At 44.7% G+C, this 60,948-nt stretch overlaps 3 protein-coding genes and 1 non-coding gene across 9 annotated transcripts; 2 read left to right on the top strand and 2 right to left on the bottom strand.

Annotated features, from left to right (window-relative positions):
- Positions 1-1,977: 1,977 nt before the first annotated feature.
- Positions 1,978-10,675, top strand: Mak16 (MAK16 homolog). The gene is made up of 10 exons (XM_052751955.1): positions 1,978-2,091; positions 4,428-4,477; positions 4,555-4,664; positions 4,747-4,811; positions 4,992-5,143; positions 6,171-6,225; positions 7,209-7,283; positions 9,243-9,353; positions 9,794-9,859; positions 10,032-10,675. Exons 1-10 carry the CDS (start codon positions 2,077-2,079, stop codon positions 10,224-10,226), a joined length of 894 nt encoding a protein of 297 aa, XP_052607915.1. The 5' UTR covers positions 1,978-2,076; the 3' UTR covers positions 10,227-10,675.
- On the bottom strand, positions 5,152-20,150 carry Tti2 (TELO2 interacting protein 2). 3 transcript variants are annotated; one of them, XM_052751954.1, is made up of 8 exons: positions 19,112-20,150; positions 16,980-17,166; positions 16,318-16,410; positions 14,749-14,936; positions 14,529-14,672; positions 12,279-12,441; positions 10,783-10,910; positions 5,152-5,585 (listed from the first exon to the last, which is right to left on the bottom strand). In XM_052751954.1, exons 1-7 carry the CDS (start codon positions 19,759-19,761, stop codon positions 10,809-10,811), a joined length of 1,527 nt encoding a protein of 508 aa, XP_052607914.1. In that variant the 5' UTR covers positions 19,762-20,150; the 3' UTR covers positions 5,152-5,585; positions 10,783-10,808. The 3 variants fall into 3 exon arrangements, with proteins under 3 accessions (XP_052607914.1, XP_052607913.1, XP_052607912.1); XM_052751953.1 differs by lacking the exon at positions 5,152-5,585 and having other exon boundaries at positions 10,736-10,910; XM_052751952.1 differs by lacking the exon at positions 5,152-5,585 and having other exon boundaries at positions 10,736-12,441.
- Positions 20,151-20,485: 335 nt separating this feature from the next.
- LOC128119537 (small nucleolar RNA U13) lies at positions 20,486-20,590 on the top strand. The gene has a single exon (XR_008221566.1). It is a non-coding gene; the product is annotated as a small nucleolar RNA U13 (small nucleolar RNA).
- A 15,626-nt stretch (positions 20,591-36,216) lies between these two features.
- Positions 36,217-56,985, bottom strand: Rnf122 (ring finger protein 122). 4 transcript variants are annotated; one of them, XM_052751950.1, is made up of 6 exons: positions 56,642-56,985; positions 48,643-48,799; positions 42,375-42,420; positions 42,083-42,124; positions 38,820-38,899; positions 36,217-38,578 (listed from the first exon to the last, which is right to left on the bottom strand). In XM_052751950.1, the coding sequence occupies exons 1-6, from the start codon at positions 56,664-56,666 to the stop codon at positions 38,464-38,466; spliced, it is 465 nt and encodes a 154-aa protein (XP_052607910.1). In that variant the 5' UTR covers positions 56,667-56,985; the 3' UTR covers positions 36,217-38,463. The 4 variants fall into 4 exon arrangements, with proteins under 4 accessions (XP_052607910.1, XP_052607909.1, XP_052607907.1 ...); XM_052751949.1 differs by having other exon boundaries at positions 38,820-38,902; positions 56,642-56,979; XM_052751947.1 differs by lacking the exon at positions 56,642-56,985 and adding an exon at positions 53,196-53,292 and having other exon boundaries at positions 38,820-38,902.
- Between the last annotated feature and the right edge of the window lie 3,963 nt (positions 56,986-60,948).

The following is a 60,948-nucleotide window of genomic DNA, read 5'->3' as shown; positions in this document are numbered from 1 at the left end:
AACAAAAGAGAACTACAGGTCAATATCCTTGATGAACAAAGATGCAAAAAAATTCTCAACAGAATACTTTCAGAACAAATACAGGCATACAATATAAAGATAACTCACTATGATTGATCAACTTGGCTTTATCTCAGAGATGCAGTGATTGTGGTCAACATATGCAAATTGATAAGGGTAATAAATCATATAAATGGACTTACAAAGGATCATCAAAGGATCATCTCAATGGAAAAAGAAAAGAGATTTGAGAAAACCCAACATATCTTCATGATAAAAGCTCTAGAGATAATAGAACAAGAGAGAATATACCTCGATATCATAAAGGCTATACACGACAATCCTGTAGTCAACATCATCCTATGTGTAGAAAAATTCAAGGCACTTCTATTGAAATCAGAAATAAAACAGAGATGTCCACTGTCTCTGCACCTGTTCAATATAGGCTCAAATCTTAACTAGGGCATAAGACAAGGGAAAGAAATAATCAGGACACAAGTAGGAAAATAAGTGAAAATACCTCTATGCATAGACGATACTGTTCTATGTAGGAGACCTAAGGACTACACCAGAATCCCCTAGAACTAAATATGACATTTAGCAAATCAGCAGAATACTAAATCAGCCTGAAAACTCAATAGCCTTTCTATAAACCAACGACCAATATACTGAGGAGAAAATGAGGAAAACACTCCCCTTCACAATAGCATCAATAATAAAATAAAATACCAGGGCTGGAGAGATAGCTCAGAGGTTAAGAGCACTGGCTGTTCTTCCAGAGGTCCTGAGTTCAATTCCTAGCAGCCATATGATGGTTCCCAACCGTCTGTAATGAAATCTCGTGCCCTCTTCTGGCCTGCAGGAATGCAGGCAGAACACTGCATGCATGATAAATAAATAAAATTAAAAAAAAAAATAAAATACCTCATAGCAAACCTAACCAAGGAGAGGAGGAACCTCTATGATGAAAACTTTAAAACTGAGAAAGGAAATCCAGGAAGACACTACGCGATAGAGGAACCTCTCATGCTCATAGGCTAGAAGACTATTAGAAAAAAAATGACCATCCTACCAAAAGCAATGTATGGCTCGAATATAGTCTTATTCAAAATTTCCATGGTAGTCTTCACAGAAGTAGAAAACCAATCATAAAATCCATATGGAAACACAAAATTCCCTGGATAGCCCAGGCAATCCTAAGCAAAAAAGAATAATGGGGCAGGCATTACCATATCTTATTTAAAAACATCACATTTCTTTCTTTATTTATTGTTGTAGGGATGGGACACATGCATGCCTCAGTGGTTTTGTGTCTATGTGTGGGGGATGGGGAAGGACAACCTGTAGGAGTTAATTCTCTCCCTCCATTACATGGGGATCAAACTCAGGTCATCAAAGCACTTTCACCCGCTGAGTCCAGTGATGAGATTCTCATCACTAGCTGGTTCAAGTAAGCAGCCATGTTAAGAAATCCCATGTAAAGCCCGGCGGTGGTGGCGGACGCCTTTAATCCCAGCACTCGGGAGGCAGAGGCAGGCGGATCTCTGTAAGTTCGAGGCCAGCCTGGGCTACCAAGTGAGTTCCAGGACAGGCACCAAAACTACCCAGAAAAACCCTGTCTCAAGAAAAAGAAAAAAACAAAAAAAGTGGGACGGCGTGAGCATTAAAGTCCCCGCGCGCGTGCACAATGGGGGGTCGGGAGCGCGCCTTCCATTAGGACAAATGAGTCCAGCTTTTCAGAGGCCTGAGGCGAGTCCACCTGAGTAGCCAACGTGGCCTGTCACTGAAGAAGACGCTAGGCTCTACGAGCGCTCCAAAAACAATGCAAGACACACGCGCGCCGCTGCCTGCGTCCCTACAGCAAAGGACGCGGGAGGCGGCGAGCACGCCCAGGACAAGACGAGCGCTCGGGCGCGGGAGCGCGCACGCTCAGCCATTCGGAGACGTCACGGGCTTCCGCGAGACTGAGACTTTCTCGCGATAGGTTAGGCCAGGCTCTCCGGAAGTGACTCCCCGGAAGGAGCATGTCCGCTCTCCTGGTCCTGCCTGAACGCGGCGTGCTGACCCGCCGGCACCATGCAGTCGGACGATGTGAGTTCCCTCCTGTGGCTGTGGAGCCCCGGGGTTTGTGAGGGGCGTTTCGCTCATTCAGGACTCAGATCCGCAGACTTGGGTGGCCCGTTCGTCTCCTGTTCTCTCGGATTGCGAGTCTTCCAGGACCCCCGTTTTCCCAGTCGAGCTTATCTCAGCGCCCCACTGCGGTTAAAAGGCCGGGACACCCCAGCCTCAGCCCACCGGATCGACTTACTTAGTTCCTGGCAGTAAAGGCCCTTGTGCCGTTGCCAGCGGAATGGCAATTGTCCCGGGACTTGGAAGGCGGGAGAGGTGCGAAGTTTAAAATTCATGTGTAAGGGTCCTGCCCATCCGTGAGCGTTCCTTTTCGGTCTACTTTTTCCGCGTTAGGCTTTTCTTTACCTTCCTCTACTGTCTTGAGTCGTAATTTCGGAAGTATCCTACAGGAGTTGTAAATACTTATCAATTCCAGCAGTGTGTATGTAGGCACGGTGGTAATTACTGAGGATTTGGTTGTTAATCAGTCAGACAAAAAAAAAAAAAAGGACTGCTTTTATAAGTACTCTGGAGATGGAGAATAAACAGACGAGACTTTGCATGGTAAATGGTACCACGAAAGAGGAGTGATGGAGAAGAGTGGAGAGGAGAGACCACTGCAGATATATGGCGAGTCAGACATTTGAATAAAGACCAAAAAACTGGGAATGAGCCGGCCACTGAAGGAGGGTAGGAATGGTAAAGGGACAAAGATTGGAGATGGGAAAGATGGAATATAGAGGGCACCGATGGGACTTGTCATGGAACTTGTTACAGGATTTGAGAGGGTGAGAGAGGACTGATGAATTTGATTTGCTTGCCAGGGCAAGGTCAGGTAGAATCTTGAAGGAAATGTTTTTAAGTCTTTTTAGTGGGAACCAGGAAGAATGTTGTATTCTTTAGAGGAGTGTGGAACTGAGAGTTATGTTTCGGTATGTTTATCATTGGGATCCTTTTAGAGATGCCAAGTGGGCAGCTGGATGCACAGACAAATCTGGTGCTTGGGAAAGAAGTCTGATGTTTAAAAGCCAATAGCGGGCTGGAGAGATGGCTCAGAGGTTAAGAGCACTGACTGCTGGTCCAGAGGTCCTGAGTTCAATTCCCAGCAACCACATGGTGGCTCATAACCATCTGTAATGAGATCTGGTGCCCTCTTCTGTATAACAAAAGCCAATAGCTTGAATGGTATCCCCACTTTCCCATTTCATTTTTTGTTTCCTACCTCCCCCACCAGACACCCCTATTAAATCCCCAACATATGTTTTATTCTCTGGCCCTTCTTCATTTTCTCCTTTAATTGCTCTCAAGGCAGTCCATCCAAAGACTTCTTTGCTCTCATATACGGCTCTTAAATTGACTGCAAACTTGTTGATGCATCATTTATATACTTTCCCCTAACTAAATATAGTGCTTGAAGGACCGTACTTTGAACCAACAAACACTTGAGTGTTTATCATGTCAGGGCTTGGAGCTGTCATTGCTTTTTGCCTTATGATAAAGAACACATTAATTAGTGAGAGATGGTAAAAGGTAAAGTTGTGGTAGGTGTATCTAAGTATCTAGTACTGTGCAGCCTTTGACAATGGATAATGAACACGTAAAAAGAAAAATTACAAGATATATGTGATAGGATTTTTTTTCTTTTTGGTTTTTCGAGACAGGGTTTCTCCGTGTAGTTTTGGTACCTGTCCTGGATCTCGCTCTGTAAACCAGGCTAGCCTTGAACTCACAGAGATCCACCTGGCTCTGCCTCCCGAGTGCTGGGATCAAAGGCGTGCCCCACCACCACCACCCTGCATGATATGGCTCATTTTAATACTATACACAGGGGCATACTATAGATGGTAGAACGTATGTATATTCTGGGAAAATAGTTGCCAACTATTAATGAAATTCCGTTGCTAAGTAATAAGCCCTGTAGACTAGGCTGGTCTTGAACTTACAGAGCTCCACCTGCCTCTGCCTCCCAAGTGTGTCACCACCACCAGGCTATATTTAGTTTTTTGTTTTGTTTTGTTTTTGTTTTTTACAAGACTATGTTACTGTGTAAAGGAAACGAGTCAGGTCTATTGAAAGAATACTTCTTTTCACTCCCTAAAGACCCATTTCTCATTGAAGCACTGTAGCACTGTGCTAACATGGTTCTCATCACCTTTTTGTTTGTATTTTGGTGGTGCTGGAGACTAAACTGAGGGCTTTGCACATGCTGGGAAGAATTCCACCAGTGAGCACCGTTGCAGCCTAGAGAACATTGCCTCTTTTTATATTAAACAGCATCTTTGGGGCCAGAGCAAAAGAGCTTTCACTTTGTCTTGCAGGTTATCTGGAATACACTAGGAAACAGGCAATTTTGCTCTTTCAAAATAAGGTGAGTATATTGCAGCCTAGACTGAAATGCATTCAGTGGCCCCCTTGGTTGTAAACATTTCTCTCCTTGCATCCTAGAACCAAGACTCAGGGCTTCTGCAGGAATGAGTACAGTCTGACAGGGCTGTGCAATCGGTCTTCGTGTCCTCTGGCAAACAGTCAGTATGCCACCATTAAAGAAGAGAAAGGTAGGAAAACTACACAATGTTTACACAAGCTTCTTCCCTGTCTCTCTATAAATAATAACATGGCTGTTGAACTTGTCCTTAGGACAGTGCTACCTGTATATGAAAGTTATAGAGCGAGCAGCTTTCCCTCGGCGTCTCTGGGAACGGGTAAGACTCATTGAGAAAACCCAGTGACCGTTGGTCAAGAGCAAGAATTCCACAAGCTTCCCTCTTGGCTGGGCCATCTCTAGACTTTGAACCCGTCTTCATTATGTCCTATGGGTATTGACAATGAAGACCTAACATGATTTACCTTTCCCCTTCATATTTCCCTTTTCTGTTCCACAGGTCCGACTTAGTAAAAACTATGAGAAAGCACTGGAACAGATAGATGAAAATTTAATTTATTGGCCTCGCTTCATCCGACACAAATGCAAGCAGAGGTTTACCAAGATAACCCAGTACCTGATTCGAATTAGAAAACTTACCCTGAAGCGACGGTAAGGACCATGTTCATTCCTTTATTCATGCTCAGTCTATTACCGTTTCCTAGACCATATCACAAACAGTGTTTTCTATTAAATTCAACTGTGACTAGTCTGTGATATGCCAAGAAAAGACTTTGGGATAAAGAGGTGTCCAGTGGTTCTGCAGGATTTTTAAAGCAGAGTATGTGATTATCCTGCCTACCTGGAAATTGTTCAAAATGAAATGGAATGAAAGGTTTCAAAATGCTCTAAAAATGTGATTAACAGGAGTATGAAGCACACTCTGGAGTAAAGATGATGTGAGATCCACAGGACTAATAGAATAACTGCTGAAGTAGTGTGAGATGAAGGCCTCTTCATTGAGATTAGCAGAGAATCTCAAAAATCATGTGAACCTTTTTCAGAAAATTCTTTTTTCTTAGTTCACTGAAGCAGTAATCTTAATGTAGTGAACCTAAAGAAAACAGAAATAACCACATTACAATTCATGCTCAAATATCTGAGTTTTATGGCTTGACTTGGTGGCACATGCCTTTAATCCCAGCACTCTGGAGGCAGAGGCCAGCCTGGTCTACAGAGCAAGTTACAGGGCAGCCAGGGCTACACAGAGAGACCTTGTCTCAAAAAACAAAAAAAAAAAAAAATGATCTTTTGGTAGAGGGTTAAGGCAATGTCACACCCTGTAGTGTGTGTAGTCCAAGCTGCCCTGGAACTTAATGTGTATCTTCTAACTCCTTCTGCCTCACTCTTAATGCTAAGCTACTGATGTGAGCCGCAACCTGGGCTCCTGACTTTTCATACCACTCAACTGTAGGTGTGTGTGTTCATGCTCATATGCACATGCACACCACACCTAGAGCCATGCATGTGCTGGGCAGATGTTCTGTCACTGAGCTATACTAGCAGCCTGAATATCTAGAAACTTTATCCTATGTTTTGCTATATGGTATGGAACTTAGCCACACAAAAATCAATTCTATTTCTTTAATCTTTAAAGCGAACTTTAATTTTCTAATATAATGTACTTGATTTCTGCTAGGAAGAAACTTGTTCCTTTGAGTAAGAAGGTTGAACGAAGGGAAAAAAGAAGAGAGGTAACATATTGTCCTGATATTGACAAAGCTTCTATATTTCCATGTGAGAAAGGAGTGGGGTGCATGGGATTCATAATATTGAGTCACTAATGGGGGGTAGTTTATCTTCATTGACATCTCTTTATTGTCTTCAGATTATTATGATTTTCAGTGAAGGCTAAAAATAGATACTCAGGGGTCTTTGTAGGTGTGTGTGTGTGTGTAGGTGTTAAATGTATGTAAGCATATATGTGTAGTCTCTCTATCAGGGGCTTGTTAGAAATTCAGAATGCTATTGCTAAAGCCATATAATGGAAAACAATGAAAAAGTATTTTCAATAACTATCTAAAATTCTTCAAGTCAAATGTTTCAGAATTTAGAATTTTGACGTTGCCTGTCTCATATATCACCTTCAGCAGAGTTTAAATGCTGTCTTTAAGTAGTCTTATGGCTACTTTGGTTGTATTACTCAGAAAATTCAAAGGTTTTGATTGTGAGATTGTTGGTTAGAAAACCAGAAACCAGGACACACTGCTCTGGGATTGAGCTGCTCTGAAGTAAACTAGGTGGTTTGTTGGACAATGCCATTGAGAAGGAATTACTAGAAAGCCTGAAATTGCGGGTCAAGCACTTTACCAACTTGGCCATTTCCCCAGACCCCTCTGACAATCTTAAATGTATGTGAGCTGTATGTGTAGTCTATCTATCAGGGGCTTGTTAGAAATTCAAAATGCTATTGCTAAAGCCATAGGAATTATTTTCACTTTACTTATTTTTTACATTTATGCAAATTATAGAAGGGAATTCTTTAATTGAAAGGTTCCCAAGAGGCTTTGAGAGGGAAAGAAGAAATGTGTCTGGCCAGAGAAGCAAAAGCTTCACTAATGGAAGCAAATAGGAAGTAACCACACCACATCATACTGTTATTAAAAATTGGTAATTATATTTGTACAGGCTAGAAAATGAGTCGTAATGGAGTAATGGATTTGCCCTTTTCTTACAGGAAAAAGCATTAATAGCTGCCCAGCTGGACAATGCCATTGAGAAGGAATTACTGGAAAGACTGAAACAAGATACGGTGAGAAAGCTAGTAGTGTTGGGGACAAGTGCTTTCTTAAGTTGTAGTGACATGCTAGGAAACACAGAACATGCATTTATTTGGTTGGTTGGTTTTTCAAGACAGGGTTTCTCTATATAACAGCACAGCCCTGACTGTCCTGGAACTTGCTTTGTAGACCAGGCTGGCCTCGAACTCAGAGGTTCATTTGCCTCTGCCTCCCAAGTGCTGGGATTAAGGCATGTGCCACCACTGCCTGGCTAATGCATTTATTTTTAAACATGTCACAAATAGCCTTCCTACCCCAATTTGTCCATGGATTAAAACAAATTCACATAGGCCTGTCTTCCTGGTGAGACTTTTTCCATTTGCCCTTATTTCCAGTTGGTACTTCCAAGCTCAGTTCTGTGTAAAAACATCATAAAAGTCATAGTATTTTTTCTCCCTGTCCATGCACAGTGTCCAGGGACAGACTTGACTCCAGGCAGCGAAGAATAAAAAGATAGGCAGAAAGCTGGGATTGGGTGGACTGGGCTCCTGGATGAGAAACCTAAGCACCTTGGAAGCTCAGCATGTTTACTGTATAGAGGTGAACAGGGAGGCAGGCTATGGCATACAGCTGAACAAGGGAATAGGGTTGTTACATGCAGGTAATTAGGAGGCAGGGTTTATGGTACACAGCTGGACCAAGGAGACAGGTTTAGCTAAATCTTAGGATCAGTCTCTAGTGGGGGTCTTCATAAATGTTGGGGGAGGCAGAGCTCTCTCTATATAGTAGACATTTTCTGCACACACCGTCAGCATTTGCACTCAGACCAGAGCACAGCTTTGCCATTCCTTGAGCCTCACCCTGGGAAGAGTGCTTTGCCAATCTTCCATGGGTCTGATGCTCAGGTCCTTGGCATGGCTGTGCCCATGTCATCAGCAAACATTCACTCACTTTGGCACCTCCTCATCTCCCTATAGTTTTATTTTTGTTGTTTTGAGACTGTATCTCATGATATCCCAGATATTCATTCACTATGTAGCAAAAAAAAGTTTAAATTCTTGATCCTCCTGCTGTGGGATGTTCTGTATGTCAAAAGTGTTGCTGATTAGTCAATAAATAAAACACTGATTGGCCATTGGCTAGGCAGGAAGTGTAGGCGGGACAAGGAGGAGAATAAAGCTGGGAAGTGGAAGGCTGAGTCAGAGAGACACTGCCAGCCGCCACGATGAGAAACAGAATGTGAAGATGCCGGTAAGCCACGAGCCACGTGGCAAGGTATAGATTAATGGAAATGGATTAATTTAAGCTGTAAGAACAGTTAGCAAGAAGCCTGCCACGGCCATACAGTTTGTAACCAATATAATAAGTCTCTGTGTTTACTTGGTTGCCTGTGAGCGGCTGTGGGACTGGCAGGTGAGAGAGATTTGTCCTGACTGTGGGCCAGGCAGGAAAACTCCAGCTACATCCTCCTGCCTCCAGTCTCTCACATGTTGGATTATAGGTATCCGTCACCATGCAAGTGTGTATGATGTTGGGGATTTGTATGTGCTAAACAAGTACTCTGCCAACCAAGCTCCATCCTCAGTCCTGATGCCTAGAGTTTCTGTTTCTATGTGTTACTCTAATCTTTATAAATGAGTTTTTAGCCTTTTGGCTAAGATCAGTGTCATTTAGAAAGATAGAAAGGTGATTAAAATGTGTTATTTCCCTTTCTAAGTAAAATTAGGTTTGTCCCGATGTGTGTGGTTTCATAAATTAATAACTTTGAAATGACTTGGTTCTCTTCTCCATAGAAGCTATCTATTTAATATCAACCATTGATTGTTAAATGTCATAAACATACTGTGCCTAGGTTGGAAAACTAGAGAAGTATTGTTCATCACAGTTTTCTTATTTAGTCCCTGATGATGAATAATAAGCTTGTAGGGAAGGAGGAACTTTGAAAAATGTAACACTCAAGAATAGTTAAAGGCAGTCTGTTTGTTTTTCAGTATGGCGACATCTACAACTTCCCCATCCATGCCTTCGACAAGGCCCTAGAGAAACAGGAAGCAGAGAGTGACTCTGAAGATGAAGAAATGGATGATGAGGAAGATGAAGAGGTGAGTATGGCTTGTCTTGTTTTGAAATGCAGTAATCTTTAGGGTGACACATTTTCATGTAAGTCAGAGGCAGCATTATTTACACCTCCCTTTTGTATCATGTGATCATTAATTGATTTAGCAGAGCTCAGCCAATAAACTATACATTGACTTTTACACCCTTATTTTTTCTTTTAATTAATTTATTTTATTTTTATCTCTTTTTTTTTCTTCATTTTCCTTTATTAAGAAATTTTCTGCCAGCACCCAATTGGACTAAGAGAGTCTGCCAGCGCCAGATTTCTTTTAATTTATAAACATTAAACTTGAGAGTAATAGATTTTGGTAGCTGGATATGTAGGTAGACTCTGCTTCACTTATTTATGAAAAGAGGTAAAATTAGATGTCTAAACTGGATCTTCATTATTTTTTTCCCTAACCTGGTAACTGTTTTATTTTAGGATGTGGGAAAAAGAGAGTTTGTAGAAGATGATGAGGTAGATGAGAGTGACCTGAGTGATTTTGAGGTGAGCTCTGTGGGACAGAGAATGTCTTGTGGCCTGCAGTAAAGGAGGGAAGGGAGGGATCTGCACGCATGCGCAGATGTGTTCTCTGGTCTGTTCTAAACTGGCTGAGCAAGGCAGGGAGTGTGGAGAAACCGTGCACTTTCCCTGTCTGACTTCTGTCTCCACCTATTAGGATATGGATAAACTGGATGCTGGCAGCGATGAACAGGATGATGAATCCTCCAGTGAAGAAGAAGAAGAAAAGGCCCTTAAGGCCAGACACAAAGGCAAAGCACCCTTGAAAGGACCTTTGCGGAAAAAACGGGCCTATGTGGAAATAGAGTATGAGCAGGAGACAGAGCCCATGACTAAAGCCAAAACCACATGAGTTCCCTTCATCTTTTATCCTGGAAAGTCAACACTTCCAACTGTGTTCTTTTGTGCTGTTTCATACTGTATTTATATTGTTAATATTTATGTCACTTCAGTGGAGCAAAAAATCTGGAGTGAATGGAGAAAAGCCTTATATTGTAAAGAGTATTTTTATAACATGTGCTGTAACAGCTTGAGCCTGAGGAGCCTAACAGATGAGTTCCTGGAGCTAGAATGGCATTGTGGTTGTAAATATTCCTAAATTACAAGTGCTAATTCTCCCCTCCCAGTTTTTACTTAGAAATGTGTTTCTTCATCCTTTTTGTTTTTTTGAGACAGGGTTTCTCTGTGTAGCCTGGGCTGTCCTCGAACTCTCTCTTGTAGACCAGGCTGGCCTCAAACTCAGGCTGAACTCGAACTAGCCTCTGCATCCTGAGTGCTGGGATTAAAGGCATGTGCCACAAGTGCCTGGCTTCAGTTTTTTGTTCAGTTTCTCTTATAAGGACAAACTGAAGGAAACAAAAGTTCCAACTTAAACAAGTGTTTAATATAAAAATAGACTTTTCCGTAACTCCATCCAGATGATCTGTTAGTCATCTTAAGTGTCATTGCAGAGAACATCTGCAGAGTTCTGCACTTTCCTGATGCAGCTCACCACTGTGCTGTCTTCACAGGATAGGGCAATTTTAGCCAGAAGACCCTGCAACATGAAACCAAACAGGCATTAACTTTTGTAAAACCTATATCCCCATTGTCTTCTTTTCTTCACATACTCAAAAAATGAGTGTGCAGGGCATTGGGAGAGAGTGCCACCATCAGAACAGGTGTTACTTAAAAACTTAAAAGTAGCCCACTGGCTCTGAAGAGCCTCCTTCATTCTAGCCAGAAAAACTCAAGCTGGACCTCTGGCTGGAAAACTACAAACAGTTTTAAGGGGCTGTAATGAAATGTTTAAAGGAACTGAAAAACAAACTATATTCCCTTTTGGGGCATGAGTTTCTTCTCATGCTCCATTAAACTTTAGAGATTTCTAATTGTGGTAAAAATGGGAAATTAGTCCTTTAATTACATGTAAATAAATGCACTTGTAGATACCATAAACTACAGTCCTCCGAATTCTGTGGACTATGAAACTGAAGGAAGAATTTCCTGCTGGTAAATTAAGTATTTGGAAACTGGGGAGCTAGCTCAGTGATGAGCATGAGGGCCTAAGTTCAGTCCCATGTTTAAAGCCCACGCTTGTCATCAGTAGGCACATACACCAAGTAATCTCAGTACTGGAAGGAAACAAGCAGATCCCCGGGGCCTACTTGGCCCACCAGCCAGCCAAGCCTGCTTGAAGAGTTCCGAGTCAGAGCAGGGACGGTGCTTAAGGAATGACACCCTCCGTTGCATTTACCTGCACAGGCACACAAGAATAGGCAGACATCTTGGGGGGCCACGTTCTGGTATCTCAGTTACAGGATTACTCCGTGGCAGCTTACAGCCTCCTTTCTTTGGGCTTTGTTGGTACCTTTTTTTTTAAGATTTATTTCTTTATTTTATACAGTGTTCTGTCTGCACGCCAGAAGAGGGCACCAGATCACATTACAGATGGTTGTGAGCCAACATGTGGTTGCTGGGAATTGAACTCAGGACCTCTGGAAGAGCAGCCAGGGCTCTTAACCGCTGAGCCATCTCTCCAGTTCTGGTACCTGTTTTAATTCATAATCTAGAACAGAACTTGGAGGTGTCTCACTAGCACAGTAGGTGTCATGTCAATCTTAGAACTTAAATTTTATAAAATCTTGGTGGCGTGGCTTGTTCTTTCTTATCCTGATATGTCAGTAACATCTGATCCTCTAAGTGGTTTTGAATAGTATTAAAAGAGTTCGGCCTTAGCACCAAAAATAAATAGGGTAAGGTATCGAACAAACAATCCAAGACTAGAGGGTACAGAGGTGGGGGCCTAACACCCTCCACGTTGAGGTCCAAACTTGGCTGGGCATACGAGTAGCCAATGACAATCACTGGGGTTACCTAGGAACAATGAGGCCGACTGAAACCTACTTGCAGGCTCCAGCCTTACCTTCACCTGCCCCTCAGAACAGTGGTCCAGGAGAATCAGGCAGTCTGTGGCTTCCTGGAGCAGGGCGCTCTTCGTGGCCTCAGTTGTGAGGCTTGTGTCCCTTGCTACATCACATATCAGTTTCAGAAGAGCCTTCAGCAAGACTACAACTCTGCAGGAAATTCTGGAACCAGGAAGAAAAACTTCATATTCCAAACTGGAATGTTAAACTTGGACAAGTCTTGGTCCAGACATGGGAAAACTGAAGTCAAATGATGTTTGCTATTATAGCACTGCAAACAGGACCAAAGACAAGACTGCAGATTATGAGCCTCAAAGTTACTTTCTACAGCACCCAGCCTATGTACACACACTGACTTGCTCAAGAACACTTTGTACCAGTCAGAAGCAGAGACAGGTGGATCTCTGAGTTTCTGAGCAGCCAGGGCTACAGCCAGGCCCTGTCTCAAACAAACAAAAATACCAGAAAACTCAACTTGGTTTCCTGCCAATGCTTGATTCTGTTCAAGGAAACTGCCCTATTACGTATGGATTGAGAATAAGGTGAGCCGAGATCTCTCCTGTTCAAGGCCCCGTAATTTAGACCTGAGAATATGGTGAGCCAAGATCTCTCCTGTTCAAGGTCCCGTAATTTAGACCTGAGATGAGACAGCCCCCACACAGTCAAGTAACTTAATGCCCGGACATTAAAGTGAGGCTGCAGGTATTGGTTTGTGATTATAATCCCAACACTTAGAACATGGGAGGCTCTAGAACTTGAGCTTTACTACAGAAAATCCTTGCCTTAGGGAAATAAGGGTAACTGGTAGTGCTTAAGTGGCAATACGAACTTTCAGTCACTGGCCACTGTGGTGATGTTTTGTTGTATGTACTCTAATAAAATTTGCCTGAAGTATCAGAAGACAGAGCCAGCCACTAGATTAAACATAGAGGTCAGGCAGTGGTGGCACACACCTTTAATCCTATCACTTGGGAGGCAGAGATCGTCTGGATCTCTGTGAGTTCAAAGCCACCCTGGACTACAGATTAATCCAGTCTAAAAGAAACAGAGCCAGGCAGTGGTGGGACACACCTTTAATCCCAGCATTTGAGATCTCATGCCTTTGCTACCAGTATTTGGGAAGCACACAAGCTATTAATCCCAGCACTAGGAAGGTTGAGACAGGAAATGATATGGCTGGGTGGACAATCCAATCACTGCTCTGCAAATGGTGAGAGATGTGCCTTGAAGCACTCCATTTTTCAATTAGACTGAGGACCTGTAGGATCAACACAGTTAAACATGCCTATTGAAACACTTCTCTAAGTAGGCTTTTTGGGGAGGAGCGGTGATAAGGATCAAAACCCTTGTGTATAATAGGCAAGTATGCCACCACTTTAGTACACATCAGCCCTAAATAGCCCTTAGTATTTTGATATAAATTATAATTACAATCTGGACAGACCCTCTATGTAGTGTGTTGAATGAGAATGGACCCCATAGGCTCATATATTTGAATACTTGGTCCCAGTTGGTGGGACTGTTAGGAGGTGTGGCACTAGGGGTGGGCTTTGAAGTTTTAAAAGCCCATGCCATTTCTAGCTGGCTCGCTCTTCCTTCATCCTCCATGTCTCAAGATGTGAGCTCTGAGTTACTGCCCCATAGCCATAATCAGGCTGCCTTCTGTGATAGTCATGGACTCTAACCCTCTGAAACTGTAAGCCCCAAATAAACTTTCTTCTGTAAACTGCCTTGGTCATGGTGTCTTACCACAGCAATAGAAAAGTAAGACAACCTGCGAGGTTTCCCAACTTATGTGACCATAGAATTGTTTGTTGTTGGTTTGTGTGTGAGTTTTTTGTTTGTTTGTTTTGTTTTATTTTTTGTCTTTTTGAGAAAGGGTCTTTCTATGTAGCCCAGGGTGACCTGAAACTCATTATATAGATTAGCTGGCCTCAAACCTACAGAGGTCTGCCTGCCTCTGCCTCCTGAGTGGTAGAATTAAAAGGTTGTGCCACAGTGCCCAGCCTTAGAACTTTTAAGGAACAGAAGTGATTTAACTGTCAGAACTTAGAACTACTGGCTGATGAAAGCAGTTCAAATAAGGGGTTCAAATATGAGTATCAGAAGTAGCTGTAATTCTAGAAATGAAGACAGTGAAAAAGATTCAGATACACTGAATGTCCTGAATATTTTACCCAGACAAGTTCTGAAGAGAAAGTCAACCTAAGCATGAACTTTTAGCACATCTGTCAGCTTGGATGCTATACCTGGGCCAAGTATACTGCATGACAAGTTTCAGGGTTTCCAGTATCTTCAACCTGGTTTCTTCTTCTGGTCCATCATAAACCTCCAGATAACCAATGATAACTTTCTCCAGCCTCTTCAAGTGCCGGACAGTTAGGATCCCCAGCCTAAAAATAAGAGAAAATGTGGTGATAAGAAGTTGAACATGGCATATATGACCAGAGCAGAAGCCCAGGTGCTCACTTCTTCACAAAAGCTGGCAGGTTTCTGGCATAAGTCCTCCGTAAGAGAAGGCGATGCTCTGGCTCCATGTGGGTGAGGATCAGCTGTAGTACATCATGACAGTGTGTAGTGGCTCGAGCTGCATCTCCCTTCCAGTGCAGAGCTTTTTCTAGGACAGGGAATAAATCTAGGAGGCACAGCAGCACAGCCTAGGAGGAAAGAATGAAAAGAAACCATAGTTCATTCATTTGCATTCACAACATTTCTCACTTTTCTAAGATCCTCATTAATCTACTGTCCCTAGGATATGTCCACAGAATTCTAAAAGATACCCATAACTAAAGTACAAGGTACATATTACTGCAAATTTTCAAACTTCCTCTCCAGAACTGTTCTTCACTAATCTGTGAAATGGAAAGATTGGCAAGCTCAGGCCTTCCTTAACCCAGGGATCTAGGTCTATTGTCCCTTAGACTCAGTGACACATGACAGTTATGGGCATTTTACATCAATCTGCTCCACGGAATCTAAGATGGTTCAAACTCCTTTATCTGAAGTTATGGTGTCTAGGCTTTCCTTTTTAGCACTCTGAGGAACTCAGGCTTTTCTAGCTGTCTGACGATTTTAAAAATCTCCTTTCTCCATCATGTTAATAAATTTTCCATCTGAGAGTAACTTGATTCTCGGTACCCAAAACATTAGAGGTAGAGACAGCACAAAACAGAAGCCAGGAGGAGCTGCTGGACACTGTGTTGTGCACCTGCGATCCCAGCACTTAGTAGCTAGGGCCAGTGCAGGTCCCAGGCCAGCCTGGGCTAGAATCAGACTCTTCACAAAAAACCAAAGCAACAGGTTGAGGAGGCTCAGTACAGGGCACTTTCCTTGCATGTATGAGGACTGGGATTCAATACCTACCAGCACAAAGAAAAACAAGATGTCTCCACTTTGTGTAGCTTGTTTCTTGTCTTTAGTTTTCTTCTCCCTCCCAAGAAACTACTTTTTACCCTTCATAAACATTATCCCATCAGTCCCACAGTCTCCTAAAGCCACCCTCAACCTCGCTAGTTGCCTGTTGCTGCTGGTCACACTTTACACCTCTTGTAATATAGCTATTGCTGGATTGCACATACACAGAGATATATGTGTACAGTTATATATTTATATAGAAGTCTTCCAAAGGGTTTCAAGGCAGAAACACTCTGAGTCACTTATTCTTGGAACCTCTATAGACACATAATAGGTATCAGGTAATGGCTGTTGACTGGGAGAATGACACTAAAGTATCTATACACAAGAGGTTTCAAATACATGTGTTGACATGGAGCAGCAGAGAGGAAGAACATTTAACTTAATAAAAACAGACCTACCCCCAAGCGGCATATGGTTAACACTCATAAAGATAAAACCTGGGCCACTCTGAGGATGCTCAGGAAAGTGGATGCCCACTTAACATTGAGATGCTCTCTAGTAGACAGCAGCTTTCAAGTGCTCTCATTTTCCAAGGGGAAAACAGCTCTAAACTGCTCCTGCTTACATAGTACTACCTTCTCCTGCTGGAACCCAGACAGTTAGGAGTATATCTTACAATACCTGAATGAGGTCGTGCTCTGGCATGTACAAGTGATTAAAAAGGGCATGGTAGAGGACCTGGGCTCTGTTGTACTGCAGCAAATCAGCAGCTGGCTGTAAACACACAAATTATCCAGTTAAAAGTTTCTCAAGAGTGGCAAAATATAGAAAATTTTAAGTTAGATATGGGCATATGGAGAGTCAGTAAACCACAATCTACTTTTGCGTGCCTTTTAAAAGCTCCATAATACAAAAGTCTCCTGCAGTAACACTTTGCACATTTTGGTATGGTTCCTTTTGAGTTCTGATCTTTTTTTTTTAAACTTGAGACTACCTGTTAATTTCTATATGTATGCTTTGGTTTTGCTTTTGTTTCATTTTTATAATGATCTTATCTCTTCTAAAATTACCCTTTTATTTATTATAATACCAATGAGATACTACTTCTACCAGGTTGGGAGAGAAAGACACATATATTATATATGTATATATAATATATGTACATATATATATATACACACACACACATAACATATGAAGAAAAATATAAATAAGTGAATTAAATGACAACATGTAAAGGAAGTTACTTATAAGACATAAACATAGAGCAAAAATAGATCAGAAATGAAGAGCAGCCATGAGTAACTGTATAATCAGTATAGGCCAGAGCTGAGGCTGCTTACCACATTAACCACAATGTGATGGAGGCACTGGACACCCAGGATTTTATTCTCAGTCTGATAATCATCTGAGATGAGCAAAGATGGAGGAAGTATCTTTTCCAGATGCTGGCTCAGCCAGGGCTGAGTGACTTGTTGCAGAGTCCATGAGAAAACATGTTTGACAGCAGGATTATTCTTCCAGGATTCCCTTCAAGGACACATGAAACTACACTAAGTAAAATAACATGGCATTAGCAAAGGAAACTAGTTAAGCTTAAAAAGAGGGGTTTTTTTTGTCTTTAACAGATTTATACATATATGTATATGCATATACCTATATGCGTATATGTTTGTATATATATCTTTATATAACTTTTCTTTTCAAATACATTTTATGATTTGAATTGAATTAATTTATATAACTTACACTATATACACTTAGCAATTGCCCAAACTCTGGGTAATATAAGCATTTTCAATAAGTAGCAGCCATTCACAACTACAGCTATGTAAAAGATCTGTGGGGTCAGTGGTGGTCATGTTGGTGGATGATATGAAATGTGCTGAGAAAGGAGAGGAGAGTAAAGGTGTCTTACCAGTACAATGTCAAAGCAATAAACAAATCAGTACATGAGCACCAACTTATAGTTTATAAAAGGAGTTAGCACATCTGACTCAACCTCCTCAAAACAGTAACTGTATAATAGGTATATCGCCTTTAATTACAAATAATGAAACAAGACTCGTGGAAGCTACCTGACCTAGTCCTACCCGAAACAACACAAAGAAACACTAAACTGTGCACAGTGTTGCACCTCTGTAATCTAAGCATTGAGGAAACTGAGGCAGGAGATCTCTCAAGGTTGAGGCCAACATGGACTACACAGGGAGCTCAAAGACAGCCTATAAAGTAAGCACGTCTTTATCTAGCTAGCTAGCTAGCTAGCTAGCTATTTTTGGAGCTGAGGACCGAACCCAGGGCCTTGTGCTTGTTAGGCAAGCGCTCTACCACTGAGCTAAATCCCCAACCCCACATCTTTAAAAAAAAAAAGAAGGAAGCACTAGTTTGAAAGCCTTTAGCTCCAAGTTTATTTTGTCTCATCATTCTGGTGCCAGAGGCCTGGGGCTCTAGCTCAGTTGGTAAGGTGCTTGCTTAACATGCACAAAGCCCTGGCTCAATCCAATGGTGAGGCATGCCTGTGGGGCACATATGCAATCTCAGTACTTGCCTGTAAGCCCAGCACTTGGAGGCAGGATCAGAAATTCAGGGCCATCATCCTTGGCTCCATGAAAACCTGCCTGAAGGGGCTAGAGAGATTGCTCAGTGCTCAAGAGCATTTGCTGCTCTTCCAAAGGACCCATACTTAGATCTCAGCAACTCTATCGGGTGGCTCACAATCATCTGTAAGTCCAGCTCCAAGGGATCAGACACTTCTGGCCTCCTCAGGCACCTGCACTCTTATGCAGACACACACCTATACATAATTAAAAATAATACCCACCCACTCCCCCCCAAAAAAACAAAAAAACCCTGCCTGGAACAGGTGTGACGGCACACACAGAAATTAGAGGTTGACTAATCTCTGTTAGTTCCATGCTGGTCTAGTTTCGGGGTGGCCAAGGCTACATAGTGAGACCCTATCTCAAAAATAAATAAATAAAAACAAAATTAAAACCTGGCACAAAACAAAACACTAAAAGTAGCAAGTCAAAACCCACAGCAAGTACTTTAATAGCAATCCAATTCAATCCACTTTATAATAATAAAGGGTTTTCATTATTTATTCCAATTATTACTTCTGATATAATAATCACCCTAATCTAATAATTAAGAGTTATTAGAGTTAGAGGTCTCAATATTTAAATTCAAGCCGAAAGACTGGGTCATTTCCAAATACCCAAGGGTACTTAGCATAAGATACTTGATTCCATATAAATGGGACACAATTTCCATGGCTATTATCAGAATTTCTAACTTCCCAAGGCAGTCGTTCAGTGCAGAAAACGGAGTTTGAAGACTTCAGTTCTAATCTCGAATTTGCTTCTGTCTGGTTATCTTATTTCTAGCAAGTCACAAACCACTCTGGTCCTTGAGAGATCGAATATGCCAACATCTTTACCTGCCAGGTAAGAGTGAGAAGTGCAGTACTCACTTATTCAAATGGGGTTTAAGAAGCCCCAAGACCGCAGCAAAGCTCCCTCGATCGTCCTCATTTTCTCCGCACAGGAATCCTGCCACGGAACTGCACTCAGTCACTCCAAGCAGTAAGGACAGCACCTCATCGGCCACATGCTGCGACCTTGGACTGGTCCATGGCCGCTCCGATCTGTGTGTGGTGGCAAACACATACATGGGCCCCGCCAAGTGGCGGAGGCCTGTCTTCCACGCGGGGCAGGCGGGAGAACGCTTAGCCGTCGCAACCTTCCCCAGCAGCTTAAGAAACAGCAACCCAACTTCAGTTGCTTTCTCAGCCACTCCGGAATGCCCATCGCCTCCATCTACCTTCTCCTTGGGTGGGGCTGCGAACGTCTCCAGGGCTTTCGCCACCTGTCCCAGGATCTCGGGCATGCCCCGGAGCGACTCGCCACTCCTACTCCCCTCAAATAATCTGTCACTCTCGGTGGCTTCTAGTAAAGCACCGAGGTCCTTAAGAATGGCATTTCTTGCGTCGCCCGGTCCGGACTCCTGGCGGCTAAGACCGTGCAGCATCTTGGAGAAGGCATGTTCGAGGGAAGGGGGAGACCCCTCTGCGGCCGGGGAGGGGCCGTCCCGTGGTTTCTCCTCAGCGCCGTCAAGCTTCATTCCTGATGGCACCCGGGTCGGGTGGGCTGGGTGGGTCCCCCGCGGGGCCGGAGACCAAAGCGGGGAGGGGTCTGGAGTCTCAGAGGGAAGATCTCCCCGGGGATGGGAGTCCCCCAATGAACAGAACTAAAACCATGTACGGTGGGAAAGGCGAGCTGTTTAACCAGTGGGATCCGGTTAAGCGGGTGTAAAAGGGGGCCTTGCTATGGTGAGAGCCTCAGACTCCTAACACGTGAAGCAATTAATCTTTCTGAAGACTCAAGAACAACAACAAAAAGTTAAGTTTTAAAGATAAACTACGGAGCCGTGACACCAACCAAGGTTCCCGGTACCTAGAGCCTTTCCCGTAGCACCTCTGTATCCAGCAACTTCCGGCCCCAGGTAACACTGTTGCCGTAAAGTGCGAAACTAACTTCCGCCATGGGAGGCGCAGCTCTTCTTTTCACGACTCACAGCCGAAAAGCAACAAACAGCCCGGCGGAGGACGAGTGAAAGGTGGAGCTACGGAGAATATATTTGCATAATTAAGCGTCCGCTCACTAATTTTACTTCTGAGTTCATTTTCTAGGGCAGAAACAAGAGAATGCTCACAAAATCCCGCCAGCAGTTTTTAATTGTATGAGATTTTGTATGTAAAAACTAAATAGATCGGCACTACGCTAGTCACCCTCTGTGAAAAACTGGTAGGACTGACTTGATCCTTCCCCACGGAAGTGCCACACTGATCCTTTTTTGGTTCATATGCGTGATGATTGGGGACTCACGCCCATGCGTGATGTGTGCCGCCCACTAAACCTTGTTACGACGTTGGCACATTACCCGTCTGACGTGAACTTAAGAGGATCCACCAGTTTTGTTTTAACCTTAGGTTCAACTCTTTGTTTCTTTAAAGTCACTTTGCAGCTTGCTGGGTGATTTCTGCTTGGGGACGACCTTGGGCTCTTTCTTGTAAGCCTGAAATAGCGCGGTTAAGAAAGGTGTCAGAGTTGTGCCTCATGCAGGTGCTTTGGTGCACATACTTGTGTTAAGAAAAGTTACCTTGTTATTCTATGCTCATAAGTGTTTTGTCTACACGCATATCTGTACACCTCGTGCGTGCCTATCTTGGAACTTGAGTTTCTGAATGTTTGTCAGCCATGATATGCTCTTCACTGCTGAGCCATCCATCCCTTCAGCTCCATGGCATGCACTTCTTACTACATTATTTGCAACTACCCTATCTGTGATGCCTGTCTGCTTCCCCACCACCCGCCTGTGTGACTTTCCGCAAAAGTGCGATAGCTCAGATCTCTGTGTCTCAACTTCTGTACTGAAGGAGAAATGTAGATAATAATTCTAAGTTCGTAGGGCTGTTGGGAGATTTTTTTTTAAGGTTTAATGTACATAAATACTGAGAACAATATCTGATAAAGTTTGTACAGATGTTAGCTCCTATTGTTATGCCACAGCACTAGCAATAACTTACATTTCTTCTTGCCAAGGAAATTTGGTCATTAGAATCCTAACTCGAGGTCTCTTTCATTTGGCTTTTCCTACTCTGACCAATTGGTGGCACTCCTGATCAATCACTGTTAACCACATCCAAGGGAACCTTCCCAGACAAAGGCCCAAGTGCAGCATGATGCTGGTCAATAAGAGGTTATTGTGTCCACTCTGTGTGGTTCGTTTCTTTTCGGTAACGTGTCCCTGTGCTCAGTGGATCCAGGCGTGCTCTTGGACTTAAGGAATGCTCTTTATTGTAGAGATCTCGTGCTGAGCTTCCTGAAGCCAGAGCTGGCTTTGTTTTTACTCCTAGTGCCTGGCACAATTTAGTCAGGCAACAAATGTATCCTGAACCCCCATGACCACACACAGAGGACAGACTGAATTGATCATGGTCCAGCCACACAATGCAGCTGCATGGAGCTGCATCCACACAATGCAGCTCGGTCCAGCTGCACTGAGAAGAAGAGAGCAATCTTTGTGTAATGCTGTGAAACTCCAGGATATATAGACAGGTGAAAAGGGTAGGAGGAGGCAGTGTAGATTTTATCTTCTTGTAAAACAGATGGGAAAATAGAGAGCAAAATGTATGCATTGCTTTGTATGTCAATAAAGTAGATATGCAATCTAAATAACAAACTAATAAAAAATTACACGTAGGGTGTACTGGTTTGTTTTGTGTCAACTTGATACAAGCTAGAGTCATTGGAGAGGAAGGAGCCTCAGCTGAGGAAATGCCTTCTTGAGACCCAGCTGTAAGGCATTTTCTCAATTAGTGATCAATGGGGGAGAGCCCAGTCCATGATGGGTGGAGCCATCCCTGGGTTGGTGGCTCTGGTTCTGTAAGACAGCAGGCTGAGCAAGCCAGGGGGAGTAAGCTATTAAGCAGTACCCCCCCCCACATACACACACACACACATGGTCTCTGCATCAGCTCCTGCCTCCAGGATCTTGCCCTGTTTGAATTCCTGTCCCGACTTCCTTCAATGATGAACACTCCTGTGGAAGTGTAAAGCTGAATGAACTCTTTCCTCCCCAACTTTCTTTTTGGTCATGGTGTTTCTTTGCAGCAAAAGAAACCCTAACTAAGACATAGAGGAATAATAGAATGAATGGAATAGGAATAACAGCTAGACCTCTCTATACATACTTCAACAGCCTTGACTTTGAAATCATATGAATGCCTTACATAGTTATTTTCGAGAGAAAATAAATCAGGCGTGGTGGCACATGACTGTAATACTAGCATTTGGGAGGCTAAGACAGGAAGATCCAGGCCAGCCTGGGGTAAATAGCAATGTAGCTCATCTGGGAGCATGCTTGCCTAACATGCACAAGACAATGGACTAGAACCCCCAGCACCACATGAAGCCCTTGCTTGAGAGAGAGAGAGAGAGAGAGAGAGAGAGAGAGAGAGAGAGAGAGAGAGAGAGAGAGAATGACTAGAATCATATCTCCAATGTCTCCTTTGAAGGTAGGCTTCTGTTGATCCAAATACTTCCTACCAGCCTTACTTCTAATGGTTCTACCACCTTGCTGTAGTACCACAAGTTAGGGAACAAACTTTTAGCACATGGACCTTTAGGGTTTTAGTTCATATCCAAACAAGCCTATGAGGTAAGTGATTGTGCTCTGCCTTAGACTCCCTGGATGATGCACCACAGGCCCAATGCAACTTGGCCAATAGATCATATACTATATAGATCATATACTCTAGATCATATACTAGAATCTGCAAAACTATGAAAAAAAACTTTTTTCTTCATAATTGGACTACCCCAGCTACTTTGTTATGATGACTAAAACTAAAGAGTAAATGAAGCGTGATCAAGACACACAGCTGGATTTTGCTTAGCCATAATTAATGGAAGTTTTTGGTTTGTTCTGTTCTATTAGGTGAGTATGCTTAGTGCTGGGAATTGAACCTGTGGTCTTACCCATGCCAAACACATGCTGCATCACTGAGCTGTACCCTTAGCTGTAAGTGAGATTCTGATGCATACTACAAAATGGATGAACCTTCAAGACATTATGCAAAGTAAAAGAAGCCAGTGATAAAGGCATATGTTATATAATTTCGCTGACATGAAATTCCCAGAATACACATATCAATAAAGTCACATCATAGACCAGTGGTTCCTAGGAGATGGGAGGGGGAAATGGAGGATGGCTGTGAACATTTACAGGGATTCCTTTGAGGATGCTAAAAATGTCCTGGATGTGGCTAGTGGTAGTGATTGCCCAATCTTGCAAAAATTTAGGAGCTGTACATGCTAAAATGGAATATCATGATTTGCACATTAAGTTTCCGTTAAAAGGTGCTAAAAATAGCCGGGTGGTGGTGGCGCACACCTTTAATCCCAGCACTCGGGAGGCAGAGCCAGGCTGATCTCTGTGAGTTCGAGGCCAGCCTGGGCTACCAAGTGAGTTCCAGGTAAGGCGCAAAGGTACACAGAGAACCCTGTCTTGAAAAACCAAAAAAAAAAAAAAAAAAAGTGCTAAAAATAAAAAATAAAAATAAAAATCCCAAACAAACACTAAAACCATTTCGGGTGAAAACGTCTTCATAAGGAAAAATAAAATGAGAGAAAGTCAAAAAGAGCAATCTAGTTTCTTCATTTTACTAAGAATAACAACTACAGTGATTGAAACATGACATTATTCCCAATTAGACTGTCAAGGTCTCTGTGGCCCAGATGTAGTTTATAACGGATTTCAAAACACCATAAGACAATTATTGCTGAATAAGTCCTCCAGCCACACTTACTTTGAGCTATTTGTCATTATCCTCAGTTTTAGAAATTGTTTAACCGTATACTCCATTAGCTTTGCTACGGATATCACCTGAGACAGGTCATGATGGTGGCAACTTTTCCCCCCCAGGAAATCAAAGGTAATTCACATAAGCTGAAAACAGACCCTTCACTTGTGCCCAACGCTGTAACCTGAGAGCGCTCACATCAAGGGCTTAGCATGCATCCTGTGAAGAGCGGGACATGTAAGCATCCATAGACTTTCCTTCCCGTTGCCTTGCAATGGGTTTTTCAGGCAGGGAAATGGAACGCTGAGGCTTTCTGTCAACACAGATTTTTTTTTTTTTTTTTAAAAAGAACTGACTCTGGACCCGTTGTGAAACTGCCAGTTGGACCAATTCACTACAAAAAGCTGAACCCCAAACGATGCAGGGCCTTGCTTTCTATACATTTTAGCTCCTTTGTCTCCACTTCTGTATTAACATCTATTCTTATTGGGCACTCATAAGGCTATAGGAAGATGACTGGGCTGTGTGAGCATATACTCCTCCCCTTTCTGAAAGAAACTCTTACCACAGCCTGTTCCCACTCTCCAGACTACCATGTCTCTGTCTTCTAAATGCCCCTAAATCTTATCTGCAGGGAGGAGTACTTGAGATTTGGGGTTCCTGTCTACTTGTTTGGGGCTGCCTATGAGCAAACTTGGTTTCAGTGACTGCTTTGCTGTATCGCTGGTGAAACAAGCTTGGTCTGGTAACAGGACAAAGCAACTACTGTGGCGTTGTTCGTATGGGACTGTAAACTCTTTGACATTAATGGTAAAGACTGCTTTACCAGGACACACTTAATTATTTTGAAGAGCATACTAGTGAGACAGATGTGCCCTTTATTTAGTAGGGGGTGGGACCCATAGTGAAAACTGCAAGTTGGGCCACTACTTTTATTCATGTGGCCCACTGTCAGTCTCCATAGTGCGATGAAAGAATAGGGTTGTTCACTTACGTTGCAGGACCAAGACTGGATTTAAAAAGAAAATTAAGGGCTGAAGTGGCGAGGTCTGGAGCACTGAGGAGGAGGAATGTGAGGGCTTGTAGCCCAAAATGATAAACAAATAATAAAGAGGGACAGAGACCTGGGTCAGTAATGGCAGGCCAGCTGGCCCCCTTGAAGCCCTTGAGGAAGGTGTGTAAGGTACGTATCCTAGCTTATTTTTTGGTTTTTCAGGACAGAGTTTCTCTGTGCAATAGCCTTGGCTGTAGTGTAACTTGCTTTGTAGACCAGGCTGGCCTCAAACTCACAGAGATCCGCCTGCCTCTGTCTCCTGAGCGCTGGGATTAAAGGCGTGCACCACCACTGCCCAGCTCATCTCCTAGTTTCTACTGCAGCCGATTGAAACAGACTAAGTAATGACAGCTTCTAAAAATGCCTCCGCTTGTTTTAAGAAACTGCAGACCATCCTGTAGACAAAAATGCTGTGGGATGGTCTGTATGTCAAATGTGTTGCTGATTGGTCAATAAATAAATCACTGATTGGTCAGTGGCCAGGCAGGAAGTATAGGTGGGACAAGGAGGAGAAAAAAACGGGGAAGTGGAAGGCTGAGAAGGGGAGACACTGCCAGCCGCCATGATGAGAAACAACACGTAAAGATGCTGGTAAGCCATGAGCCATGTGGCAAGGTATAGATTAATAGAAATGGATTAATTTAAGCTGTAAGAACAGTTAGCAAGAAGCCTGCCACGGCCATACAGTTTGTAACCAATATAAGTCTCTGTGTTTACTTGGTCGGGTCTGAATGGCTGTGGGACTGGCGGGTGTCAGAGATTTGTCCTGACTGTGGGCCAGGCAGGAAAACTCTAGCTACACAAAAAAGTTAACTAAGAATAATTGTAGTCACTTTTTGGTCACCATAAGGAACAAAGAGATCTTAAAATAATTAATAGCACTTGACTCACTTGCAGCATTGGGCAGTAATACCAGCCAAGCGATGAGCAGAGAGCCAAGGTCAATAGCTAACAAAGTCAGAGACAAAGTTGAACAGGAGGGGGCTTCCACCACCCCTAACTTGGTGTACAGTGCATAAACAGAGTGTGATTATCTCCCTAGTTGGGCCAATACACATGCCTAGAGTGTACAGGTCCATCACTGGCTTCACCCATGATAGCTAGAGCTGATCAATCCTTATAGCAAGTTTCTGAGTTTCTGCTATAACTCTATAAAAATTCTAGACCAAAAATGACTTTTTCCTTTTTGGAAATCATACCCTCCATTGGGAGTTTCTCTCATTTTCCCCTAATTTCTCACTTTTCCTCAATGTTTCATTTTTTTTTTCTGGAATTCTCCTTAGTAAATTTCCATTTTGGCTACACCCACCCACAGCAGTCCATCGCTTTAATCTTCATTGATTGTAAGACAACAAACTCAAGAGTCACTCACTACCCCTGGTTGTTATTTGGTGACTGTGTCTGGCACCCTAGATCCTTGGGTAAGACATAACTAGACTGACGGTCCTGTTATACTCAAAAGCCCTTTATCACGAACACACTAAAATTTGTAAAGTTGGTAGAAGCATGTTGGAATCTTAGTGAAACAAAAACCTTTGAAAAAGTGAGAATATGCCTATAAACAAGAGTGTTGTGAACAAGAACTCTCCATCAAAATAACTACGGGAGCATCCATATTGAAAGTCGGGCTAACTCTGCTTTCTTCCTTGTGATGGAAACAGCTCATCTCCCAAGTACTGTTCATTCTCCAGTCTCCAGGGTTGTTTAGCTTCCTTTTTTGCCCCATGCCTTCATTTTGTGTTTGCTGCAATCAACTTTTTTAGGGTAGGACAGGACCTACCCCAAAGCTTGTCTTTCCACGGGGGCAGCTCCTTCTGTCTGTTTCTAGTAGCCCCCTCTGATTTTCTTCCCTTCGCCTCCTGTTTTCCAGCCATTCTCTTTATTGCGCCCAAATGCTCAGTTTGATCGTGAACATGTTCTCCCTGGGGCTACATTCCTTCCAGCAACTATATTATTTCTCTGAGACACAAACTGTTTAAAAACAAAACAACAAACAATGTACAAGACTGGTTTCCCTACCTGTCATTCTCCTAGCACTGGAATTCTCTTTAGTTAGAGAAAGTTAGCATTTGGTTATGTTTCTCAAATATTTAAGACTTTACAATGAGTTATTTTGTTTGCTTTTTCCATTCGGCTAAGTGATTTAGCTACCCCCACAGCCATATAATAGTTTGTTTGCCTCTTTAATGCCATTTCGAGAGTTATAACTAGTGGTAGAGCTAATTCGTATACACAAGGCAAATAAGCAGGGCCATTTGTCCTATAAAGTGTCCAGAAACTGCTTTTAGCATATTGCTTGTTCTTACTATTTTTTGTAAGTTTCTAGGGATCAAACTCAAGCCTCATATATACTAGGTAGATGCTCTCTGAGCTATGTCCTCCATCTGATTTTTTTTTAAACTTGGAATCATTTCATTTATTATGCTAAATCCTCTTTTCCTGGCTTGGGGGGTATAGCTTTTTTGAGAGGTTGATTTGTTATAAATATCCACATCTTCTTTCCCTTGGTGGCTTTAACAGAACCACCCCGAGATTGTTGCTTAATTTCATTACTTCATTAAGGTTACGAAATGGGAATTTTCTAATTTTATTTCCTTTGGCATTCTTTCAGTGGGAACTACTCCTTAAGCGGGACTTTCCATCTGTAGCTAGTTATGTGATCGCCCTGAATACATCTTGCACAGGGACGACAGGGAAAATGCCTGATTCTTCCCCTTGATGTACCAGTGTTTACAGTAATGAGCGTCGTGCCCCAGTGGCCTTCAATCGACCCTCAGCATTTGCCCATCTGCTGTTCCTGTCAGTCTCATCTGGTCTCAAGGAACTCTGTAGATGTAATGACTCTTTCCCAAAAGTTATACTCCGATTGCCCAGACCATTGCCAACAGAAGTCTTGTCATTTTGGCTACTGGGTCTCTGTCACGTAACCTTGGAATGTTTCCCGGATTTTCAGAAATGCAGATTGCATCAGCCATTTCTCCAAAGCATCCCAGTACTCTTGGAGAGGAACATTATTTAAAAAGCCACAGCTGAGCACTGATCTGTCATTTCTACGAGAGTTCCAATCTATTCCCTTCTTCGGCGTCACTAATCTTTCTTGTGAACACACCTAGGAAGTACAGACTTTGGCATCAGAAACTAACCTGAGCTTAATTCCTTCCCTTCCCACATGCAACCTATCAGAAAATTTTATTGATTTTTTTAGCCTCTAAAGTATACCTTCAATTCTCCTCCTCCTCTTCTTCCTCCAGTGCTATAGATTGAACCCAGGGCTTCATCATGCTAAACCATTATTTGACCGTTAAGCTACAGTCCCAGTTCCCTCTCCCATTCAATATTACCCCTGCCTCATGCCAAGCCCACTTACAAGCCTTCAAACTGACTTTTTTTCCATTCATGCCCACAATTTTATTTCTATTAAAAATTCAGACACCATCACTTCTCTGTTCAAGTCTCATTGCCATAACTGAAACTCCTTAATACGGCTGCTCGGCCCTACATGGTCTTCCTGTGTCTCTTAAATCTCATCTTGTCCCTTTCTTCCTTGTCTTGCTATGCTCCAAATATGTGGCATTTGTCTCCTCCACTCAAGTTCTGTTGGGGCTCCAAGTTCTTCTATCTGCCCTTCTGCCTGGACTCCATTTCCCGCCATGCTTCTGTTCTTAGCGGAGACACCGGCTAGGAAAGGCCTTATCCCACGCCCAGCTCAGTTTAGTGTAGATAGACACTGCATAGCTGACCGTGGTTTCGGATGTGGACATTCATGTTTGTTTAATATCCATGTCTCTCAGGACCCTGGGGTGTGTGTGTGTGTGTGTGTGTGTGTGTGTGTAGGAATCATTTAGTGCTTGGTCACTAGAATAGTACTGGTGTCTACAAGGCACACAGTTAATATGAGCTAGCTGGTGAAAGTTTTGACATTTGAAAGCTTTGACAGAGTAAGATTATCCACGTCAGACTTCTCTACGAATGGCATATTCAGTGGATGTCAGCTATTTCCACTGAAGTAGAGCAAATCCTGACTAGAGTCCTGTGACAACGCTATGGTCAGCCAGGAAAACAAGAGCTGCATTCATCCACATAGCTGCTCTGCTGTTTATTCAATTGTTTTGTCTTTTGACACTGGGTCTCACTATGTAGTCCAGGCTGGTCTGGAACTCACTTTGCAGACCAGGTTAGCCTCAAACATGCAGCAATCCTCCTGTCTCTGCCTCCTGACGGCTGGGATTACACACCGAGCTACATTTTATGATTTCTCCCCCCTCTTCCCCTATGTGTGTGTGTGCGGGTGAATGTACATTTACAGGTGCGTGCGTGCGTGCGTGCGTGCGTGCATTTGAGTGTAAGCATGTGGAGGCCGGGGGTTGACATCCCTGTCTTCATCAGTCCCTCTTCAGTTTATATATTGGGGCAGGGTCTCTTGTATTTGGAGCTCATGAGTTTCCCTAGTTTGACAACTTGCCCTGAGCATCTCCTGTCTCTGCCTCCTAGGTACTGGGATCTCACGGTGTGGTGGACAACCACCCTCCTGGCATTCACATGGGTGCCGAGAATCCAAATTCTGGTCTTCACACTCGATAAGCCTTTTACCCACTGAGTCACCAGCTCAGTCCATTTTGTCGTATCTTACAGTCTTTGTGTCCAGTCTTCCTTGTTTATTTGCATAGCTCCCTATGACCCTGGATGTGAAAACAGCCCCTATTACAACTTTGAGATTTGTATGTATGCTCTTGCATGTGTTTTCCTTAACCGCATTCTGAGGCATTTCCTATTACCTCCATTTATACGAGAGGGACAATGCGTCCAGCACCACTTAGGACTTGACCTGAGTAGGGTGATGAAGAAATAAAGAAGGGACGGACACACAGACACATCTAGAAGAAGAGCTGGGATCAGGCGGGTCTTTTCATATGTCAAACTCTACAGGTCCACTCAGGACTTCATTCTCTCCTCACACATTCATTCACGCAGGCATCTCTTGACTCCCCACAAGGGAAAACTGAGCTTAGAAAGATTGAGAAACTAGTTGGGCAAGATGACACACAGTTAAGGTCAGCCTTTGGATACACAGTGAGTTCGAGGCCAGATTTTGGGGGACATGAGACACTGTTTCACACACACACACCCCCTCCATGATATATTTTAAGAGAAAGGAGAAAACCTGAGGCGCTAGACTGGGAATTCCCAGCTAAGGTGAGAGAAGGCTGGCTTTAAACTCAGTCTTCGGATTCCAGTCTTAGCTTTGTTTACGCCACTACATCTTGTAATGAGGAGAGAAGAGTATCCATATTTTCCTAAAACACAGCCACATGTCACCACCAATTCTTGGCAGTGGACTTTTTGTTTATAAAATATTGGGAACTCAGGGGTTGGAGAGATGACTCAGCAGTTAAGAGCACTTGCTGTTCTTCCAGAAGGACCCACGTTCAAGTTCCCAGCACTCATAATGGATGGCTCATGACTGCCTGTAATTTCAGCTCCAGGAGCTCCAACGCCCTCTTCTGGTCTCCATGGGTACCCACACACGTAGCATAAGTCCACACATACCCATACATAAAATATTTTTTATTTTAAACTTTATTATTAAAAATAAAATGCTGCAAATAAAAAAAATCACACATGAAAATAAACCAGACCCAAAGACTATACAACTCAATGAACTTCAATACAGTTGGAATAAAATATATAAATAAAATATTGGGAACCAACTGTCTTGTGTTTGCTAATGAGGCAGGAGGACTACCAGTTCAAGGGTAGCATGGAGAGAGGCGAGAGGAGAGAGGAGGGAGGAGGGAGGAGGGAGGAGGGAGGATGGGGAGGGAGGAGGGAGGAGGGAGGAGGGGGGAGGGGGAGGGAGGAGGGAGGAGGGAAGAGGGAGGAGGGAGGAGGGAGGAGAGAGGAGTACACATACGTGTAGTGAGATCCTGTCTCTAAAACAGCAAACAAAGCTAATGCCTGCCTTAAGATCCCAGGATAATCAAGAAGAGACCATGCACCATAGGCCGGTTTGACAGTCCCTTCCTCTCAAGGATAGGGCTAGATATGGCCTGGAATGAAGTCCTTATTGGTCTACAACTGGTAGAGGGGCCTTCTATGGGAAGGGTGCGTTTAAAATGTCACACCCACGGAGTATGGCAGGGGTCACGGAGTTTAGTTTGGTTCAAAGCCTTGCTGGGAACGGGTGGGAGAAAGGGCAGCTTTGAGAATGTTTCAGCACAGGGCTGGGAGTCCCTTGCCTTTTAAAAGTGATAGCCAAGCAAAACTAATTGAGAACTGTTCTTTCCTTGTCTGCGCTCACTTTATGATTTTCTCTAAGTAAGACTTCAAGGAAATTATTTCTAATTACTTTACACACATACCCCACTTGAAAATAAACTATTTTGTATGCAGATTTTTAAAGTTCTAAGTCTTTGAATCCCACTTTAAAGAATGCTTTGGGGCCAGGGATGTAGTTCAGGGTACAGTGTTTGCCTAGCATGGCCTAGGTCCTGGCTTTGACTCCCCAGCACTGTTTTTGAAAATGCTGCTTTAGCTATCAAAAGATTTGATATAAAATTCCTTTAATAATAAGAAAAACTCCCTGGCACATGGGAGGTCATTATTCAACTTCATGTACACAACTTCCCAAACACGCAGAGCATGTAATTCATTGTCTGGTGGTGGAGTCTGTTTCTCATGTGTCTTAATCTGAACATGTAACTCTTGACTCTTACAAACCTGTGATGAATTTTCTGGATTTCTGTCTTTGCAGAGTCATCAGCATATAATAAGACTCTGTTCCTTGGTTGAATGACCAAGTTAGGGATTGCATTTTAAGCATGAGGAAACAATTTTTTTTTCTCCCTTGTCGCATTCCTTTCTAAAAGATTGCTCAAAGTGGTGCTTAAAAGATAATTCTAGCTTGCTAAATTTAGGGTGTGGATAAAGTCCAAAACGAGAATACTCCATTGGTAATTGTGCAAGACATGTTAATATGTAGGGCAAGGGAGGGTATCTCAAACTCCTAATGATTTTTTCCCTCCCTCCTTCTCTGACACACAACATGTAATTTAACAAGATTCAAAGTGAACCGGGTCAGTGACAAGCTTTTTACCATCATGACTGCATTTTAAATATAAAACAAGGGGAGTTTTAGATATAAAATATGGTTTAGTGGTACAGTACATGCTTAGTATGCGCTAACTCTTGGCTTCAATTCCTAGCCCTATAAAGAAGTAAATAAATGATTTCATATTTGAGATGTTCTACAAAAGCACCTTGAAGCCAGAGATATTCTCAAAATCAGCAAGTTATTTCATTATTTTTGTAGTACTAGGATGTAAAATGTAGGGCACTGGGCAATGCTAGGGAAGTTTACTACTAAACTTCATTATCAGCCTTTGAGTTTTTGGTCACTTTGTATCAAAGGCTGGCCTGGAAATCCTGGTCCTCCCCGAAGAGTCTCCAAGAATGCTGGCTTTACAAAGGTACATTACTGGGCCTAGCTTGCTTACCTTTGTGTTTAAGATATTGTTCAGGTCATTGTCAGTCTACTGTCCAAACAAAACAAAACAAAACAAAACAAACAATAAAAGCAGCAGCAGGGGCTGGAGAGATGGCTCAGCGGTTAAGGGCTCTTCCAGAGGTCCTGAGTTCAATTCCCAGCAACCACATCCCAACCATCTGTAATGAGATCTGGTGCCCTCATCTGGTGTGCAGGCACACATGCAATGTAGACAGAGCACTGTATACATAATAAAGTAGCAGCAGCTCCCTGTACAAACTGGTACAAGAAGTGTACAGTTATCTGTATCCTGCTTTGAAATGCATTAAAACCATATTGATGATGGAAATATGTGATAAAGCAGATGTAGCAACATGTTCTTGGAATAATTCAAGTGGTTCACTCTACAACCTTCTTGCTATAAAAGGATGAAGGAGGCAGGGTACCACACATATTTACTTCCCAGGTAGGACTACCGAGTTGGTGCCGGACAGGGCAGTCATGGGGCCCTAGATGTCTTCAACTTTGGACATGTCATTAAACTCCTCACCTTCCAACCTGGCCCCAAATGACAGGCTGGTGGTAGTAGTAAGGCCTTTGGGGGCACAAAAGACAATCCAGGGTTAACAAATACAGAAGGATGGAGTAGAGGGTTTTGATCTCTGGGACATGTTGCAGTTTCAAAGTGAAATGTCCCCGACAGGTTCACATGTTGAACATTTTATACCCCAGTCAATACTGCTGTTTGAAGAGGTTATAGAACCTTTAGATGGAGACCTAGCTGGAAAGGTGGTAGGCCTTGAGGTTTTATAGTATGGACCTGCTTCCTGTCTTAATGTAACCAGTTGACACCAACTGTTACCACCACAAAGCCTTTCAGCACCATGCCTTTCTGACAAGGGTGGGCTGCATGCATCTCTCAAACCATGCAGGCAGAATCATTTCCTCCTTTGCGATGCGTCTTGTTGGGCATCTGATCACAGCAATGAGAACCTGATAGCAATGCAGACAGGATGTGCTCTCACCATCTCAGAAAGGAAATGGGCGTGGCTTACAGCAAAAGCGGCTTGCAAAAGGCCACTGGTGGCTTGCTTGTTCTTTGGTCTTCAAACCTCCAGATAGGATTCTTCAGTTTCTTGCTCTCTGGGTATTTTTATTTAGTGGGCACTGGAGACAGACTCTAGGGTCTTGCTCATTCTAAGTAAGTGCTCCCTGACCAAGGACACCCCCAAACCCTCCACGGGAGTTTTAAAGCCATCCCTGGCTTCCTATAGACATAAAACCTGAGTCAACCCAACAGAGATTTAAATGTTGAAAGGAGCAAAGAAAACAATCCCCTGGCATTTAGTTTATTCTTTCATTTTGGACTTGAGTTCCAAGAGTTTCTCTGCTTATCGGCCTCTTTATGCGTTTTTTTTTTTTTAATTTTCCAGTCATCACAAATGTTTTTTATGTTTTTGAGGATATCAGCACCTTCTTGAGACACAATGCTTATTCACTGAACATTTAGAACTCGGAGACAGTCTCTGTGGGGATTCACGCCATCATTTAGACATAAACGCTTAGCAATTCCTGTTTTTTTTTTTTTGTTTGTTTTCCATTCATGGTAACAGCAGCTCATCTGGAGAATGCTACAATGATATGGTATTCTTAGTACTATTAGACAATAGGCATAGATGAAGAAAAGTGTGCAATACTTTGTAAGAGGTCATGACTGAGAACACTCAGTAGCCAAATGTCCCCCATGTCTCCTGGTGCTGGTGGCGCTCCCCCACCCCCAGCTATTCCTCCACAGAGCACAAATGATGGTCTCTTGATGAGCTGTCACAGAGGGAAAGAACCAAAGCACAAAGGGGACATTCGATGTCTTCCCATCAGAAAGGAAACGGGCACGGCTTTTAATTTCTTACACTGGATCAGTTGCAATCCAGTCCTATCAAGTGGATAAACACTAAACAGCTTAGTCTGTTGCAAATTTGGACAAGCTTGTATAACTGGTCACTTTGTCCTTGTTTCCTACTCGATCACATTTGTCCCTCTGAGAGTGACACGGTGAGGACGGTGAAGATGTCAGTATGATGCTCAAAGAGGAGACAATGGAATGGAAGGCAGATGATGGGTAAGGAGTAAAAATGTCAAAACTGAGGAATAAAAGACTAGTGAAAATGGGGAAAGCCCTGGTTGGGGTTGGGTAGGAACTACCATGAGGAAAGGAAAGACAGTACTTTCCTTTTAAACCAGAGTCTATCTATATAGCCCAGCTATATATTTGACTACTTACATGGCTGTCCTGGAACTATGTGGGCAGGCTCGCCTCTGCCTCCCAGGTGCTAGGATTAAAGGTGTGTGCCACCATGTCCTGCCCAAGGTGGCATACTTTTAAACTCACCCAATCTTACACTGAATTTCAAATTCTGCCCTAAAAGAGCTCTTTACTCCTCATTTCAGTGACCCATTTTGTAAGTGATGGTTCTATTTAAGACTTAAGTCAGCCACCATGAAATTAAAACACACAAGCCCCTAAATTAAAACAAAAACAAAAACCATAAATTGCAAGACCCTGCCATGCTCCTAATAATGGCAAGGGTGTTCATCCTGGGACTATGAGGTTTTTTTTGTCTTCTCTGGCTGCATCAGGCTCGACAGCACCTTGTCCTTTGAAAGTCTTCAGCATCATCTGCTTTTGAAACGGTGTGGGCGATGCAGCTGGCATTGAACTTGGATCTCTGGGGTTTGTGTGTTAGCCTTGACACTTAAGTATTTAGTTATGGGAGCACTGCTTGTTTTTAACATCCTAATCCTAAATTCAGTGTGTTCAGAATGTATGCAGAAAAGCAAGCAAAATATCTTTTCTTGGGGAAAAAAAAAAAAAGCAAAATGAAAACCCCAGGTTACTGAAGCTGGTGTGTATGGTCACGACACAACTTCCTTTGATCTTTTTCCCTTTCAGATACACTCAGGGTGGAAGTTCTTTGTTAATATCAATAGGACTGGGCATGTTGCAGCTGCCTGTGACTTTGCAGGACTGAGGAGAAAATAATCAGCTTAGTTCTCAGATGGTGCTTAGTGGTTTGTGATTTTAAGTTTTATCTACATAAACCTGAGGGGGCTTACTGTCTATCAAATCCTTCGTTCCTGGCCTCCACCCAGTACTTATCCCCCCCCCCCCCCCCCCCCCCCCCCCCCCCCCCCCCCCGCTTCCCACCCTACTGCCCTTCCCCACATTAGCTTCATATAGAATGCACTCTCTGGTCCCCAATAGTCTGGCGAGTCACGGTAAATGGCCACATTACAGTTCTCAAGGTTGGGTATCATGTCCTGGCACATACTCCTGCTGTTGCTCTCTCTCAGCTGAGTAAAGATCCCTGCCATATGCTCTACCCAAACATAATGCTCACACCATTTCCCCAAGGTCAGGATTTTCCTGTTAAGCGGTCGATCTGGGTAGCAGGTGTTCTAGAAAGGCTGAACTAAGTAACAAGACTTCACCAATGACTGTGTGAATTGGGGATAGATTCTCTAACTGTGCTCAGCTGCTGACAATCCAGTCAGCCAAACAGTATCGTTTTCCCTTCTGTGCACTTGGGAAATACAGACGGTAGTACTTCAACGTAACTGAATGGAAGCGCTGGGAATAAAGGTATCCCTCCCCACATCATTTTGACCTCAGAATACTGATTTAAAACCTGTGAAACATGTATTATGCTAACGTTTTCATCTGGATGCTAACACTGACAAATTCTCCTGACAGCAAGGAGAGACGGTGAGGCAGGAGATGCAAAACCAACATGATCACTTTCCCCACCATATTCCAGCGATGCCTCCACCAGTGGCAGGATGGGAAGAGAGGCTGAAATGGGCTGAGAAAATACATCTTATTTCTCAATACTCACTAACATTGCTAGAAGAGGCTATGGTGACTCAGTGGAGAGATCAGGTCCCATAAGGCTGGCACCACAAGCAATGGCTACTTAATGTGAAGAATAAGGGCATCTTCCTGCAGAGGACCCCATATTCAGGTACCCAGGTATACCTTGGTACTGTCCAGTCTCCATAAGACAATGGCTGGGTAAGAGGACACAACACCCACTCTAGGTGGCTGGTACCTGATGGATAGCTCCTGTACATTCGGTATCAAAACTCTATACTGGGCTCAGCAAATGGCTTTTCTGTTCTTAGCACCCAAGGAATATTGCCTGCTTGACTGGCATTGATCTGTGCTACCAAGCATGGGCAACCAGGGTGTAGCTACTTTATACTTAGGAAGGGCATTCCCAACATCATCTCATTCTGTACGCACTCACTGTGATGCAGCAACCCTTGGGAAACTGGCAAGGCAAAGTTGGAGAACATAGCTAGACGATCAGGATGCACACAGGGCCCTAAGTTGCTACCATGTAGAATTCTAGATGGAGTGTAAGAGGCTATGATATGCCAGTCAGGGTGTCAGGGACTAGTAAAGAGATGGGGCATTGGGTAGCTACGTGGACCTTTGAGGTTGCAAGGTCATGAGCAGTCAATTTAAAGGTAGAATCCTACAGGTTCCAAGTCTTAGTTGGTGAATGACACTTGAAAATATTGACTTTAAAGTGTTTCTGAACCTTCTGATGATTGATCCTGGCTTCATCAGGTCTTATTTCACACTGGTGTTCAACAGTTAATCCTTTGTCTTTTTCATTGCCGGAAATTGAACCCAGGTCCAGGTCCTTGAGCATGCTAACCAAGCACACCATCACTGAGCTACATGCCCAGTTCTCAATTATTACTATTATTATTATTTTAAAAGGATTAGAAACTGAGCTACATGCCCAGTCCTCAGTTCTTTTCTTTCTTTCTTTTTTTAAAGATTAGAAATGTCAAGTACACTCTGACTTGGGAAGGAGGAGGGAAGCAGGTGAAGAGCTCTGTTGCCTCTCCTGGCACAGGCCACAACCACAAGCCAAATTTGATTAGAGAAACATGTTATTAAATTTAATTTTCTTTAAATACATAACCTTTGCCCACTCTCAGCCACTGGGCTGAGGAAGGGGAGACTCCACCCCCCACTCCATCCCCGGGTGGGGGGGGCAGCATGTGTAAAGCCTGAGACGGTGATGATGAAGTACAAGAATACTATTTACAGAGGGGAAGCAGACATCTGCACTACTGTAACCTCCAGACACCCCCACCCCAGGGTCCGTTCCAAAAGAAAGCCCCTGGAAATGTGCTGAGGATAGAAAAAGTCCCTTCCCATAGAGTGGGGGTCTCTTCAAAAACTAAGGAGGAATAGGAAGCTCTGAGATTAACCAGGGTCAGGGAGAGAATGGATAGCACCTCAGATCTTAACAGGGGATGGTTGGTCCCATCACCCTGCAGTGGGCCAGGACAAGGCTGGCCTTTGTTTCCTGCATCCCATGTAAACATTGACTTTTCCCTTTTCTAGGCAGGTCCCTGACTTCCTTTATTTCATGCTGAGTTTTTCACCTTGGTTTCTTGATCTTTTCTCCATCCTTCCCTTTAAACCATCCCAAGGCTCTGGCAGGATGTGAGGGGATGTGGGTGGGGCAGAGCCACCTCATCCTTTCAAGGCCAGAGTCGCTTGTTCTCCAAAGGGAAGTAAGTGCCCATGTTCACAGTCACAGGGTTGACTCCTTCCCAGGGTAAGGATGAGGCAGGTGGATAGTGGAGTACCAGGATAGAGTAGTCTGGCTGGGTGAGGTCACAGGGACTGGGTAACAGGGAAAGGCGCTCTGGGAGGCAGAGCCTGGGAGAGTCTGGTACTGGTCCGGCACTGCTGGTAGAAGCCCGGCCCTGTCACCCTTGCCTTTAGTTGAGTGTGGAAGAAGAATGTTACCACCCAAGAAAGTCTTGTTCATTGTGTTGAGGAACCCCGGGTGCCCACAGAGCGAGCAGTCTGCTCCAGTGTCCACGTACAAGGAGCGCTCACACCAGTTCATCCAATAGGATCCCGAGGCTCTGCGAGGTCTCCGTGGGGCCGGCGATAGGCTTGTTGCACATGGGGCAGACACAACGCACTTCGAGCCACTTCACCAGACACCTGTGAACAAGAGGACCGTTATCTCCGAGGAGACATTCCAGATGGCTCCAGCTGTCTCTGAGTCCAGCTGCTTCTGAGAACAAAGTACCCCTGTGCCTGCCCCGAGCTAACCTCTCTGGCGTGCTGAACCTAGGGCATCACTGTTAAACAGCATTGGCGGGGATTAGAAGGTTCTTACAGATACTCCCTATTTCTCTTCTGCAGCCCACCTCCCCACCCCCCCCATCACATCCCCACATACTTGCGGTGAAAGGCATGTTGGCATGGAAGTACGCCTAGCTCATCCTTCCCCTTGAAGTCTTCCAGACAAACTGCACAGGTCTGCTATGGAGAGGGAGAGAGGGCGGACGAGAATCTGTGAGCTAGGAGTCCAGAGGCCCTCTTCACCCATCCATCCTGAATATCCACCAACTAATTTTCAGACAAGGAAACCAAGCTCCAAACCCCCATCTCCTTCCTGTGTGAGCCAGACGAAGCTCAGCCATATTTATAAGACTGTATCGACAGGATTAGCAGCCAACAGGGCTGCTTAAACGGAAATCAAGCAAATGAAGAAACTGTAAACATAGCTGCTCCGAAGCGCTAGCCACGTTTCTTCAAATGTTTATTTCAATATGAAAACTTGGCCTGGGATGGAGTTTTGCATATCATCTGGGAGACCCTGAATTGGATCCCCTGCCCCACAATCAGAAACACTAAATAAAGAGTGTGTGGTGGTTTTTTTGCTGTTAGCGATAGGGCCCTTAGGGGAGGAAGCATAGATCTCTCTGCTCAACATCCTGGTTTTATTTTCGGTTTTGTTTCTGGGGGGACAGACTCTCACACAGCGCAAGTTAGCCTCAGACTCACTGTATAACCAGGGCTGTCCCTTGAATTTCTCATCTTCCAGCCTCCACCTCCCTAAAGTGTTGGGACTATAGATTTGAGTTACCATGTTCAGTTCATTGTTTAAAAGCATGCCAGTTCTTCTCCCACAAGGCACTGTGTCCTCATGCTACCACCATTCCAGGTTGTTCTGGTGCTCGGTAGCTGCCACCTAACGTATCTAACGAGTCATAATTCGGCCAAATCCCTACAGTACTCCTTAGACATGGATACAACTATTTAATGTCACCGGTAACTGCTCAGGTATTCAAATGATGTATATTTTGGCTCAGGAGAGAGAGTTTTGCTCATGGTGCCTACTTAGTCGGGGCAGGCTACTTTGATATGAGTTCTAAGTCTCTCTCGTACCCTGCAGGTGGCTGTCCATATTTTCAATGCTCAACAGCTACCTATGGCTGATGGTTCCCAGATGGGAGAGTATAGACTCATAACATGCTTATTAACACACAAGTTTTTAATTGACAGTACTGGTCTCGAATAGTTCTGTCCTTTCTAGCCTACAGCATGACTAAGGAGGCACACAGTAATAACAAGTAAGACCATAGGATAGATGTGATGGCTATTCTTGGTTGTCAACTTGACTATATCTGAAATTTACTAAAACCCAAAGGGCTGGGCACACCTGAGAGATTTTTCTTCTTTTTCTTTCTTTCTTCCCCCTACCTCCCCAGGGTTTCTCTGTGTAGCCCTGGCTGTCCTGGAACTCACTCTGTAGACCAGGCTGGCCTTGAATTCGGAGAGACACTTGCCTCTGAGTGCTGGGATTAAAGTCATGTACCATCACCACCTGGCAGTGAGGGATTTTTCTTAAATCATTTGAAGTGGGAAGACCCACTTCTAATCTGGATCTTTGAGGTGATAAGATCCACCTTTAATCTGGGCCACATCTTCTGCTGGTGACTTAGAGGATAACAGAAGAAGGAAGTGTGCTCTGACTGACTGCTTTCACTCTCACTGGCAAGTCCATTCCTTCATTGGCGTTACACTCTACTTCTTTGGGATTCCAGTATATAATGAAGACCAGCTGAGACATCTAGCCTTGTGGACTAAACAACTACTAGATTCTTTTGGTAGACTGTGGGACCGTTTTCAGGTTCCTCGTGGCTTTACCCAGCAGGTCTGCATAGAGGACGATTAGGACCACGGGCCTAAGTGCAGGTGTGTGAGATGGTCTGCACTTGACTGTGCTGGGGGAGGAGGTCTTTTGTTCCACCCCTTGACGTCTATAAATACCCTGGGGCAGAGACAGTCGGAGCCCCTTGGAAAAGGTTCCGGGCCCTCTCGAGGCTATCCTTTATTTTCTATCTGTTTATCTCTGCAATATAAATCCTTCTATCTAATATTTCCTGCTGCTCACACTCAAGAAAACTCTGGGGAGCTGTGGGGTTGATGGGTAAATACCCTACAGTACACCATCATTGTTGGACTAGTTGGACCACAGCCTGTAAGCAACTGTAATAAATCTCATTTTATATATATATATATATATATATATATATATATATATATTTTCATTATATATGTATATATATATTCATTATATATATGTATATATATATTCATTCTATAAGTTGTGTTCCACTAGAGAGCCCTGACTCATACAGATATATGTGCTCAGTTACATTCTCTAAATCCAGACTTATGTCCCCATTTAGGAAACTCCAAGGTCTCAGCTCAACTACTGCAAAAGTTAAGAAACACCTGAACTTACTTTTTAAAGAAACTGTGGTGTAGTAGCAACATGCAAAACAAGAGTAAAATGAGGCCATGTCTAGGGAGTCCCATGCTTGGTGAGGCTGGAATCCTATTCATTTTCAGACAACCACAAACGGCTCACTCTGGTTAGGGTGTCTGTGATTATGGATGGGAGCCTTGGGAGAGGAGTTAGGTAACCTCAAAGGCTGAGGGGACTGTTCTGGAAATGGTCCATTAAAAGAGGAGGTGGAGGGGAAAAAAAAAAAAGGAAGGGTGAATGGTGTAATTGTATTTTAACTGAAATAAAAAGGTCAAAGTTGAGCGACTTTATGGAATTGGCCTTATGTGGGGAGTGGGAGAGACATGGAGGGGAGGAACAGGCCAGAACCATTACAAGGGATACAAGTCACTGATCTGTTAGGACAATGTAATATACATGAGTAAAAGGTCCTTATTTTCTTTAGTCACAGACCAGAGCATAGGTATCAAATAAAGGGAAAGTTAGCAGCACTCTGCCTACGGCACAGAGTGTGTGATACACTTACTGATTCTGCACACCACGCTCCCTAAGGCATAGAGCCTATGACATGGAACCCGTGGCCACCCTCATATATTCAACACAGCATACTCCCTACCGCATACAGCCTGTCATACCCTTAGAGATTCTACACAGCACTGTCCATGGCATAGAGCCTGCCACACCCTTAACAGCTTTCTGCAAGATTCCTGCTCCATTTACCTTTGTTTCCTGCCTTATCTGGCTCCAGACAAAATGCATTCATTACCTGCTGGGATGAATTCCTTCTGTTTGGACACAGGTAATCTAAAGGCAGGGAACTAAAGAGCCTGCAGAAGGTTCAAGCGAAGAGCTGGAGAAGGATGCTCTAAGCAGGATCCTTCCAAGGGTTATCCCAAGACACTTACCCCATAGAGCTGCAACTTCTTAGCATCACCTTTAAGCACCACCTGAGGAGGAAAGATACAGCTGATGTCTGAAAGGTGCCAACCATAGGAGCCAGGGAGATTCACCCAGAGAGGTGTGCACCTCTCTCTTCATGAAGGTGAAAAGTAAACCCAACTTGAGGACAGTGGCAGGAATGGTAAGCCTCTGGGGTGCCCAGGAGGTCAGAGAATATGGGCTATAGAAGCTTGGGCTTACTCTCCCTATCAGGGAAAGGGGTGAAGGAGGAAGTTTAATGCAGAGATGGTATTTTACCTCCTTGTAGCCATATCGCTCGCTCTGTGCCTGGTTCCGGAGTTTACTAGGTGGAGAAAGAAAGAGAAGAGCAGATTATCATGTTTTGTTTTAAGATACACAAGACAATGACAGTATGTGGGGTGGGCTGCCTGCTCGGACATTTCTGGAGCTGAGAAGGGTACTTGTTTCATAGACGCCAATAGGGGCATAGTTCAGATGCATGCAGGCCAACAAGAGATGATAAGGATTAAGTTTTTTTTTTTTTTTGGCTTTTCGAGACAGGGTTTCTCTGTGTAGCTTTGTGCCTTTCCTGGAACTCACTTGGTAGCCCAGGCTGGCCTCGAACTCACAGAGATCCGCCTGGCTCTGCCTCCCAAGTGCTGGGATTAAAGGCGTGTGCCACCACCGCCCGGCAAGGATTAAGTTTTTATTACTAGGTCCCAGTTATATTCTGGGCTGTTCACCAACAGGGCATCCTAAATGGCTTGTCTGCTTTCTTTGCCTTTTCCCAGTAGGTAAATTCCTCCAGATATCCAAACTACGTAGAGCAACAGTATGTTTACCGTGTGCAGGAGGAGTTAGGTATTTTTAAGCAGTGGCCTGCATAAAGTCACTAGATAGCCAAAACACAGCATGTTGTTACCCATAGCAATGGCATAATAAATAGTCAATCCAGGCTATGTTGTGTGTCCCTTGGAGATTGACATTGTCTCACTGAATCCAAACAACTCCAGGAAGAAAGAAGTTTCCATTTTATAGATTGGGGAAAAAAAAAAAAAAAAAAAAAAAAAAAAAAAAAAAAAAAAAAAAACGAACTCCAAAGAAATTAAGCAAGTTGCCCAAACTTTCCAGAGTAGATGGGGAGCAGTTCCTGAGTTATAGGTGAGCCTGCCCTCTTTACCACAGAACATGAACATGATCTCCCCCTGCCCCTCCATAATTACGTGGAATACATCAGAACCCTGAGTTCTCATTTGATCTTGAGGTACACTGCATGCTTTAAGCCTTTGACTTTGGGTGACCCACTGTGCAGATGGCTGGAAGCATCATTATACACCGACTCTGTGCCATCTGACATCAGTGGGGGGAATTTTTTTTTTTTTTTTTTTTTACTGAGTTCTACACACAGCCCAGACTGACTTCAAGTTCATGATCTTCAAAATGGATTGAGATCATAGGCATGTGCTACTGTGCCCAGCTGCAGGTGGGTACAGATGCCTCCTATACATGGGCACAGAACTTTCACCTTTCTGTTGTTGTTGAGTGCTAGGGATTATTAACCTCAGTGCCTCAGGCATGCTATAATGATCAAGTGAATTTGATTAAGAAATACCATAATAGCTCAGTATTAAGTGAAGTATATCTCAGGGTGTGTCTTTGATGTCATTTCCAGACACATCCCAATCATGAGAGTTTTGACCCAGTCCTTCAACGGATTCTTGGTACGAGGCATTATGGAAGATTGTAGAAAGAGGAATCTTGCCTTGGACCCACTGTTTTCTCTGTTTTCTGTCTCTTGTCCAGTAAGAACTGACAAATAGCCTGTTACAACCCCCTGCCACCTCAATTTTCTGCTTAAGCATTTGAGACTAAGTGACCATGGATGAGAACCTCCCTCCCCCGTGAAACCACAAATTGGGTATCTTTGATAGCAATGATAAAAGTATATTTGTAATATAATACACCAAGTGCTTCCTAACATAGATCTGTCTGGAGTATGGGAGGGAAGCCTTGCCATAATGAAGTAGGGCAAAGTCCACCTCACTCCTTGTTCTTACAGGGTCAGGGTCGACAGGCTAAGAACAGCCTTTTTTTTTTTTTTTTTCTCCTCGAGACAGGGTTTCTCTGTGTAGCTCTGGCTGTCCTGGATCTCGCTCTGTAGACCAGGCTGGCCTCGAACTCCCAGAGATCTACCTGGCTCTGCCTCCTGAGTGCTGGGATTAAAGGCGTGCACCACCACCACCGCCGCCGCCTGGCTAAAAACAGCTTTTGTTTTTCACTGGGTAAAGATAGAAGGAAAAAAAAAAAAACATCTCAGAGTACACACACTTTTATCTCACGACCTGAAACTTTAGGGGTGTAGCTCAGCAATAGAGCACTTGTTTCCCACGCATGAAAGCCTGGGTTTGGTCCCCAACATGACAGAAGAAAAATTCATTTTTTTAAAAATGCCACTGGTTCATCAGTTGACGCACTGCCCACGACCGCCTTTGGGACTGGCTACGATGGCGTAGTAGAACTGCTAGTTGGTTGTGATGGAGACTTTACAACCCAGAAAGCTGGTAAATAAAAAGGTGGCTGGCCTGAGCGACACACACAGAACACCTCATTTCAGTGGATGCAGCTCCTCCCGGAGTGGTGAAGAAGCAGAGGGATAGACAGCCATGCCTGAGAGAGGTGGGTCAGGACAGATAAGATCTGGCCACCAGCCTCCTCCATCCTTCCTGATAGGAAGTCACGTGGTCTGGCAAGGCTGAATGTTCCTGGAGCCTCTGGGAAAGTCCCAGCCAGGTGGATTCCTGCCAGGGCTTGGGGCTGAGGCGTCACGGCCACCCCCACCCCCCCCCCCGCTTCTCTCTACCGAGTGTTTTCTGCTCACTTTCAGGCCTGCACCGACCAGAGCTCCCCAACTGTATGATCCTTAATGTGCAGAACTCTCCATTCCTGAAAAGGTTTTCATGTATAATGCAAGTGTGTCTTTGTCTCAGCTTCCAAAGGAGATGGGCTGGGAAGGGCGTGTCCAAAGCTAGAGTGAGCTATTACCTGGCCACACTGTGCATGGTCTTTCTTTAGAAGAAAACTTTCATTTTCTTTCCTGTTTTTTTTTTTTTTTTTTAGAGTCTTACATAACCCAGGCTGGCCTCAAAGTGGCTATGTAGCCTAGCCAAGGATGACCTTGACCTTCTGGTCTTCCTTCCTCAATCTCTGAGATGCTAGGGTTATGAGAGCACCTTGCGTGCTAGGCACTTTCCAGCTTAGATCTAACCTAGTCCATCTGCACTCCCAAGCTCATTCTTTCCCCACCCTCTAAGCCTAAGGACCAAATGCTTGATAGGTCACTAAGCTACATTCCAACCCTGTCTGGGGGTAGTTTAAATGAGAGAATGCCACACATTTTTTTTTTTTTTTAAGGTTCAACTGCCTCATCAACAACACAGATACACTTGTGCAGTGTGTGCGTGTGTGCTATGCTTTATGACCGCTGGGTCCTAGTGCCTGGGGTCCTCTCACCTAAAGCAGGCTCTCTTTAATGGAGGGATCTAGAACTCTCAAAGCTCCATCTTCATTCTGCATGGCTTTCAGCTCAGGAAGGATTAGGTCATGAGGAGATGGGGCTCAAAGGGTTGCAAAGAAAACAGCAAAAAAACGCATACTCTGGGCCGTCCCAGTTGGGGATGGAGAGCCAAAAAACTCCGGACAGGTGGCTTTCTCAGCTGTTGGCTGAGCAAAGCAACTAAAAATATCACGATCTCAATGAGACCATCGCAAGCCACCGCCAGCATGCTCTCCCTTCCCTTCCCTCTTTCCCCTTTGAGAGCAAACAATGCAACCAGCTCCAGAAAATAATTGTTCCTTTCCTGCCGATTTGTATTCCACTGGCCCCTCCATCCTGTGTAAGCAGAGGTCAGCTCTGAGGGGAAAGAGGAGAAACAAGGGGCAGCTGGCAGATGAGGCGTCCTTGGCTCAGGAGCTCACCGGGTCAGGAGTGGCAGCCATGGGCCTATTTTGGCTGAGGTGGAAACTGAGAAGCAGGGAGAGGAAGTGGCCTATGTGCCTGTGTGTTTTTCTGTATATAGACACATATACCACATGCCAGTGAGCCTTTGGAACCATGAGACCCAGGGGTCAGCTGGCTCTGGACAGGCTACAGGACATAGGGTAGGGTGATGAGGGAGCAGAATACTGCAGAAGGGACAGATGGCACCGTGCTGCACCACAGTGGGGGTGGCTGTTAGTACCATGTGGTCACTACTCTCTGTTCTTCTGCTACAACCAAAACAAAACAAATCAGAACCAGATAGAACCAGAGCCTGTCTCCTGCAGGACCCTGACACCCAGCTGAAAGGGGTTGGCTGTGGAGGTCTCATCAGCTCTACTTCCCATGCAAGGAAGTAGGCACATAAAAGACAAACATGGAGGAGAGCATGAAAGGCTAAATCGTCACCTCAATCAGCATCTTCCTGGACAAATTCCTAACTGTCTGGACATGAATGTCTTCATTTATGCAGCTCCCTGACCCTTACACCGGAAACTTGTTCACAGAATTGGGTGAGCTAAATGGTCTACCACAATGCCTGGCACAAGAAGGTCCTTAGCAAAGACTAACCCAAAACACAAGGTCATGCCTATTAGTGGCAATTAGGAAACGAACCTCAGTCATCTACTTGTTGGTCAGAGTGTTAGCCTCTGGATTTTCTTTTGTTCATTATCTTTGGGGCGTGTGTGTGTGTGTGTGTGTGTGTGTGTGTGTGTGTGTGTGTGTGTGTGTGTGTAGAAAGGAGCCAAATAGAGAATATAGTTTTTTAAATAAAATTTTATAAATTTGTATTTCTATTAGTCACATTCTACAAAAAAAAAAAAATCGGTGATACTTGAAACATGTATACCTTGACCCTTCACGAGAATTGGTTAACTGCTTGATAAAGAGGTTGAGGGAAAAGACCAATGAATAATAGTTTTGGGAGGGAAATCATAGGGATTATAGAATAGAAAAGAGGAAGTCTACATTTACTCCCACTTAGCAGGTAAATGTGAATTTTGCACTTATTGTATCAGAGGAAAATTTAAAACACCATTTTCTCTGCACACTTAGGTGGAGAAATTCAAGTTTTTTTTGTTGTTTTTGTTTGTTTGTTTGTTTTTGTTTTGTTTTGTGAAGCTTTGAGCCTGCCTGTCCTGGATCTTGCTCTGTAGACCAGGCTGGCCTTGAATCAGAGATCACCCTGCCTCTTACCTCCCAAGTGCTGGGATTAAAGGTGTGTGCCACCACTGCCCGGCTGAGAAATTCAAGTTTTAAAGACACCTGTCTCTTAATTTTCTACATTTATTTGATTAAAGACTCCAAAGATAGCCGGGCGGTGGTGGCGCACGCCTGTAATCCCAGCACTCGGGAGGCAGAGGCAGGTGGATCTCTGTGAGTTCGAGGCCAGCCTGGTCTACAGAGTGAGATCCAGGACAGGCTCCAAAGCTGCAGAGAAACCCTGTCTCGAAAAACAAACAAACAAACAAAAAAAGACTCCAAAGATTATTACCATGTTCTATTGGCCAGACAGATGTCTTACTCTCCAACGTCCAGGGCAGACCCATGGGACAGAGACCCACAGCATGCACCAATCAACACCCCATTAGAACTCTGCTTTTGTTTCTGCTCTAAGTACCAAGCACGTCCAACACTTTCCTCCATGTGCATGTAGATTCCTATGCGTATAAGCACACACGTGTATATTTAGGATACCACATTGGCAGTCTTCCTCAGTGGCTCTCTACCTTATTCACAAAGGCAGCTTCTTTCCCTTGAACTCAGAGCTCTCTGATATGGTTGGTCTAGCTAGCCAGCTTGCTCTAGGGATCCCATCTCCACATTCTAGGGCTGGAATTACCTCGGGCCACCATGCTCACCCAGCATTAACATGGGTTCTGTATTCAAATTCCACTCCTGATACAGGCGCTTTAAGCAATGGACCATCCATCTCCCCCGATTTTTAGCAGATAACATCCATAAGCTCCTGCGTCCTTCACCTTAAGGAGAAATAGTTCCTGGGGCTTAGCGACCCCTGCCAAGCTCAAGTCCTTCTCTTGATCCCTAAGCAACTAAGAGTGTCATTTTTCCTTTCCACTCTCAGAGTTTTCTACCATGAGCTTGCTAACATCAACATTGGGAGAGCTGGCAATTTCACAGAAGAACAAAAGAACTAATACCTACCTACCTACCTATCCCTGGCTGTGAGTGGGAAGCCGGTTAAGAGTGCTGGCTTTATCGCTCAGCCAACAGTCGTTCTAGGCAACTTTAGAATAACTAACTGGCCAAGAGGTGGGATGCAGTCCAACCCTTGGTGACCTTATGTGCTCTGGGATAACTTGATAAGGCTGATATAAATAGAAACGCCAGACCTCAAGGGTCCAAGAGAAGGGCGGGCTAATGTGCATCCTCCCACCAGAGGCCCGGCACAAGGCTCTGATGTGTCTGTGTGGGAGGTTGGGTGGGAGCACCTTGCTCAATATCTTCCATGGCCCAGGCTCCTTCCTTCTTGAGTTCCCTCCCCAAATCAGCCAGCAAGCAACCAACCTGATGAAGTAGCAGCAGAAGATGAGGCTGAGCATGAAGACAAAGATGCCTGTACCGAAGATGACCATGTAGATGTTGAGAGGGAGGTCTTGGAAACTGATAGGTGGCATTGAGCAGGACTTGTTGGTACTAACCAGTCCCAGGCCACAGAAACACCCTGAAAAACAAGAGGCAAATAGTTCTAAAGTTAGACACTTACCACTGGGGCCCGTGGCACACTGTGTTAGCCAGAATGTCAGGTTCTAACTTAAGCTTATATCCCAGCACTAACTACTAACTACGTACATGGTCCTGAATAAGTTACTTAGCCAATCTATGAAATGGAATGTTAGGCAAAGCACTTGAATGGATTAAGAATTTAGAAGGCTGGCGTGTGGAGCATGCCTTTAGTCTCAGCACTCCAGAGGCAGAGGCAGGTGGATTGCTGAGTTCAAGGCCAGCCTGGTCTACAGAATGAGTTCCAGGACAGATACAGCTACAGAGAAAATTATGTCTCAAAAAACAAACAAGGAAGCAGGGCAGTGGTGGTGCACACCTTTAATCCCAGCACCCAGGAGGCAGAGGCAGGTGGATCTCTTGAGTTCCAGGACAGGCTTCAAAAAGCTACACAAAGAAGTCCTGTCTCAAAAAACCAAAACCAACCAACCAACCAACCAACCAAACAAACAAACAGAAAAAGGAATTTAGGCAAGGACAGAAAGCAGAAAAAAAAAACAATAATAAAACTTCCTCCAGCCGGGCAGATTCTACCTGAAGCTGGGCGGTGGTGGTACACACCTTTAATCCCAGCACTCGGGAGGCAGAGGCAGGCGGATCTCTGTGAGGTGGAGGCCAGCCTGGTCTACAGAGTGAGATCCAGGAAAGGCACAAAGCTACATAGAGAAACCCTGTCTCGAAAAACCAAAAAAAACAAAACTTCCTCCAAGTAGGAAACACTCATTGGGTACATTGCAAAAAGAAGTGCCTAGGTGAGAAAATATATTGTTTGAGTCACGACTCATGTTTCCTAAGCTAACTACATGATGTTCATGGAGTTATTACTATGGAATTAACCTCATCATAGGAAAACTAGCCAAGTAGAGGAATAGAAATGATGATTTGAGAAATAATAAGCCACAAGGAAGAATTAATTGCAAAGGTCATTTGTCACTCTTAACCACCTGTTCTAGAAGACAAGCTGTGCCAGAACCAGAATAGAAATTGTTCACTAGAACTCCAGGCCAGCATTCCAGAAGGTGGTGACGAGGACTGGTGCCAGGGAATACGGCTTCTACTCATAGCCTCAAGGTCCCATCCTTGAGTATATCTCCTAAGAACTTGGTAGAAATGTGCAGTCTTAGCCGGGCCTTGGTGGCACACGCCTTTAATCCCAGCACTCAGGAGGTGGAGCCAGGATGATCGCTGTGAGTTCTAGCCAGCCTAGTCTACAGAGGGAGAGCCAGGACAGACACCAAAACTACACAGAGAAACCATGTCTCGAGGGGAAAAAAAAAAAAAAAAAAAAAAAGAAAAGAAACGTGCAGTCTTAAGTCTATACCACACTAAATGAAGTGGATTAATCATTAGGAAGACCCTTGGAGATTCTCCTGCACATTCAGCTTGGAAGCACTGGCTGGCCACTAACTGCTTCCCTTCTCATTGGCCCTCCCATGAGGCAATCATCTTCCCTTGCCCATGCCTGGTGTCCAAGTGGGTGGGTGCTCAGACTCTGGGCAATAAACCAAAGAAAGTCTTCAGAGAAAGGCAAGATTTTCTTAGCTGGGCACAATATTATACTCCTAATTATCTGGGAAGTGTCTACTCAGAAGGCTGGAACAAGGGAACCATGAGTTTCAGGGTAGCCTGAGCTATGCAGCGATACCCTTGGCTACCTCCCACACCCTGCAAAAAAAAAAAAAAAAAAAAAAGCTGGGCCTTGGTGGTAGACGCCTTTAATCCCAGCACTTGGGAGGCAGAGGCAGGCGGTTCTCTGTGAGTTCAAGGCCAGCCTGGGCTACATAATGAGTTCCAGGGAAGGCACAAAGCTACACAGAGAAACCCTGTCTCGAACCCTCCCCCCCAAACAAAAACAAAAACAACCCACCACAAAGAATCAAATTCCTTTTAGGAAATATTTTCTTCTTCTATCACCTCAGACATCTAGGAAGGTAAGATAAGACAACTGGAAATAGAATAGCCAAAAGCATTCAAGAGTGATATCCATGATTAACCAGAATCTGTGTCCTACATACATTCCAACCACCTTCTACACTCCTAGCCTTTTTACTTCCCCAAGATCTGCCAGACCTCAGGGGCTAGGCTCTCTCCTGGCTTTTTGGTTAGGAGCCAGGATTCCACCTGGTGATTACCAGGACCAGAGCTACCACAAGTCTGCAGCAGACCAGCTACAGACCGCAATCAATTGTGACACTGTGTTATGGTCCAGACTTGAGGCTTCCCTGCAGCAGGCTTAGATGCTCCTCTCTGCTCCTTGGACCCCAGGAGGTAAAGCTACCTCTTCCCCATTTGCCTGTTGTTCAAGTCTTAGATGGGCTTTTAACAAAAAACCCAGAGCCAAATATTGGGGTGAAAGCCGAAACAGAGAAGCAGAGCAAAACACAGCTAACCTCACCTCACCAACTCCTCAGCCAATCCCGTTTCCACGAATCCTCAGAATGAAAGCTTCTGAGTCTTCACCCAAAAGGGTCTCAGCTGAACTGCCTTAGTTTCTGTCTCCTCACACCTTATATACTGTTCTCTGCCCAGCCACGTCACTTCCTGGGATTAAAGGCGTGTGTGCTTCCCAGTATGGAGATTAAAGGTGTGTGTGCCACAACTGCCTGGCTGTTTCCAGTGTGGCCTTGAACTCAGAGATACAGATGGATCTCTGCCTCCCAAGTGTTAGGATTAAAGGTGTGTGCCACCACTGCCTGACCTCTATGTCTAATCTAGTGGCTGGCTCTGTCCTCCAATCCTCAGGCAAGTTTATTAGGCAAGTATATATCACCACACTTGATAGACTTCAACCTCAAAAAGTCATGTGCTAAAATTTTCTTAGTTGTGTATGATTATGATTCTGTCACAGTGATGACAAAACTAAGTGTCACACATGGTACATCATTCCTCTGTGTCCCTTATATCAGTGGGTGACCTAAGCCTTCATCCAAAAGTCAGACTATGCCACATCCATTTTTACAGACATTGCCTACTCCTGTCTTATTGATGTCACCACTGTTTCCTCTAATTATCCTACGTGTCTGGCACATCTTCCAAACTCCACTTACATGCAATTTCCAAACTCTTGTCTGGTCTCAAGTCTGTATGAATGTGCACCCTGCCCCCTTGCAATATCCTGTCAGCGTTCTCCACCTGGCCAGTCTTATTTTATCTTGCCCAACCATGTCATGTCTATCTCCACACCTTTGTCTATATGTAGCCTTCTCTGCCTAGAATTCTTTCCTTTCTGAAGTCTAGCCTTGGTCTTGCGATAACTTTCCTTCCCAACGTCAGGGCTGTGGGTTGAACTAGTCAGCACCTTGCATAGGCTAGGCAGTGAGTGACCTACTACTGAGCTGAATCTTCAGGCCCTGCAAGGTCTTTAGGATATTCCAATGATCTCTGTCACGGAATTCTACAATGCTAAGAACTTGCATCACTAGTCATGGTTTTTGCTCAGCATATCTTCCGTTACCCTGTTGTTGCGAGTATCAACTTAATTTGACTCTTGTTCCACTCTGCATTGATTATATGATGAGCATGGGGCTGGAGAGAGACGGACGGTTGCTCAGCTCTTAAAGGCTAGGCTCACAACTATAACCTTAGGATAAGCGTGATAGTTGAGATTAAAAGAGCACAGAGGAACGGCTAGACGACTTTTCCACGAGGGAAAGAGACAAGACTCAGGCACCTTCCTTGACCAAAGTTAGATGTGATTGTAGAGGTGAGTCTATAGTTCTGAGAGCAAAGACAGAGCCAGAGAATAAGGGTAGTCCTTCCAACAAGCCTGAACCCTCCTAGGCCTGGGCATACCAACTTGGACTCCTAAACGCTCTGCAGTGCCCTGAGCTAGGGTTTGGTCTGTCTACATAGCTAGTTAACAGACAGCTCCCTGCTTTCTCAAAGCAACCTAGTCTCTTCTTGGCAAAAGCTCCTACTTCAAAGTAGGAAGATTGATGTTTGGGAAAACTGCCCAGAAACTGCCCTCAGCTAATAAATCACCAGTCAGCCAACAGGTTTTGTTCTGGGTGTGTTTTATACACTGACCTAGACCTTGTGGGGAAACAGAAAGCGAAAGAAGTTCTTGTTCTGAAGGAATTTTCAATTAGGGGAAATTAAAGAAGCAATTAGCTACTAAAATTTGCTTTGCTCAAAAGGATGTTTCTTGCTTCTAGGCTCCACTGGAGGGTTAGAAAGAATACCATTTTCCTTACTGGTTCCCACTTGAGGATTTGCTTTCCTGTGGGTCTTTCACAGAGCAACTCTCTGCTAAGCTATCATGCTAGACCTGCCCCAGCCAGCATCCTTCACTCCGTACCAGTAAAGGGTCTCAGGAACTCTCTTCCAGAAAATTGTACCTTCAGGACCACCAGGACCTTCTACTGCACCTCCTTTATTCTGCCACAGAAATGTTGGATGCTGTAAGAGGGCCAGCATCCTCTTCACATTTGCCATGGCTCTCCTATGGACCTTACATAAGCAGGACCCTGGTATCTACTGGGTCCTAAAGAACCTCCTATTTCTATTCTGAAAAGCTCGTTGTGTACAGAGGATATACGCTAGCACCCTGCTGGTACTTTGGTTCCAGCAGTCCCAGATCAATTTGTCTCCAATCTTTTCCCATCTCCTAAAAGGGTTTCCCTGGGCCTCTAGGACTGAATCAGGGAACTTGGGACTTTGTGGACTATATAAGGAGGCAGCTTCAAGAATAGATGCTCAAGCATGTGTTGAATAATAGTTTCCTCAGAGATTAAAAGACTTCATTCTGCAGGAAGCTCCTTAAGCAGGAAGGCAAACAACTCAAATAGCTTCAGGAAGTCCCTGAAACTGATCAGATTCCCCAGGGGCCTCCCCACATTCCTGCTAGAGTAAACAACAAAAGCTGAGAATCTGAACTCGGATAGAAGGAAGCTGAGCTGCAAAGACTCTTCAGACCAGCTACCTAGAAGAGGTTTAGACGAGTCCCTTGGAAAGGGCACGCTCCAACTTGTTGAGCTGCAGGCTGTGCAGCGTGTTCCAGGTTTCCCAGCTCTTGGGAGCAGTCACCCATGCTGGAGTGGGCTTTGGTGATACAGCTATCTGAGTCATTCCTGCTTCTGTGAGTAACCCCTCACCCATATTCCTGTAAGTAACCCCAGTAAAACTCATTGGTTCATCCAAGTTGGACTCCGTATCCATAACTTTGGTCTGTCGTGGAATCCCTAGCTAGTGTGAATAGACAGACATGAGTTGCATATCCCCAGGAAAAAGCTTTGTCACACAACAGCCTGCTGTCATAGGAGCTCATGTGTGTGACCCCTGCAGTCTGAGGGGTGCAGGCAGAACTGAGTTTTTCTGAGGCCAGCATGGGTGACAGTGAAAATCCATTGAGTATCATTCATACTTTTGAGAACAAAATTGGTTTGATTTCTTTTTTTTCTTTTGAGAAGGGTTTCTCTGTGTAGCCTTGGCTGTCCTGGAACTCATTCTATAGACCAGGCTGTCCTGGAACTCAGAGATCCGCCTGCCTCCAACTCCCAAGTGCTGTGATTAAAGTGCCACCACTGCCCGAAAATTTGAAATATTTTTTTAAAAGATTTATTTATTATGTATACAGTGCAGAACACCAGAAAAAGGCACCAGATCTTATTACAGATGGTTGTGAGCCACCATGTGGTTGCTGGGAATTGAACTCAGGACCTCTGGAAGAACAGCCAGTGCTCTTAACCTCTGAGCCATCTTGCCAGCCCCTCAAATATTTTTACTTTAGAATATTTGTACAGGGCCGCGGTGGTGGCACACGCCTTTAATCCCAGCACTTGGGAGTCAGAGGCAGGCGGATCTCTGTGAGTTCCAGGCCAGCCTGGTCTATAGAGTAAGTTCTAGGGCAGCTAGGACTGTTTCACAGAGAAATCTTGACTCTAAAAACCAAAAAGAATATTTGTACATAGTGTGATTATCTCCAGGATAGGGCTCAAGTCTAAACATGAAATTCATTCTATGTTTTATACACCTTATTCATGCAGCCTGAAGATAACTACACATTTTAAGTTATTTTGTGCATGAAGCAAAGTTTAATGCTGTGAAATTTTCTCTTGCGATATCACATTTGAATTTTATACAATTTGAACTTTCCAGGATTTTTAATTTTCAGATAGGGAATGTTCAACTTGTCCTCTTGAAGAGAAATGAAAAAAAAAAAGTTATTGTCCAAATTGGACAGTAAAGTTTTCCCTTAAAATTTTAAGGTCAAAGAATACCCATCCCAGATATGGGGTTCTCTAAGAGGTTTTTCAAGGGGAGCAGAAATGAGGTTGCAGTCCCTCTTGAGTCAAGAGAGGGGATCTGCCAATCATTTTAAGATAAAGGGTGCATTGCAGGTCAGTGATGGAGTGTGTTTAGGGTGAGCAAGGCCTGGGTTCTAACACTACGGGGGTGGGGGTAGGGCAGCGAAAGATAAAACATTTCCAAAGGGAGCACAGCCCAGAAGAAGGTCGGGGATACTGACAGCCTAGTCCTCCCTAAGTGTCTGGCCCATTGTCTTCGACTTTGACACCAGAATGTCTCATCTCAGCTGGCAGGCTGCAAGCAGGAATGACGTCAGAGCAGGTCTGGCTGAGACCAGCGGATCTGGGAACTGCTTCTTTCCAGCCAAAGGGAATCTTTCCCAGATGCTGGGATACACCGTCAGGCCTCAATCCCCATCCCCCGCCCCTCTCCATTACCCGCCTATCACACACAGCTTGGTTCATTTTCAGGAAATTAGATCCGACCAGCAAAAGGAGGAAGGTGGTGGGGGGGGGGATGGGGGCCACTCATACACATGCGGCCCAAACCCTGCCTTAAAACAAAAGCCTCTTGAAATAATTAATCCAAGATCTGGCAGAAGGCTACTCAAGAATGGTTTTTCCCCCCTCTGAGTAACCAGCCAGCCATACAAAAAAAAAAAAAAGCGCCAGCTGCTTTCCACCTCGTCCAACTCTTCATGTTTAGAAAAAGTGGCCAAGATTCTGGGGGCCCTTGGGGGAAAGGGTGGGTGGTATTAAGTAACCGGCTCACAAAGATCCAACGGGTAGCTTAAGGCAGCAAATCCAGAACCTCTCCTAACCAGTAACACCTGAGCCACCCAAAAAGCCTCAGGTGAACTAATTTAACATCATGACCCCCTGGGGTGTGGGGTAGGGGTTGGTGGCGGGTGGCCGGGCCTGGAGGCGTTGTCACCATTTAAGCTGAAAGCAGACCCCACCGTCTGGCCTCCTTGCCAGAAAGCAAAGCTCTTGCCAGGCCAGCCCTGAGCTGGGGGGCCCAGCAATCTGCAAGGCTTTATCTATTCAGTAAAGCGACGCTCTTTAATCCAGTCTTGCCCCCTGGAAGCCGGTGGGAAGCAACAAAGATGAGGAAAAGTCACCCCGCGCCCTGTCCCGCACGTTGCACTGTATACATATTTAAAATAGCCTGCAAAGTTTCAGGACCAGAACTTGAGCTCCCTCTAGGAGATACTAGCCCGAGCGCGGATTTAATTCTCCAACCACCACAACAAAGAACAGAGTTTGAGAGCGCACAAAGGCAGGCGAAGGGGGTAGAAGAGAGCCGGACCGCCACACAAAGGCCGAGAAGACCTCAGCTCGCACGCTCCTGGCCCTCCACTCGCTTCCAGACCCTTTTTTTAATCCCCAAACACAGAAAATGGGTCGTTTCAAACTGCGCGCTGTGCAGAGCACCGCAGGACGCCAGGATGCTTTCTGGGCCGTCCCAGAGACGGGGAAACTTGGCTGAGGACCTGGACCTGAGCGGTGTCCGCTCATCCGCCCATCTCGGGACTCACCGTTACACCACTGGAATGGGTGCATCAATGAAGTCAAGGTCGGCTTCCCGGAGCGAACGGAGATGGGGTGTTGAGACCTGGCGGGGCTGTGCGCGGCGATCGCCGGGCTGGAAGATGCAACTCCCGGAGGAGTCAGGGGCTGCAGAGAGGCCGGTTTGCAGAGCAACAAAGACGGCAGAGGAGGAAACAAACAAAAGTCTTTCTGAGCGGAGCCCTGCCGAGGGGAATCGCGGAGGGCCCTGGACCGGGTGGGCAGCGGAGTGGGCCGGGAAGTCCGGCGGAGGAGACAGCAGCCGGGGCACGAAGCCGGGCTGGGGGGGGTCCCACCGCGCCTAGCAGTGCGCGCTGGGATTCCGAAAACTGACACCGCGAGGCGCACACCCCCTCCCTTTGACTGCCCCCTCCCGGGAGCCCGCCCCCTGTTCGTCACCTGCCCTCCGGCCAATGGGAGCCTTTCTCCTGCCCCCCGTGTATTATTTACAGGCGGTTCCCCCCCTCTGGAAAGGGGAGCCTTTTTGCTGGGTAAGCTTCTACCCCCGCCTCCTAACCAGACCTGGGGAGTCCCTGGTCTGCAGAGAAGCGTGAGGGGCGACGCCCGCAGGGGGCGGGGACCACCGCCTCCCAGGACGGGGACGGGGAGTGGGGGTGGGGGAGTAGGGTAAGGGGAACGACCCGACGATTAGTGCCACTTTTGTTTTCCGCATACAGATCCGTGCCTGTCTCGAATTTCTATAGCTGTGTGGCAGCCAGTCCTGAAGCGTTGTGCGTGGCAACCAACTAGCGCATTCCCAGACCCACTGCGAAAGGAGGGAACTCAAGACAAGAAGGCAAAGCAGAGGAAACTCAAAACCGGATCTTCAAAGGGCTCTTGTTCTCACCTCACTTCAGGACAGCGCCTTCTCCGCCAAACAGGGATTTAAGGCCTAAAGCTGAAGATCATCACTTGCCAGGGTTCCAATCTCCCAGATTGTGACTAAAATCCAGAAGCTGGCTTTGTCAATGCAGGGGTCTTGTGTCGGTGTTGGACGAACAGCGAAAGACAGCCACAGTTCTCTGTGCAGTATTACTTATTTTGCATGACATTCCATCGTTTATTTCATTTTTTTTTAATAGAAATTTATTTAGTCCCGACTGGCCTCCAACTCAGAGAAATCTGCCCTCCTCTGCTTCCTGATTGCTTGGATTACAGGCGTATGCTACCACACCCAACTGGTTTATTTCTGTTTTTGTGTATCTTTCCACTTAAAGAAAGTATTACCATCAAGTGTACAGTATCATTCAAAGTACCTTGGTACAGGAGGAGCCACATCCAGGGTCAGAGGCAGTGTGTGCTGAGACCCACAAATAAGCGAACAAAATGTCCTGCTCTTCGTGTGACACTTTTTATCCCTCTATTGATCTGTCCATTGGAACCCAGTACTTTCCCTAACTCTGGGGAGTTCCTGGCACCTAAGTAAGCTAATGCATGTGAGTGCTTTGCCATTTCAAAGTATAGTCGTTAAAGTATCAAATGTCTTGCCCAGCACCACAGAGCTGCTGGAACAAAGGCAGTCTTCATATCTCTGGGGATGGTCAGATGGTCTCCAAATTCAGAAGGCCCTTGTGGGCAGCGACATGGTGTTTGCAAGTAGGACACCCTTAAGGTTAGAACATCTTTCCCTCCTAATATTTGCATAATTTGACAATGTGGAGGGTTCACTGTAGTTTACCAACTGCTTCCTTATCAGAGCTAGTCTGGGGGGTTGTGTCCCATGCAGATCGAATTGCCTTCTCTGTTTTTTGTTTTGCCTTTTTTTTTTTGTTTGTTTTTGTTTTTTCGAGACAGGGTTTCTCCGTGTAGTTTTGGTGCCTGTCCTGAATCTCACTCTGTAGACCAGGCTGGCCTTGAACTCACAGGGATCCACCTGCCTTTGCCTCCTGAGTACTGGGATTAAAGATGTGCAGCACCACCACCCAGCCTTTTGTTTGTTAGTTTTGAGACAGTGTTTTAAGAATGTAGGTCTGGGTGAGCTGGAACTTACTGTATATGACTAGACAGGCCTGGAAATCAAAGAGATCATCGGCCTGCCTCTGCCTCCTGCATACTGGGATTAAAGACGTCTCAGGAATGACACATTTCCTCTGGGTTCTTAATGAGATCACTGCAAAGACTTCCTAATGGCCTCTCTGATCCTCCTCTATGCCTCTGACGTCAGAGTCACAGGAATCACGCTAATGGCAGACATGTGACATCTACCGACACCCAAGCTTGAGCCCAGAGATTCTGTTTGAAAAATGTGCTCCAGAAATCCTTCTGATAGGCCTTGTTTCCTGTAACAATCCTGCAGTTGTTGAGAGAAATAGTACTCTGATTTGATAGTGACCCAGGGTTATTTTTCTGATTATTTCCTTTGCTTAATAACTTTTCTCCTTCCACTGTTTGAGTTCTGGGGCTCAAATTCAGTGTGAGAGGCTTGGTAGCAAGTGCCTTGAGTCATACCCACTGAGCCATCTCAATACCTTTGTGTGTGTGTGTGTGTGTGTGTGTGTGTGTGTGTGTGTGTGTGTGTGTGTGTGTTAGTTAAGGTTACATAAGCCCGGGTTGGCCTCCAAATCTCTTTCTGCCACACCCTCCAGCTGGCGTGGACCTTGCTCTGTAAACCAGGATAGCCCTGAACTCACAGAGATTCTGCCTCCTGAGTTGGTATTAAAAGTGGGGGCCACCTCATCTGTATAGGTTAAACTGTTGTGACACCTACCATTTTGGTGGCGGATATTGGTAATGGGGGAGGTTGTGCATGCGTTGAGACAGGAAGAAGATGGGAATTTTCTGATGCTTCCTGTCCATTTTGCTGTGACCTAAAACTACAAAGAAAAAAAAAACCCCTTAATTCTGATTGAAAATCAAATTCCAAGTGTGCACAATGTGTATTAGATAGATGGCAGTTTCTACTCATGGGTTCCAAGTCAGGTGTGATAGGTGATCCTGCTTTCTTAAGGATGTCAGCTAGGTGCCTCTGGCACAAAGTTGTGAAAGAGGAAGAGCCTTTGAAGAGGAAAGTGACAGGAAGGGAGAAGGTCCTTCCCTACCCATTCCCCTCAGGCTAAAAAGAGCCGCCTCTCCGTGGGAAAACACCTAGAAGGCCAGGCCAATGGAGGTACTCATGCAGATAACTTGCCTAGCTGAGCCGGGAATATCCCAGGTTATCCTCACAGGAAGTCTGCCACAGTGGGTACCACGTGGTCTGTAATTTATACTTCTGTGCATGCCATTTCAGCTCCCAGTAAATTCTCCCGAGGTGAGTTGCTACCCTTATCTTTCCTGACACTGTGGCTACAGTTCAGGGCCTCAGATGATGGCTGGCAGTGGGCGCAGCAGATTGGAGAAGGGTTGGCCTTGGGCATTTTAATAATTTGGCTCATCAGAAGTCAATCTGTACCCAGACAGCAACTGGTTTCTAACGAAAGTACCAAGAACAGCGGAGAAGAGACAGTCAATAAACGGTGTCGGAAGAATGAAAATAGATCCCTCCTTATCATCAAACCCCCAAAGCAACCTCAAAGTGAATCCAAGATCTGGATATTAACCCTGAAATCCAAAGCTGGAGGTGGTCGCTCACACTTCCAATCCTAGCACCATCTGGGAGGCGGAGGTGGGAAAACCACTGTGCCGGGCCAGCCTGGGCTGCTGGGTGGGACCCCTGTCACCAAACAAAACCCAAATAACAACAGAACAAAAAACAAACAACAACAACACACAACACAAATTCTGAAACTAGAATGTGACTGCAAGAAGGCTGGGGAGGGGTTGGGGATTTAGCTCAGTGGTAGAGCGCTTGTCTAGCAAACCCAAGGCTCTGGGTTCGGTCCTCAGCTCCTGGAAAAAAAAAAAAAAGGCTGGGGACATACTTCAAGACATTGGTTTAGGTAGTGCAGCTTTAGATAAAACCCCAAAGGCACAGGCCACAAAAGCAAAAACACACCCATGGATTCTATAAAAAGATGACGCTTTGACGCAGCAAAGGAAATAATATATTTAAAAGACAGTGCAGCATAGTGGCACATACCTTTAATCCCAACATTCATGAGGCAGAAGCAGACAAATCCCTGAGTTCAAGGCCAGCCTGGTCTACAGAACAAGTTCCAGGATATCCAGGGCTACACAGAGAAACCCTGTTTTGAAAAACCAACCAACCGCACGGTGATGACACACGCCTTTAATCCCAGCACTCAGGAGGCAGAGGCAGGTGGATCTCTGTGAGTTCCAGGCCAGCCTAATCCACAACACGAGTTCCAGGACAGCCAGAGCTACACAGTGAAACCCTGTC

This window comes from Peromyscus californicus, unplaced genomic scaffold (genome assembly GCF_007827085.1).
Source record: "Peromyscus californicus insignis strain IS unplaced genomic scaffold, ASM782708v3 Scaffold_23__1_contigs__length_62951481, whole genome shotgun sequence".
In the NCBI taxonomy this organism is placed as follows: domain Eukaryota; kingdom Metazoa; phylum Chordata; class Mammalia; order Rodentia; family Cricetidae; genus Peromyscus; species Peromyscus californicus.
Note: the sequence above shows the minus strand (reverse complement) of the source record. Positions and strands in the feature narration are given on the sequence as shown.

Coding starts and splice junctions, on each gene's coding strand:
- Mak16 (XM_052751955.1), top strand. Junction 4,478..4,554: donor TTTTGCTCTTTCAAAATAAG/GTGAGTATATTG, acceptor CTTGCATCCTAG/AACCAAGACTCAGGGCTTCT. Junction 4,665..4,746: donor CACCATTAAAGAAGAGAAAG/GTAGGAAAACTA, acceptor ACTTGTCCTTAG/GACAGTGCTACCTGTATATG.
- Tti2 (XM_052751952.1), bottom strand. CDS start 19,761: ATGAAGCTTGACGGCGCTGAGGAGAAACCACGGGACGGCCCCTCCCCG. Junction 17,167..19,111: donor CTTAAACCCCATTTGAATAA/GTGAGTACTGCA, acceptor GTGTCCTTGAAG/GGAATCCTGGAAGAATAATC. Junction 14,937..16,317: donor CAGAGCACGACCTCATTCAG/GTATTGTAAGAT, acceptor CTTTCCTCCTAG/GCTGTGCTGCTGTGCCTCCT.
- Rnf122 (XM_052751947.1), bottom strand. CDS start 53,292: ATGGCAAATGTGAAGAGGATGCTGGCCCTCTTACAGCATCCAACATTT. Junction 42,125..42,374: donor AGCGATATGGCTACAAGGAG/GTAAAATACCAT, acceptor TTTCCTCCTCAG/GTGGTGCTTAAAGGTGATGC. Junction 38,903..42,082: donor AGAAGTTGCAGCTCTATGGG/GTAAGTGTCTTG, acceptor CCCTCTCCATAG/CAGACCTGTGCAGTTTGTCT.